This window comes from Hypomesus nipponensis, chromosome 23 (genome assembly GCF_054491055.1).
Source record: "Hypomesus nipponensis isolate SF chromosome 23, ASM5449105v1, whole genome shotgun sequence".
NCBI lineage: Eukaryota > Metazoa > Chordata > Actinopteri > Osmeriformes > Osmeridae > Hypomesus > Hypomesus nipponensis.
Genome location: NC_140383.1, coordinates 16,853,373 through 16,923,751, shown reverse-complemented (window position 1 = coordinate 16,923,751; position 70,379 = coordinate 16,853,373). Strand labels below are relative to the sequence as shown.

The 70,379-nt window shown below is 40.2% G+C and overlaps 6 protein-coding genes and 1 long non-coding RNA gene across 8 annotated transcripts; 3 read left to right on the top strand and 4 right to left on the bottom strand.

Annotated features, from left to right (window-relative positions):
• Positions 1-2,293: 2,293 nt before the first annotated feature.
• Positions 2,294-4,843, top strand: LOC146234408 (uncharacterized). 2 transcript variants are annotated; one of them, XM_084689534.1, is made up of 6 exons: positions 2,294-3,359; positions 3,690-3,740; positions 3,852-3,922; positions 4,181-4,368; positions 4,461-4,563; positions 4,754-4,843. In XM_084689534.1, the coding sequence occupies exons 2-5, from the start codon at positions 3,738-3,740 to the stop codon at positions 4,520-4,522; spliced, it is 324 nt and encodes a 107-aa protein (XP_084545660.1). In that variant the 5' UTR covers positions 2,294-3,359; positions 3,690-3,737; the 3' UTR covers positions 4,523-4,563; positions 4,754-4,843. The 2 variants fall into 2 exon arrangements, with proteins under 2 accessions (XP_084545660.1, XP_084545659.1); XM_084689533.1 differs by having other exon boundaries at positions 2,294-3,607.
• A 5,797-nt stretch (positions 4,844-10,640) lies between these two features.
• LOC146234407 (uncharacterized) lies at positions 10,641-15,658 on the top strand. The gene is made up of 9 exons (XM_084689955.1): positions 10,641-11,601; positions 12,051-12,278; positions 12,405-12,687; positions 12,768-12,945; positions 13,054-13,130; positions 13,350-13,530; positions 13,836-14,007; positions 14,888-15,036; positions 15,141-15,658. Exons 1-9 carry the CDS (start codon positions 11,519-11,521, stop codon positions 15,317-15,319), a joined length of 1,530 nt encoding a protein of 509 aa, XP_084546081.1. The 5' UTR covers positions 10,641-11,518; the 3' UTR covers positions 15,320-15,658.
• Positions 15,659-32,784: 17,126 nt separating this feature from the next.
• On the bottom strand, positions 32,785-33,948 carry LOC146234406 (myb/SANT-like DNA-binding domain-containing protein 3). The gene is made up of 2 exons (XM_084689965.1): positions 33,380-33,948; positions 32,785-33,062 (listed from the first exon to the last, which is right to left on the bottom strand). The coding sequence occupies exons 1-2, from the start codon at positions 33,792-33,794 to the stop codon at positions 32,863-32,865; spliced, it is 615 nt and encodes a 204-aa protein (XP_084546091.1). The 5' UTR covers positions 33,795-33,948; the 3' UTR covers positions 32,785-32,862.
• Positions 33,949-37,485: 3,537 nt separating this feature from the next.
• LOC146234405 (uncharacterized) lies at positions 37,486-41,285 on the bottom strand. The gene is made up of 4 exons (XM_084688518.1): positions 41,256-41,285; positions 41,109-41,129; positions 39,884-39,970; positions 37,486-39,178 (listed from the first exon to the last, which is right to left on the bottom strand). Exons 1-4 carry the CDS (start codon positions 41,283-41,285, stop codon positions 38,492-38,494), a joined length of 825 nt encoding a protein of 274 aa, XP_084544644.1. The 3' UTR covers positions 37,486-38,491.
• Positions 41,286-43,905: 2,620 nt separating this feature from the next.
• On the top strand, positions 43,906-46,738 carry LOC146234404 (uncharacterized). Its single transcript, XM_084689000.1, has 6 exons — positions 43,906-44,132; positions 44,236-44,452; positions 45,136-45,350; positions 45,441-45,585; positions 45,857-45,966; positions 46,153-46,738. Exons 1-6 carry the CDS (start codon positions 43,917-43,919, stop codon positions 46,462-46,464), a joined length of 1,215 nt encoding a protein of 404 aa, XP_084545126.1. The 5' UTR covers positions 43,906-43,916; the 3' UTR covers positions 46,465-46,738.
• A 3,070-nt stretch (positions 46,739-49,808) lies between these two features.
• Positions 49,809-58,686, bottom strand: LOC146234403 (uncharacterized). Its single transcript, XR_014741791.1, has 2 exons — positions 56,690-58,686; positions 49,809-51,469 (listed from the first exon to the last, which is right to left on the bottom strand). It is a non-coding gene; the product is annotated as an uncharacterized LOC146234403 (long non-coding RNA).
• Positions 58,687-61,229: 2,543 nt separating this feature from the next.
• On the bottom strand, positions 61,230-70,162 carry LOC146234402 (uncharacterized). The gene is made up of 16 exons (XM_084689342.1): positions 69,904-70,162; positions 69,509-69,591; positions 68,065-68,122; positions 67,835-67,920; positions 67,650-67,711; positions 67,298-67,427; positions 67,152-67,216; positions 66,845-67,056; positions 66,626-66,714; positions 66,436-66,533; positions 66,274-66,293; positions 66,040-66,180; positions 64,245-65,521; positions 63,809-63,970; positions 62,326-62,392; positions 61,230-62,157 (listed from the first exon to the last, which is right to left on the bottom strand). The coding sequence occupies exons 1-16, from the start codon at positions 70,031-70,033 to the stop codon at positions 61,985-61,987; spliced, it is 2,853 nt and encodes a 950-aa protein (XP_084545468.1). The 5' UTR covers positions 70,034-70,162; the 3' UTR covers positions 61,230-61,984.
• Between the last annotated feature and the right edge of the window lie 217 nt (positions 70,163-70,379).

Sequence of the window (70,379 nt, the reverse complement as noted above, 5' to 3'; positions counted from 1 at the left end):
CTGAAGTTTTCTCCGGACAATTTAACTTATATAGTCTTCTCCCCATTGTATGTTAATATGGTACGACATTAGTTGGTTTCGTAGACATTAGGTAATCTTACCAAGCGGGTCCCTTGTCTCAGGGGATTCAAAACAGGTACTTTCCTACATAGACACTGCTTGAAATTAGGCTCTTTCTGACCTTGAACAGCCAGCTGTAGTAGGCTTCTGGGCGTAAGGCCACAAATATGCCTCATAAATTACAGCTATGCATCCTGGTCTTTTATGAAAGCATACACATGCTCCTCTCCCCCACTCATCCTTTAATTATTTAAACCTTATATTTAGGGCTTCACGTCTCCTACTATTGTTTAGGAATAACAGTAATCAGCAAAACAGCTTTGCATTTGGTTTCCCATGATATAACTTGTATTAATATGGTTTCCAATTAGTATAGCATATTCCAAAGAGTGATTACAAATATCTTTGGGTCCATAATCATTAACCATCTTCATAATTACAACAGTATGATGTTTTTTCCACATCACTCCCCAAATACAGACAATTCATCAAATGCCCTACTAGAGAAGGGAACACTTTGGATCACTGCTACTCTACAATCAGTAAAGCATACCATGCGGTTCCCCGAGCAGCACTGGGTCACTCAGACCACGCCATGGTTCACCTGATTCCTACATACAGGCAGAAGCTTAAGCGCTGCAAGCCTGCTGTGAGGACATCGAAACAGTGGACCAGTGAGGCTATGGAGGAACTGTGGGCGTGCTTGGACTCTACTGACTGGGATGTGTTCATGACTGCCTCCAATAGTCTGGATGAGCTCACAGAGGCTGTGACATCATACATCAGCTTCTGTGAGGACTGCTGTATACCAACACGCACCAGGGTGAGTTACATCAACGACAAACCCTGGTTTACAGCTAAACTCAGCTAAGAAGGCTGGACAAAGAGGCCGCGTTTAAGAGTGGGGACAGGGACAGTTTCAAGGAGTCGAAGAACAGGTTTAGCAAGGCGGTGAGAGAGGCTAAACGTACTCAGAGAGGCTGAAGCGCCAGTTCACTGCTAACAACTCTGCTTCTGTCTGGAGAGGCCTCAGGCAGATCACCAACTTCAAGCCCAGAGCCCCCCACTCCACTAACGACTCTCGTCTGGCCAACGACCTGAATGAGTTCTACTGTTGTTTTGAAAGACAATTGGACCGTCCTGAACAACCCCTTTCCACCCGTGCGGCCTCCCCCCTCCCCCCCTCTACAGTGACGACCTTCTCCATTCAGGAGAGAGAAGTGAACAAACTGTTCAAGAGACAGAACCCCCGCAAAGCAGCTGGGCCGGACTCTGTCTCTCCAGCCACCCTCAAGAACTGCGCTGACCAGCTGTCTCCGGTGTTTACCTACATCTTCAACACCTCCCTGGAGACATGCCATGTGCCGGCCTGTCTCAAGTCCTCCACCATCATCCCTGTGCCCAAAAAGCCCAGGCCAACTGGACATAATGACTACAGACCCGTCGCCCTGACCTCTGTGGTAATGAAGTCTTTTGAGCGCCTGGTGCTGGCACACCTTAAATCCATCACAGACCCTCTACTGGACCCCCTGCAGTTTGGCTACAGATCCAACAGGTCTGTGGACGATGCAGTTAATATGGCCCTCCACTTCACCCTACAGCACCTGGCCTACGCCAGCATCCTGTTTGTGGACTTCAGCTCTGCCTTTAATACCATAATCCCCGCTCTGCTTCAGGACAAGCTCCACCAGCTGAACGTGCCTGATTCCACCTGCAGGTGGATCACAGACTTCCTGTCTGACAGGAAGCACTGCGTTAAGCTATGAACACAAGTCTCTGATCCCCAGTCCATCAGCACTGGATCTCCCCAGGGCTGCGTCCTTTCCCCTTCTACTCTTCTCCCTGTACACCAACAGCTGCACCTCCAGTCATCTGTCCGTGAAGTTTGCGGACAACACCACCCTCATTGGGCTCATCTCTGGTGGAGATGAGTCTGATTATAGGTGGGAAGCAGACAACTTGGTGACCTGGTGCAGCCAGAACAACCTAAAGCTCAATGCTCTCAAGACAGTGGAGATGGTTGTGGACTTCAGGAAGAACACAACCCCACTCACCCCCATCACCCTGTGTCACCCCAGTCAACACTGTGGAGTCCTTCCACTTCCTGGGCACTATCCTCTCTCAGGACCTCAAGTGGGAACTGAACATTAGCTCCCTCACCAAGAAAGCAAAACAGAGGATGTACTTCTTGCGGCAGCTGAAGAAATTCAACCTGCTAAAGTGATGAAGACAATGATGGTGCACTTCTACACAGCCATCATTGAGTCCATCCTCACCTCCTCCATCACCACCTGGTACGCTGCTGCCACTGCCAAGGACAAGAGCAGGCTGCAGCGTATCATCCGCACTGCGGAGAAGGTGATTGGCTGCAATCTGCCTTCCCTCGAGGACCTGCACACCTCGAGGACCTTGAGACGAGCGAAGAAGATTGTGGCTGACTCCTCCCACCCTAGACATTCCAATTTTCAGTCACTCCCCTCCGGTAGAAGGCTGCGGTCCATCAGGACCAAAACCTCACGCCACACAAACAGTTTCTTCCCTTCCGCTGTTGGCCTCCTCAACAAGGCCAAGAGCTAACACTGATGTCTTAAAAACTATTTACTTTTTGCACGACATTCAATTCCTGTAATATTTGTATTTTATATTGTAAATTGGCAACTTATATTTTACTTTATTGTATATTTTATTTTAATTGTATTCCACTTAGTATTGCTAGTTTATGTATCCTTAGTATAGTTAGACCACATATTTAAATTTAAGATTCCTATATGTTTACTGTATGCACCTTCCTGCCAAAGCTAATTCCTTGTCTGTGCAAACTTTCATGGCAAATAAATCCCTTTCTGATTCTGATTTTGGTTATCTGTTTCAGATTCACATTGATTACGTTAGGATTTCGCTACTAGTAGTAGTGCAAGTATAATGTACTGTAGAGGTAAGGCTTAACCCTCCAGAACGTTATGTTATGTAAATACTGAAAATACATACATCAAAGTTTAGCATCTCACAAATCACCCACAAAAGAATCTATAAAAAAAGAATGAAAATAAACGTTCAGAACTGTTAGAAAAAAACCTTAGTTTTAATAGTTTATTCAGCCCTGGATTTTCAAAGACTGTGGAGCTAGCGTGTGGCTGATCCCGTTTTGATCAGTCGGTCATGGCATGCATAGCAATGGCGTCTATTAAAGTATCATATCACTAATTCTTCCAATTTGTACATGACATCTGTTTTTGGATACGTTTATTCGTTTTAACCTAAAGATGCGTGAGTTCTAAATATTTCCGACGCTTCCACGAGTGAGTTTTTTTCAAAACGGCAGCTAGATAGCTTTAATTAGCTTCCGTTACCTAGCAACCTAGCATAATACACGTAGCAATGCTCCTACCTGCCAGTGTTACTTGTTAGCCTACTAATTGTCAATATTGAAGCCATACTATAGCGTTTGTCACATAGTTTGTGTATTGGAAAAAAGTCGGTTGGAATGTTCAGAATCATACATGTGCGACGCTACGCTGTGGGGCCCTGCTTTCGACCGATCACACATGTGCGATGCTACTCCTTTTATATCAATATCAAAATGCTAATACTATGTACATAAACTACATTCCACTTTCATTTCTGTACAGATTATCCTACCACCGTCACACGACCTAGCACTGTGTCCCTGGGAAATTATGGTAAAGTAATGAATGACCGTTTATAACAGTGACATTAATTGTATGAACCATGGCAACCCTAAAGGCTATGTTTTGAAGCAAAAGCATGACTTAAAACTTTTGCATCACCAGACCCCGAGGTGTCAACTCTGGTCTGGTGGAGGAGAACCCATAGGGGGTCCAGGAAAACAGCTGGCAGCCAGGCAAGTGCAAATATAAGACACTCAAAGCTTCTCAATAGCATTGCCAACTCATTGTAAGGCATACTTAAGTTGTTCTGATCGTGGCAGGGGGATACATACTTGTCAAAACAACAAATGTTGTCTTACTAATGCTTTGTATACAACCATTCAAGGTAACATGTGTTATTTACATCAATGTTACAGCTAATCTAGAAGAACCACAGTGTATGCCAATCATGTTAACTCTTGTAAACTTGTTTTACTTGTCTTTACTGACAGACACATTACAGATTATGCTCCAGAAGATGGAGACATTGGAGGAGAACCAGCGAGAGGCTCTCCTATTCAGGCGACTACAGGCAAACACACTGAAGAGGTGCCAGTGATGGACCTACAGGTGGCCCAAACACAGGCTGAACTCCAAGACCTAGAGGAGCGCCTTAAGGTGCTGGAGTTCCGAAAGAGTGGTAAGTGTTTTGAGATGCCATGAACTATGGCTTACACGCAGCGTTCAACGTTCAAATTGGTGCTAACAATAAGTTCATGACTTCTAATGCAGATGCTGTGATGAAGTGGAAGACGGGACTGGGAGAGAAGGCTGTGGAGCTCCTCACAGCATAGACACTCAAACACGCCCCGGCAGCCCGTTCAAAACAAGCCAGGTGAATGAATCATGATTGCAGCTTCCCAATCCAACCTTTCACATGGCTATGTGACCAAAAACTAGAATCCCATAATATTTTTTTGATGATGTATATTATTCTAGATGTGATTTTATTATGACTTGTATAGCCCTTTCATACGTGCAATTATGTTGATAGGACACTAACTTATTTTGTGCTTCATTGTCAGGGCCAACAGACAGGACCTGCAGCAGGGACTGGCAGAAGATGTTCATTCACTGTTTGGCACTTTGTTTGAAATAAAATGACTGAATGTTACATGGAAATGCTGCCTTGTTTATGATTAGCTTGAGTTAGGCTACACACCACACAAACATAGTCCTCCTGAAGTTTACTTTGTAGCCTATTATACAAGAACAAGTAGCATTTGGGGAAAATGAGGTCTGCATATGAACAGCCCCAATATAAACAGTAGAATTGAGAAATATAGGTTTTGTAATTAACGTCGCAGTTACGGACTGGCAACGTTGGAAAATTACGTTGCTAGGAGGTTACGGTTACGGACTGGCAACGTCGGAAAATAACGTTGCCACGACGTCGCGGTTACGGACTGGCAACGTTACAAGATTACGTTGCGGCAACCTTCTGGCGTCCCACAGATGCAGGGTCCCGAAGAAGTTTTAAGAAGTTTGAGAGGATTTGAAAGAAAACTCCATTGGAAACCCATGTAAAAAATATTATGAATATTGTTTTTATTGTTGGAATGCTGAAGCAGCATTCCAACAATAAAAAGAAAGACAAACCGGAAAACATTTTTTTATTTTGCATACTTATTATTGTGAGAATGCTGTATTCTCACAATAATAAGTATGCAAAATAACATTAGTGTTTTTGCTTGCAGCAAACACACTAATTACCATGCAACAAAACACTACATTCTTAGCAGACACATTTAAAAAACGAAATTCATGAAGTTACATTTGTATTTCGAACAAACGGCAAACTTATCAGCAAATTTTAACACTATTTACCACCTTGCATCATGGGAATTGACTAGCCAATGAGCCACACTATCTTCATTATTTCACGTCGTTATTTCGTTCTTCAGTCAGTTTGACAGTATAACCTTCAAATGCATAATGCAACATTTCTGTCTGCTTCTTTCTCAAGTAGCCTTTTCGGTTTTTTTCCATTAATACTCCAATTGATAATTATTAGTATAAGATTATAGGGCTTTAGAATGTTTTGCCAGTAATTAAGGTTACAGCTTCAATACCAAAAAAGATTCAATGTGCAATGCATAATAGATTTTCATAGACATTAATAATTAGAATGAGATGGATCTAAAAAATGTAACCTGTAATGTGCTTAAAAATAAAGTTTTTGCTGTTTAATAATAGAAAACGTACATCCTACTCAAGAAGAAATGTATACCATGTTCTGTTTATAAGCATACTTCTTAAAAGTGTATCAAAAGTGAACTATTTTCAAAGCATTCTTAAAAGTACATCAAAAGTGAACTATTTTCTAAGTATACTTCTTACAAAAGTGAAATATTTTCTAAGTATATTTCTTACAAATGTGAACTATTTTCTAAGTATACTTCTTAAAAGTATATCAAAAGTGAACTATTTTCTAAACATACTTCTTTAAAGTATATCAAAAGTGAACTAAAAGTGTTCTATCCATATTTTATTATACTTATAGTACACTTTAATATACGTATTTTTTGTAAGGGAACACATGCTGAACGCCCATCCTGGGGCCCGTTCTCCGTACGTCGCTTATTACCTCCGAGATCAAATGATGACACATCCATAGACATAATAAAGAATAGACCCCGCATCGAACGCTACTGCCTACTGGCGCTGACGAGCCGTGGGGCCGCCATCTTGGAAAGGTCACTCGCTCCACTCAGTGTAATCTGTTTGCTTGGGGCAATGAGCTGTCAGCGCATTTAATTAATCATACCACACTGAATACCAAACTGATTATCACAAAAAAAAAAATCTGCAAAGGTCATACATGTAGCTATGATACAGGCCACATGTTTCGGCGTATTTTAATATTCATTGTGGGCTTAACAGTAATATAATATTCTGATATAGGCTGTGATATAAAGTGACGTCCGAGGTCAAAACTGGGAACATAATCCCCGAAAAGGGGGGGGGGAATGGGGACATTTCCAGTTTGACGATCAATCTGATTGAAAAACATAATATTGTGTCTTGTCAAAAACAAAACAAGAGTTTTTTTCTGTATTTAGCCAGGGACAGGCAACCAAAAACGGGGACTGTCCCATGAAACTGGTTACGTCTGGTCACCTTACCCTATGATAGGTATTTGCAAATCACACATGATAGAGGAGCAGAAACAGATAGTGGCAGTTAAGTCAGATATTAGTTGAAGAAACAATATATGATTATTATATTATTATAACATTATATTAGAGTCTACTTGAAGCTGATTTGTTTTTGTCTGTCACACACATGTAACAGATGTGTTCAGGGCATGAACAGGCACAACTCAGTGGGTTTTGTCATTTGTTTCGCTTCTGCAAAAGACAATGGAACATCAAATTGCCTTTTTCTTTTCTTTTGCACCACAGTTTCCCTCGGCATTACAGCATTTACTAGGAACCATACACATTCTTAAAATACATACAAAGTACATAACAATGTATTGTATGCACACTACTAGCCAAGAGCTATAACATTTAGCAAATGTTTCAACACGAAAAACTATATCCAGAAGGGATAACAGTGCCATCTAGAGGGCCAATTACAAAAGTGTGCATAGGTGAGCGATTACACAGTGATATCTAGACTTATATACAACAAAGGATAGCGCAAACACGGCTCTCTAGACAACAAACATAATCAGTAAGTGATGCATTAAAAATGATAACAAAGCGGATCTGTTTCGGATTAAATTATAACATGATAAAATGAGAGTACAAGTAGCGACTGCCCTGATACCCACAGTCGGTGCCACTAAAATTCGCTGGCCAATGTTATACCAGTAATATTTGTTTTATTTCTACAATAGCATTCTTGTGTCAATTGTGTCATCTAAGTCAGTGTTATGGCATATGACTTATCAAGTCTCAGTTCATAGCCGGGTGTACACTGGCCGGTGCAGTAAACATAGGCCCAGTAGCTACAATTTCAGTACAGTAATATCAAAGATTCTTGCTCCTAATTTCTCAACTCTGGTAAGATTCTATTCGCAAAATGCAACAAATAGTACTGTAATGTTAAAAATTACTTGTGAAAAGTAATCCCCTGAGCCCTATTTGAGATACTTCGCCGATTAGAGCATGAATATGCTGCACAGGGGTGTGGCATCTTGTTTATTCTGCTGCTACACAACTAGGAATTTGACCTTTTCAAGATGGCGGACGCATTTCGTGAAAAAAAGTAAGAGAAAGCAGGCGATTTTATAAGCGGGCAGAGCGGCCGACTGTGAATTCTCCCGATGGCCTGAAAACTATTAATAAACTAGCAATATTTTGGGGGGTGCTATTGGGGTGCTTTGGTCTTTCTTGGGGGTGCTGAAGCACCTGCTAGCCCCTCCCTAGCGCTGCCCGTTTCGCCGATGCTGTGGGGCTAACCCGCCTTTGCAATAGGCCTACATAATGCAACGAGATATGATGTCTCAGTTAGGGTTAGCCTCTTTGCAGACAACACATTGTGGCTTTTGAACATCGGATGGCCCTTTCCAAAAAAATCCCAACTTTATATATACCTAGTCATATTTTCTGCGCTTTCTGCTGGGTTCAGACATTTTCTATTGGCAAAGTTGCTGTCACTGCGAGCTAAAGATGTTTCGTGTCAAGTATACTTTACATGCTGTCCAGACTGAGAGAGTGATTAAATGACAGTAAAATATGTATATTCCATACATCTACCAAATTATTATTTTCCAGAAAGCATTTTTTTTTATATATATATAAATAAAAATATATATCTTTGGCGCCCCCCCAGGGGAGGCGCGCCCCACACTTTGAAAACCCCTGGTCTATGGACACATCCAAGATGACATCATCTGGCTAATCATGATGGAGTCAGATGGCTGAGCGGTGAGGGAGTCGGGATAGTAACCTGAAGGTTGCCGGATCGAGTCCCCGCCGTGCCAAATGACGTTGTGTCCTTGGCACTTCACCCTACTTGCCTCGGGGGGAATGTCCCTGTACTTACCGTAAGTTCCTCTGGATAAGAGCGTCTGCTAAATGACTAAATGTAAATCTGGCTAATTCGGTTCTTTGAACACCCTTATAAACAACATGTTGTTTATAATTGCTGGATTGAGGTATGCGTTGGTCTAAAAGTATGTATCGATAGTAGAAACGTTGATCAGCAATGCTGCTTTTGGCTGCTCACAAAAGTCTGGCCATGGCCATGGCCAAAATGAGTGCCCTGTTTTTTCCGCAACAGAGCCAACAGCGCAACAGCTTGCTCGAAAGTTACTCTGAATTTTAAGATTTAATCAGAACGCCAGGGAACACCTCAAAGTCTGCAAAATCCAAGAAAGAAGGCTGGCAAAAAGTAGCAGACCAAATTAAATGTAGAGTAGTGACCACGCGTTTTATCGCTTATTACAGTAAGCTAGGCCTATGTTTTTTTTTTTTTTTTTGCATACTATTTTCATTTATCATCTTTAAATCATATGACGTGGTTTCAACAAATGTATTATGTAAATGACACCCTCACAATAAACGATAAGCTATCCTCTCAAAAAGTGTAGGCTAGGGGTACTCAATTACAAACTCAAAATGTCCACTCACCAAATTTCCATTCAGTCGAGGGTCCGGAACGGACCATGGTTTATTTTCCTGGCCCTTACCTCTCCCATTGATTCCCATTCAAAATTGACTTAGTTTTAGGCACAGTGCCCGTGCCCCTGGGCATCTTTCGATAGTAGAAACTTCCCATAGACCAGAGTTCTGGGGGTACTTTTGTTTAATGTCTATGCTTTGTGTCATTAGGGAGGACAGACCAAAAATTTCCTATCAGTTTTGCTCCGTTTTTCTTTCAATTCTGTATTTAACCTAACGTAACTAATCCGAAGTCAGATTTCAGTTACCTCTATTAGTTTTCTCACAAATCCAGTTTTTAGGCGTGATTTTAGGAACATTTTTGAAACGTTCCACCGCTTTAAGAGTTTTGTGGCACCGAGAAGCTGTCAAGCTCCCTTTAAGAACGCCATTGTTCTACGTCACAGAGCTCTGCTGCTAGCCAAGGCGGGAAATATGACTTACATTTGTCATTTAGCAGATGCTCTTATCAGATTCTCTGCTCTTATCCAGACTTTGTACATTTCGAGCTAATGCGGTGTCCAGTACTTCGCTATAAATAATTATGTTAAATCGAGACCACAAATATGCAAATGTTTGTCACGTTTAGCATTACTGCTGTAATGTACATTTTTGGCCACTTGGGGGTGTATTTAACGTTGAACAGGGTGTTTGTGTGTGCTTGTTGTGACATTGCCCATTATTTTCAAATACCTTGATTTGAACACGTCTGTTTGTTTATGATGGACAAAAAGTATACACTAATCGTATTATAAATAACATGTTTTATTTATAGGGATATGAAACTTATGGTCCAAAATATAGTCATTGCCTGTGAAAAAAAACTACAGGTTGATAGCTCTCAGAGGACAATTGGGCACCTCTGCATCCATGGTGAAGGTTCAGGGGAGCAACTTGTATCTATTACTTCTATACTAGCTATGACAGTTTGGCTTAACAGGGAGTCACCCCATTACAGGGCCCCCTGTCTCATATCACCAAACTGTACTACTTCTAATCCTACCTGTATCTACTTTTATAGACATAGTCCGTTTTAATATAGCAAAGCTAAGTCTGTCAGTGCCGCACAGGCCCACTTGATCAGACAACCCAATGCTAAAACCAAACAAATGACTACTTACCCAATACAGCCTGAATATTACATACCCATCGCAAGACTATAAACTAGTGCTGTCAGTTTAACGCGTTATTAACGGCGTTAACGCAAACCCAAATTAACGGCGTCAATTATTTTATCGCGCGATTAACGCTCTTTTTGGCCTAGCAAACTTTGTAGTTTTTTTCACATGCTGTTGCAACAACTACCCACGTTAGAAAAACTACCACACCGGATCTAGCTAGACCGGAAACAAAACAACAGGCACGCCAAACACTCGTTTGGCTTGCGAGCTGGCTAAAGAGTAGTAGCAGAGCCCGTTTACGGATATTAGACATTCTCTGGTAGTAGGCTAACATTACGTTTTGAGTGGACGACGAGCGCGAGATACCGAAATGGATGCCAATAAGATTCTGAATGGAAAGTTTGCTTTTAAAAAGTTGCCAAATGGTTCTATTGACAAGACCAGTGATCTGTGTGTTTTGTCGTTGTAAACTGAGCTATCATCGCAGCACGTCCAATCTGAAATACCACTTGATGGCCAAGCACACAGCTGATGCGAATTCTCTGCCCCCTCGTCAAAGCCAGGCGATTGCAATGTTGTTTTCAATAAAAAAAATATTTGTACAAAGCAATCCGAACCACTTTTCTATGTTGATAAGAGCATTACAATTTGAAAAAAGATTTGGACAAAAAGAAATCAGGGACATTTAGAATAGATAAAAATATGCGATTAATTGTGATTAATCGCGAGTTAACTATGACATTAATGCGATTAATCGCGATTACATATTTTAATCGTTTGACAGCACTAGTTATTACCAATGCTAACTTCTCCTGTATCTACTACTACAGGTAGAATATGTGACGTAGTTTATTGTGAATGGGGCTGGTGCTGAGTAGAATCACGGCAATTTGTTTCCTAAGCTGTAAAGTTACCCACATAAGTAGATCCCGTTATTATTTCAAATGATAGTCAATCTGTTGGAAACAGTGTTGTGTAGATATAATAGATTTATTTGCACGTTTTTATTTCAGAGTACCAGTACATCACAAGAACGACAACACACAACAGACGCAGAATGCCAAACCGATGCTCCAAGTGTGGCATCTCACGCGACACAACTGTCTTATATGACATTGGCACCTCGCCTTCGAAGCAAAGGTAACCCTTCTAATTACTCTTACATAGCCTTATGAGGTTTGTGTGTTCCAAACATGTGTAGCATTATGCCTGGGTAGCATTTAGCAGAGCAGGGTTATCCAAGTATGTTTACCATGATGACTGGGTGCTTTTATCAATTCTGTGAGCCATTCAGAACAAATTAACGAACCATTCATAGTATGAATAGAACTAGTGATCATCTGTATTATCACTTATTGGTCTGATCTCAAACAATTGCATTAACTTTTGTGGGGGAGGCTGGTGAAAATGATTTGGTCAATAGGTATGAATGGGTTTATATACAAACAATAAGGCTGAATAGTAAATTGTGTGTTGAAGATGCCTTTTCATTTACTTGTGCTATTGTATCACAGCAATACATTGTCCTTAGGCACTGAGCTATCCGTAAGAAATACCGCTAAAATACTCTCCCCCTCCCTCGTTTAAAGGCATACAGGCATCAGTGCTATGCCAAAGTGTGGCAGTAGGCACAACGGCTCCTTCAGTCTTTGGCCATTGTCTTCAACTCCTTTGAAGGGTCTGAGGCCAGAAAAAAGACCTTGTCTAGAATTTGAGGAGGAGGTGGAGGATGTTTCCTATGCGGGCACTGATCCTCAAGATTTAACATTTGATCCTGCACAGTCAGTTACGATGGAGACAGAATCATCTCAGCTTGAGTAAGCAAAGTTACAACTCTCACAATGCAGCAGTGTTATTTACATACAATGTGACTGTTGTCAGATTGTGCAATAGATTTTTGACAGAGATGTTCAATGTTGTTTTGTCTTTTTTTTTTTTCTTAGCTCTTGTAGTACATCAGCAGTGTCACCGTATGGTGATGCAAAGTATATTGTTTTTGAGCAATGCCTCATCAGTCTGTTCGAGACCTGCCCTGTGTGCACAAGGCACTGTAAAGTCAAGCCACGCAGAAAAGGGTCCTTCGTAGCTGTTGACCAACTATGCCCTCATTGCCAGTTCTTCAGACAGTGGAGGAGTCAGCCAGTTATTGGGAGCACCCCTGTTGGCAACCTTCAGCTGTCTGCTGCCATCTACTTTTGTGGAGCTTCATTTGCGAAGTTGAAAAAGGTACTGTGATCATTGTCCCCTGCAGAACGTGTTTGTCAAACCTTCACCTCAACACTTATTTACTTTGAATTATTTTTTAGGTGTTTGGGGCAATGCAGCTGAGAACACATAGTTATGCTGCCTTCAGAAAACATGCTAAAGCATTCCTGGAACCAGCTATAATCCACAGCTGGACTGAGTGGCAAATAGCTACGCTTCAAACACTCAGTAAGGCAACCACTGTCATTCTCGGAGGCGATATGCGAGCAGACTCACCAGGTACACATTTTTCTTTCTGTTCAAATGTGTATGCATTATATCAACAATTTTAGGTGAGATGTTGCCTAACAGTGAATAATTCCACTCATGTTTATTGACTAAATTCAGGACATTCTGCAAAGTATGGGAGCTACTCGATGATGGATATGCAGACCAACCAAATCATAGACATACAGCTGGTGCAGGTATTTGAAATCATTAGGACTAACGCAATTGATCACATGCATATGCACAAGTAGTATTGCCAATAGTGTCATTACAAACCCCTATAAGCCTTAGCTGTCTTTTGGCATACACATATGTGGTCAAAATGGTCAGAAACGTGTGTACATAATCCCCAGTTTTGGCACAGAATGGAAAAAGGTTACTGGATCGCTTTTCTATGTCTGCCTCGTTCTACCCAGAGCAACGAGGTGGGGGGAAGCTCATACATGGAGAAGGAGGGTCTCATAAGAGCTTTGGACCTCCTACATGTTAGTGGTGTGAAGTTGGAGTGCATCATCACCAATCGTCACCCTCAGATCCAAAAGTTCCTGAGGGACCGTAAAATCACCCATTACTATGACGTATGGCATGTAGCAAAAGGTAATGTTACCCTTTATTTATATATTGTTCAATACATATAGACGTTTATTAGTAAACACATTTGTGAAGTGTCTATCAGCTTTAACATAAATTGAATTATCACTGAACAATTTTTATGTCTTTCTATTTCAATTTAATTAATTAGGCATGTCAAAGAAGCTGGAACTACTTGCAAAAGACAAGGACTGTGCTTTGGTGAAAAAGTGGCATAGGAGCATAGTCAACCACCTGTACTGGTGTGCCACAAGCTCCCTCAATATATAAGATTCTAAATTACAATTTACATTCTCTTACATTTCTCTTAGGTTCTACAGCTCTGAACAGGATTGAAAATGTGCTAACAAACAAGAGGTGCCTTACTGCTGTTGAAAAGCTTAGCCATCATTTCCAGACATCAACTGTGGAGTCATTCCACAGTGTCATCCAGTGTTTTGCTCCCCAAAACATTGTTTTCCCCTTCATTGGAATGCTATGCAGGTATGTACAATCAAATCTTTAGTAATGCAAATGTGAATGGGGGACCAGATGTCTGCAGAAACTGGTTTTGTTCCGTGAAGGTGTGACATGAGCAATGGTCTGGAGACATCAGGCCTAATTGCCGGCCATCAAAATGCAAATTATTTCAGTTTAGGCTACTCTAAAGGCCGATTTATACTTCTGCGTCTCCGTTAACGGACAGACGCACGCACGGAGTCGGACGGAGTCGGACGGACTGGTTGAATTCATACTACTCCGACGGCTCTGCGTGCTGAAAGCAATTCACAGCCAGAGCAGTAGTTGACGCTGCAATGCGATGCTAACTAGGTTATCGAAAAGTCGGAGCAAATTTACAAATGAACCATTTCATCAATAAAATAAGCACATTTTCAGCAACTACACTGTCCTTTTCTCGTCACATTTTAATTCAGATGCTGATTTACATGTACTGTTTAGCTGAAATAAGAGTTGACAAAAAACGTACAACAATGGCGGTCAAAGGATTCTGTTCTCTTGTTGGTCACGGCAACCCCGCCCCCCACCCCTGACGCAATACGGACCAATCATAGCCAAGGGGTATCCGTAAAAAGACGCACGGACAGACGGATAGTCAGGAAAATCAGGAGGCGCACGCAGAGCTCTGCGAGGGCTCTGCGAAGACACGCAGAGGGCGTTTCTTGAAGGAAAGGGCGTTCCCTGTGTGCGTGTGCGTAAAAACGCAGAAGTACAAATCAGCCTTTACTGAAAGGCACTGGCTAGAGTCTAGTTTACTGTTTTAGCAACAGCCTTTGCTATGAATTTACAGGAATAATTTGATTGGTGTGTGCATACAAAATGATTCACAATTGTGTTACAACATTTCTGGTGTTGTTCTGTTTAGGTTGTACCTTGCTGCCATGCACTTCAATGAGAATGCCGAGCGCCCACAACGGAAGACAGCCAAGGGGAAAAAAATGTATCGACTTGTGTTCCCAAAGGCCCAAAGGGGAGGTTACACGGTCAAACAAATGAAGACAGAGCCAACAATGCGTAAGTATAAAAAATATAATTTTTATTATAAACAACAAATCAAAATGTGCAACAGCAAAGGCGCTAAAATATAACTTGTATTCACATCTATTCACACACTACAGGCTATGTCTTCAACATGATGCAGCTGGTGTTGGAAGAGATCATCCATGACCCCCTTCCTTATGTGGCTGCCGTCCAGCGTATTCCTGTGCCCCAGCCCCTGTGTGGTCAGCTCGACAGGCCTTCCATGGAGGATGCTGTTGTTCAACATTTGACACGGTTCAGTCAAGGGGGGGTCTGAACCCAACGTACTGCCCTGAAGCATCAGGAAACTCCCTCCGTATGCGCAGCACCACACAAGAGGGGATGACAACACGGACACTTCTTCCAAGGGAACCCCAGCACCAGCACACAAAAGTCCTGTAGGACAAATGTCTGCATTGCCTGCAAACAGAACAAGGTGGAAGAGCACACTTTGTTTTACTATTTATTTTATCATTAGTATTTATTTTACATTTCAAGGTAATACACAGGATGATTGTGTTGACACAAAATAAAGTTTGTCATTCTGTCTTGATCAAACTGTGTTTTTTGTAAGATGCTCAACTAATAATGAATGCTTATTGGTTATAAACACTTTATTTATATACTGTATCAGATTGGCCTCACCTTTCCATCCCTCTTATTCTCAAACGGCCATGGTCAACCCTGTAAATATTCATTGCATTTTGCAAGGAATACATATTGAGGCACACCGGGTCGAGGCCAGGATGGTCAATCATACAGGTTATTGCTTCAGAAACCTGGTCCACTCTTCTCATGACCTATACAAAAAAAAGATGACCATCCAGTTATTTCACAATTTTCAATGAGCAGAAAGCAGCATGTAGCTTGTACATGTATCTCCAGTTTTAGTTACCTGAGGTATTTCCCGACAACATATATTTTCTCTATCCAGGGGCATGTGTGCACAGTTTCCACAAGTACATCTGGTAAGGGCAGATGATTGTAAGATCACATAACTACATGGAAAGAAAGTACTCTAATAATCAGGTGGCCTTATCAGCAGGAGAGTATGGTAACAATAATACTATACTGACGTATACTTTCGTTGCTATCAGTGATATGAACAGCCCAATGCAGACTGGCTGCGAACTTTTTAGCTAACAGGGTGTCTTGACAAAAATAATACCAAGAGGGTACAAGTAATAAAACAGTGCTAATTAATAACATTTAGCTTACAATGCTGAAACAAACCTAATACAAAGTTATGCTTAGGCTACGACATTGAAGTGCGAGTTTTAGCCTACACTAGGAGCTACGCTATTACTGTACAGCTAACAGGTGATGTTGCAAATTCAAGACAATTCGAAATTACAATTTACCAATCTGAAACAGTCATTTCAAATCTTCGGGCGAATGGTTGCTCCTCTACTTCAGATTCTTCCTCCTTTTCCCATATAAGGTCGAACACCTAATGCCTCCATGTTATTTTCACCGTGGATGTTTTAGTTAGTGCATGTCGCGTCTTTGCTTGCAGCTTCGTTCGTTGTAAACCAACCAATCAGCGCGCAGCTCATCTAAATATTAATGAGCATACCATAAAAGGAGAAAACCAAGCGTTTTTTCCCGGGAACATTTTAGAGGATGTAAAAGGGGGCATAGAACAGCACCAGGAGCATTTTCAGCTCAAACAATGTTACAAACCCTATTCTGAGACCATAAGGAACAGTGTGAAACAACAAAAAAACACATTCAAATGCCCCTTTAAGAGAGCATCTGAGCTGCCTTGCTGTCTTAATGGCTGCACGTATTACCCATAAGTCTGTGCGCGGGGTTACCGTGAGCAACAAGTTAAACAGAATCCTTTGACCGCCATTGCCGTACGTTTTTACAATTCATATTTCAGCTAAACAGTACTTATAAATCAGTATCTGAATAAAAATGTATCGAGAATTGGGCAGTGTAGTTGCTGAAAATGTACTTATTTTATTGATAACACTCCTAATTTGTAAATTTGCTCCGACTTTTCGATAACGTACAGTAGCTAGCATCGCAGTGCAGTGCAGACACTAGTTGCTGCGTTTAATCATAATCCTATCAATTGAGTGAAATACATAAACAAATGTTATGAGCTATTGAGCTTATATCTAACAAAAGTTTAAATACAGCTTAACTTGACTTAGTGTGACAACAAACTCAATGCAATTGACTGCCGTCTGACAAAGTGCGCTAGTGCAAGCACATAAGTAAACGCAGCGCGATGACGTGCATCCTGTCTTAATAGGTTGTTCGAAAACAACGGTTTTTAAGATACCTTACCCCGAAGAGAGCTGTCTCGTTAGACACCTGTCTAGTAAGACATCAAGGATTAAGACAGCTGTCTAAGTTTTCGAACAGAGCCTAGGTTTCAAGGACTCGGACCGCGGTCCGCCATTTAGTGACCCCTGTGCTAGCATATCGCGCTGTGCTTAGCGCTGTGCCTAGCTATCATCATATCATCACGCAATGAGCAATTAATTTGGTTTCATGTTCAATCCTGCTAATTATTTTTGCACCTTCTCCGTAAAAACGGACAAGACATGTCTGTGACAGACTTCCTGTATTACCTTTGCTTGTAAACCCTCAATCTAATCGTGTCTACATAAAATAAACCTGCCCCCGAGCAGGTTTAAGCTCGCGGACCTGTTGCTATGACAGCCAGTCCAGGGGGCTATTGCACAAAAGTAGAATGAAGAAATCCAGGATAACTGAAAAAGCGCAGCTGGACTTAGTGTGGTCCGCTCATTGCGGCTTATTCGGTTGCACGTTTGCCCATAGAAATTGCTGGGCCCCTGAAACGGTCCAGTGAATGGGCCGCCCCTAATAGGTGTTTACTTACTCTCTCTCTCCTAAATAAAACATATGTAAACTTAGAGAGACTTACTCAGTGATGGGAGCTACATTATAGCAGAACAAATACATCTTTATACATAAAACATAAAGTTTAATAAATACAACTGAGAGGCCTTAACAACTTTTGTGGCGCCGGGCCAGACACACACACTGCAGGACTTAAATTGATGTGTCTATTCCAATATGTAACTAGAGAGGGTACAATTTATGGGGAAATTGTAGGGTGTGCTTGCTTGCTTCAGTTGCAGGTGGGTCCGTTTTCCCTTCTAGTGATATTTCAAGCATTTAGCCAACTCATATTGCATAATTCATTAAGAACACCCTTTGAAACAAGGAACCCCATTCGAAACAAGCTACTGTAACAACGTTGTCACTGGCAGTATTTCAGATGGAATTGCGATTCAAATAGTACCGTCTGCTAACTGAAAAAAAAAGTCCCCCATAACGCAAATAAGTTCAATATTAATTTAGGGTGACATGGCTAATTCAAAAGCAGTTTGCTAGAGGCAAGCTAGCTGCCGTTGCTATTCACACTCCACTGATTGTTTGAAAGTGATGAAGAAAGTGTTTTGTCTGTCTCTTCATAAACGGAGTGACTAAATTCAGTTGAGTTCTGAATTTTAATAAGTATTTATCAATCTGCAGATTGGTAGACAAAACTAGACCTCTGACAATAAATGCAACACAACACCAGGCTTAGGTCTCAATCATGTCTCTCTCCGCTCTGAAGGCCAGAGGACCATCTTTTATAGGGCACAAGAATGTAAACATAGATAGTGACAGTCAGGCAGTAATGAAATTACAACAGTCTCAGAGAAAGAGATTCACAGCTCCCAACACATGACCACTCAGACTAAAGAGTTCATAGTTGGAGCTCTCCTTGTAGTCATGACAAGGAACATTCAGCCAGTACTTTCTCCTGATCTCAAACATCTATTAACCCTGACACATAGACACAATCTACTCTTATTAATAGCAAGCTTACATGAGAACATGCTAACTAGTATCCAATGACTAGTTCTCTTGATTGGTGAATAATGTAAGCACACAGGAAATCTAAAATTCTTCCACAAAAGCGCAGGAAATTATGTTTGTTTTGTAAGGGATAATTAAGCAATAAGCCCCAAGAGGCCGTGGTTTGCGCTGATTTTAGAACAGGCACGACGCGAAGCGGAGTTTTCGCCAGTTTTATTTCGCAATGAAGGGGCTTATTTCCCCGACAATGACCGGTGTTCTATACATTATCCCGCTTATTACACGGCTACTTGCCAACAAAAATAACTTAACACAGTGTGTCTTTTTACAATGTATTTGTTACCATTCGTATTGTTGATCAGCAGAGAAATAGTTCACCAAAGTTTTGAACTTCATAGACTTTGAGCATTATTTAGGCTTCAAATCAGCTGACGTCGCTAAGCAACAGAGTACGCTGGGGTTGAAAAGTTACCGGACTACTTGCGGAGTGCTACGAAAGACGTGAATCCGAGGCAAAAAGGCTACTTCCCTTGACAGCGGTCAAATATGCATAGCAACGGTCAAATATGAGAAAATTGTTCACCGCAGAACGTTGGGAAGCCCCATTCAAGTGAATGGAGCATTCTACAGCATAAGAACAGCCGTGTAATAAGACATAATAAAGTTTAGCCATAGCTGTGGCATTGAAGACAGTACTGTAGCCTACTACTACACTGCCAGTGGGCGAGCCGAGTCTGTGACTTTGAGGCTAACGTCAAAACAAGACGCGGTCTCACTCAAATTCAAAGTTTTACACAAATAACAAACTATGCTGACCCGCTGGCTGTCTTCGCAATCGCCATATCTTTAAAACACTGCTGTCCATTTAGATGTAGAATTGACCCTGGTACGAAATTAAGAAAATACTCACCAGACGCAGATCGTCAGTTGACAACACTGTTGTTGCTTTCGCGATCGTCAACGGAGGCTTACAGGCTCTCACGAAGCAAACAAATCAACGTTTTTACAGCAAATTATATTAAAATCTCACCACCTCGCCGTTTTCACAATAGTCATATCGTCATAACATTTCCTTCGTTCTGTTTTTTGGTGTAAAATTGAACTAGAAAATTAGCTACAAAAAATACTACTACGACGCTTTCTAGCATGACTGCCGCCTAAAAGACGAGGCGGTCTCACGGGCGACCTGCACTCGCTCAAATTTCAAAGACTGTCACGACCTAAATCAAAAATGAAAGATTGCAGTTCCACTCAAAATTGCTTTCTCTACAAAGCCAAATGGTTGTGATTTTTTGGGGGTGGTATTTTTCACTCGTAATCCAAGCTCCAATTTGCAAGCTAGAAAGTCTATCACGTTGTATCCATGCGTCGTTGCTAACGTGTGTTGACGTGGTGACGTAGCTAGCACAGGTTACCCTTCGTCGGCAAAAGGCACTTTGTCCCCACAAAAACGTTGTAACCTCCTAAACTGTGCAACGGAACGTAAATCCAAATACAAGCAATGCAATCGAGACCAAGACTATAATTTTGACAAAGGCGTTGTCTATGTAGTCCAAATATTGACAGAGCCTTAGGGGGGCAAAAATAAATAATAACTAGAAAAGGCTGTTCCTGCGAAACAGCAGTGATAATGCTGAAAACCTGAATGGGGATAGCTGACCATGCTAAAAAAGTTGAAAATTGTGAACATTTTTTGAAAGTTATAAGCTGAAGCCTCAAAGCGCCCAAAAGGTATTTTAAATAGGGGCTGGAGCTGGACGAAGGCATACAACTACAGAAAAGAGAAGAAAAATTGTTTTAAAAAGCCTGAAATGTATGTTAGAAAGGACCTGCAGCAAGATGAAGGCAGAAAATTACAGAAAAGAAGAAGAAAAATGCAAAAAAAAGGGGAACATTTCAGAAAGATGAGCTGCAGGAAAATTAGAAAATTTAGCAGAAAACCAGTTGCTGAAGTCTGGGTTGAACGAATTTGAAGGTAAAAGAACAACACTGAAATGACTAGAACTTGCTGGAAAAACGTAGCAACCGTTGGTCATTGGCAACATTTCTAACCTACAATCTAGGTTTCAGGTTCAAGACGGAGAAACTAATAATTCATAGGGCAGGGTTGCCGATGCTGTCGTTGTCTCTGGTGAGTTTTTTATACGTAAATAACAAGATCATAATACATCTAACCAGCGGATCATTTCTTGCAAGTGGGTCAAAGTGGTATGTATTCACACCGTAGGTTTGAATAATAACCGAAGGCGTGAACCCAGAGAGAGGATGCAATGGAAGATTTCCTACATAAGTAGATCTACTACTTCAAATTGAAAACGGACAAGACATTTACAGTAAAGACAAGTTACTTTACATATGTGTTTAATATCGTCAATTAAAAGTAAAAACTTTCCAGTTACGAAGCGTTTGTTCGAAGGATTAACGCCAGCTGCAGCAAACACTTACCCCAGCCCTGTTTTGGCTGTTCGTGACAGTCAGCTATGACAGTCGAGCCTCGATTTTTGCAGATTTCTCTAAAACTTGCTAAAATAAAAACGATCTAGCTAGATTATGTACACTTCAAGCTCAATGTAGCTACATACCTTGTTTGGCCAATTTGGTCGATTGTGGAAAAGCTTGAACCGTTTTTAGCTATAGAAAGCCATCGCGCTAGCTAGATTGTGAGAAATGTAGCTTGAATCCACACCTCAAACAAGTTAACCTAGACGCAAAACTGTACATCCAATCCATAAAATAAGGAGATTTTCCGAGACCCAAGACTCTGCCGAAACCATTGATATCCCTTATGTGTCTGTGCGGTCAGAAATACAATTCTTTTGGCAGTTTCTAAAACGTCACCCAATTCTGCTTTCATGGTGCGTGTCTGTTTGGTTGCCACGGTGATGGCGCAGCTGTGATCCCTAACGAGCTGGGCAGAGAGAATAACACATTTAGCTGGAATCCACACCTTAAACAAGTTAATCTAGACGCAAAACTCTACGTCCAATCCAAAAAATGATATTTGATATTTTCCGAGACCCAAGACTCTGCCGAAACCAGAGATGTCAGTGCGGTCAGAAATACGACTCTACCGGCAGTTTTAAAATCGTCTTACTTTCAGCCTTCTCTGACAAATTTTACCCACCTCTCCATTGAAGTTAGTGAGAGAATTGGAAAGGCTGCTCTCGCTTCAAGGCTCAAAGCTGAAAATCTGTAAATGTGAGCTCTTTAGTAGTTACATTGGCTGAAAGAGGACAAGTTAACTAGTTTACTTGTTTATAACTTGTTTCTGTAAGTTAAACTATATGAACGTCAGAGGAATTTGTTTAACAATTTCGTTGAATATCAGAAAAAGAGCATCTGCTGGCTGCTCGATCATAAAAATCAAGAAGGAGCAACATTTTTCATGTATTTAAAACTGTCACGATTCAAAATTGGCTGAATATTTGAAAAAGCTAAATGTCTTGTGAACATTTTAAAGGTTGAATGGTGTCTCTCGCTGAAAGTATGCTGAAGTAGTTAAGTTTGAAAGAGGAGGAAGCTTTTTAATGATTTGAAAGGATTTACTATTACTTTTAATGGGACAATTTGCACAAAAACCTTAAAAATTCTTCGTCGTCTCGTCTCGTCATCTGCCGCTTCTAAAATTAAAAAATTAAAAATTATTTAAAAAGTATAAAAGTGAGAAATACCAAAAGTCATAGCCATCATCTTCTGAAGGCGCTGAACGTTTTGATTCCAAAATTGTAGGAATCGGTGAAAGTATGCAGGACTAGTTAAAGGCCAAAAAACGGCGTAAGAACTCAGAAGTTGAAGAACAATAGTGAGAATGCTTAACAGCATGAAAGAGAATGCTTAACAGCATTCTCACAATAATAAAGAGAAACAGGAAAACAATAGTGAGAACACTTAACAGCATTCTCACAATAATAAGAAAGAGAAACAGGAAAACAATAGTTCTTCAAATTGAAAACGGAGAAGATATTTAGAGTAAAGACAAGTTTCTTAACATCTGTGTTCAATATCGTTAATTTAAACTAAAAACCTTTCAGTTACGAAGCATTTGTTTGTAGTAAGGCCAGCTGCAGTAAGCCTTTCGTGAACCCTGGTTTGGCTGTTCGTGACGGTCAGCTATAACAGTGTTGAGCCTCAATTTTTTCTCGAAAACTCGAGACTCGAAACTTGCTTAAAGAAAATCTAGCTAGATCATTTATGTACAATGTACATACCTTGTTTGGTCAATTTGGTCGATTGTGGAAAAAGCTGAACTGTTTTTAGTTATGGAGAGCCATCGCGCTAGCTTGGAATTGCTTTATCCCACTCATCACTTCAGTGGTCATAACTTTTAAATAAAATAGTCTTAAATCTGTCTTCTCTTCTGAATTCATGACAAAATTACGCACATTTCATACACTATAACATGTCCTCCATCTTGTATTGAAAGTGGTTAAAAATGACGTTTTCTAAAAAAGTATTGACGACGGAGAAGATTTTTGTCAGATTGGGTCAGTGAAATCGTCTTGATAAAGGATGATTTGCCTAACTTAATCATATAAATATTTACATCATCAGAAAGCCCTACATCTTGTCTTCAAAATGGTATAAACATTTCAGGTATATTATTTGAAAAAGTCTGCATATTCAGGCAAGAAAGTGTTAAACAGTGTAAAAACTGCCTCGGTGAGAAACAGTTCTGTCAGTGCATAACGTCACAATTGAATTTGACTTGAAAATTCTGAACCATTGAAACCAATTCATTTTTTTAAGCACTTTAAACTTTAATAACTTAAAAACTTTTAAAGTTATCTGTGAGAAAAGTAATAGCACACTAAAGCAGTTCAGACTTTATCAACTGAAGTTTGAACGGTGTTTCTAGCATAAACGGTGTGAAAGGAGTAGGCGAGCAAAAAAATATATATATGTGAGATAACAATGGTTTGTGCTCGCCACCCCAATGATAGTATTCAATTACACAAATCTGTGTTCTAGAAAGAGTGGTCTGAAGTCGCAGAGGTCCGATAATATCAGCTTTAATGCAGCAGTTGGAAAAAAGTACAGAGCTCTGGGGTTGTCTACGTTTCCCTACCCGCAACAGAGTTTGGGCTGGTTCACAAAGTCCAACTGGTAATCTGTCCCTGCCCCAGCATATATTATACTGTGCAATTGAAACAGAAATATCAAAAAAGTGTTGAGCTTGTTCTCTCGTGTATCAGGGAGTTTGTTCTTCCCCACGCATCCCACCTGCTTGGGTGCTGTCTCAGCCCGGTTTCAAGGTTGCTTCTGAAAGGGAGAGATAACGACACAAAATACAGCCTGTTTCCCACACCCTGTGTGAGACACAATGTTTAAGCCTGAGCACACTTCTAAGTTCATGAGACATAAATTTAATAAGCACAATACATAACTTTAATACATGCATCCTTTATAAAGTCGTACGAGCATTGTTCCCGTTGCTATATTCACTACTGCACAGTGCCCGTGATGCATTCGGTGATTAAGATTTCACAAATATTAATAACTGGAATTATGGATAGTGCCATGCCCGTGATTATAGTTCTAGAATTGCACTGTAATGTATTATAAATAGTTTAACACACACAACAATTTGACACACTGAGATCTGCTACACTCACCACATTTTCTAGTATAAAATGCAATTTACCTGCCTTCATCTTTACCTATTATACAGCCATCTTCCTTGTCTTTCTGGATGCAAAGTCATGTAATGTATTACAAGTAATGTATTTGAAGTCAATTTGTTTAGCCATTTCACACTCAATGAAAAGTATTGTGATTGAGCCTCTTCTGGCTCATTGTGGAGCACAAGTCATTTTTATGATTTTGAGTTTACTAAAGGACCTTTCTCCTCCTGCCAAGTTACAGGTAAAGTGCAGAATGTCCTCAGAGCAATGCAGAACATGCGCTTTCTCAGTGTCAGCTAAGCTAAAACTAGCTTTCTCTTGGCTAGCATCGTGGCTACTGCTGCTCGTCTCTACAGCCTGGCTGGGAGCTTCTTTCTGAGTTGACTGAACATTTTTTTTATTACTTTTATTTGGCGGTTGAATGCCCTTGCTAGCTCTCTCCTTTTTATGTATTTTCTTTTCTGATATCCCGATTTCTGAACAGGTCCTGGCATAGCAACAAAATGTAGCCTACTTTGACATTATTCGTTTAACCTTAGATCAGGGGTTGGCAACCCAAAATGTTGAAAGAGTGGACCAAAAAAACAGAACTATTCTGTCTGGAGCCGCAAAAAATTTAAAGGCTTATATAAGCCTTATAATGAAGACAACACATGCCCTAAGTGTCGATATTAGCTATATTAGCCTACTATCAAAATGATAAGCCTACTATCAAAATGACAGGGCTGCCAACCTTTGCAAAAACCTTGGAGTGAGATTTGGTATTTCAAAAAACCTTGTCTAGTGATGCCATCACTCCGGCCCTGCTCCCATCCATCCTCGCTGACGCGTATCGTTACGGTAGGGCCCCCCGGGCCAGCTATCCTTAGCCTATTGTGTGTAGCCTACTTTAAGAGAAGATAATACCAGAGCCTGTTTAAGGAGAGCCTTGCCACTCCCTATTAAGCCCCATTGTACCGAATTTGGCTGCAGTTCCACCAGAGTTGCACTGCGGGTGATCGCGAGCGAGTGCATGTTGAATGCACGTTGTATCTACTGCGTCGTCCCAGGCTTGGAAATACTGCGACTTGCTAAACACACAGCTGCTAGACCCAGTGAAATGTCTAATCTTTTTATTATCTGTTTTTAATTTAACTATTATTTAGTTACTCTATTATTATGGGTGGGGGGACAGGGTGAAAATGTTGCTGTGTATTGTTCTGTTGTTACTCAACTTGATATGACTTGCAAACTGAAAAACAATAAATACATTGTTTAAAAAATAAATAAAAAGAAGTCTAATATAGAGAGAACGATAGACATAATAAAGAGTAGACGCTGCATTGGCTGCTGGGCGCGAGAAATACGGCCGCCATCTTGGACAGGTCAAATTCCCAGTTGCGTAGCAGCAGAATAAACAAGATGCTGCAACACTGTGCAGCATATTCATGCTCTCATCGGCGAACCATCTTAAATAGGACTCAGGGGATCACTTTTCACAAGTAATATTTACTATTACAGTCAGGGATGCAAACACATGTATGGTCAAAAAAGAGAGAGGTAACTGAAGCCCTCGCCCCTTGGCAAATATCCATACTTACATTGCCACTAACCCCCTGACATCCCTTGCCCACCCCTATATGCACAGAGTAAAATTACATTCTGAACATCAAAATACAACGACACTAATTTGTAATATTAAATTTCATTTTTTATTCCGAGACATACTCTTATTAAATTATCTAGCACTTTTTCTGGTTTTACTCCTTCTTCTTCCTGGCCACCTCTAAGGGCACTAAATGTTGATGATCCTAGCCAACTCCTTCAGCTGAGTAACAGCCTGGGAATGGCCCCTCACCACAAGATCAATGGATGACAAGGCCTGTAGATTCTTACTTTTGAGAGGTTGTTTGTTCTACTTGCCACAAGTTGTGTATGCCTTGGTCACCTTCCTAATAAAATCCATGACAGTAGGAGATTTATTTAAGACTGCAAGGGGAGCTCGGTTCCCCCTAAAACAGGGGTACTCAATTAGAAACTCAAAAGGTCCACTCACCAAATTTCCATTCAGTCCAGGGTCCGGAACGGACCATGGTTTATTTTTCTGGCCCTTACCTCTCCCATTGACTCCCATTCAAAATTGACTTAGGTTTAGGAGGGCACAGATCTTTCTCCCATAGACCAGAGTTCTGGGGGTAATTTTATTCAAAGTGTCTATGCTTTGTGTCATAGTGACATTTCACGTTAGCTCTACCACTTATAACAAGGGCAACCGTCTCATTGCAGATTAAACACATCCCCAGCTAATAAGGGACGTCCTGGGGACGTTCGGTGACGTTCCTATTTGGTCCCCTATAGGTTATACCGTGACGTTATCCTTAGGACGTCCTTAGGACGTTATTAAAGTTCCTAAAAGGTCACAATTTAGACATTTATTTTTAAACTTTCAGGGGACGTTCCAGGAACGTCCCTGGTTGGTTATGATACGACGTTATGTTAAAAAAATTCGGGGACATTCGGGACGTTCCAGGAACGTTCCAGGAACGTCCCAGGAACGTCCCTGGTTGGTTATGATATGACATTATGTTTAAAACTTTCGGGGGGTTCTAGAACGTCATTCATTGGTCATAACGTAACCATCTGAATTCTGAACTGATATTTTCGTTTGTGTGTCATTCTGTGATGTGAATTGCTCGAGCTATAGCCTACTGTCACCTACTATTACAGCACATCTCTCGCGGACCTGCCTGGTTACTTGGTTGGGTCCCTGTCAACGCTCGTGAACCCTGTTGTTGAGTGAAGACGTCGTTGAGAGAGACAGCAAAACTTTTTGATCCCGCATCCTTCCTTTATATAATACCATTTGATAATCAATTTGTGTAAATATATCTAACTTAAGTTTTAGTGTTCATAGTTCTTTGTTATTGTGTTTTTTAATAGTCCAGTCCGGATTCAAGGTTGCTTCTGAAATGGAGAGATAACAACACAAAATACAGCCTGTTTCCCACACCCTGAGCACAGTTCTAAGTTCATAAGACATATATTTAATAAGCACAATACAAAACTTTAATACATCCTTTATAAAGTCTTAAGAGCATTGTTCCCGTTGCTATATAGTGCACAGTGCCCATGATGCATTTGGTGATTAAGTTGCCACAAATATTAATAACTGGAATTATAGATAGTGCCATGCCCGTGAAACAGCTAATGATTATAGTTCTAGAATTGTACTGTAATGTATTATAAATTCTTTAATCCCTCTTTTGATCTCTGAAAACACCAGAGATCAATCAACATAGCCAGGACCAACCATTGCCTCCTCGTCCTGGTCAACCACCCCCAGCAACGGCATTTGGAACCCCTTCGTTGGGTTCTCCACTGCCGAGACAATGATCTTGTTGCACAGGGACCTGATACACGGGATAGAGTAACAATCATGTTGATATTGATATAGCACACACAAAGCAAATAGCGGAAACCTTCTTAGTAGGGCTGTGAAAAATAACGCGTTAACGCGTTAATATTATCACAATTCCACCCAATCTGCAACTTCTGGATGAAAAGTTTGTGTTCCAAAAAAACTAAGATGGAACATCCAATAAAACCAAAGTGATATGCACATTTTGCGTCAAGGCTCCAGACTGCGGCCCAAATGGTCGCATTTTGCGACCAGTTTTTGAGACAGTGCGAGCATTTTTTACAAGTACTTGCGCATGTGCGACCTACAAATTTTGTATTCATTGGGTGCAAACGTTAGCAACAACACATAGATACGACGTTCTAGTAAGACAGCGATATCAGCTTTCCTTCTGCATTAGTACCGTAAAGTAAAGTCTAGGAAAGTTGAGGCTATTTTTCGCTAGGTACCTATAAACCTAGCTAAAAGTCTTGGAAAGTTTATGATATTTTTCGCTAGGTTCCTACGAACATGTCTTAATCTGCCAGACAAATGGGTGCCCCTTCGTTCTTTTGGTGAGCAGTTTCACGAGCCCTTCTTACGGTGCGTTCACACTGCAGCGACGCGATGCGAGCGAAAACATGTTTCCCATTTATTTTCAATGGAGCCAGGCGAATCGCTTGCGTGGTGCATTGTGGGTAGCGACGCGACAGAGTTTTTATTTAGAACTTTATGCAAATGAGGAGCGATTTTAGCTTGCGATGGCCAATTGGAGTGTTTTCTTGTTTCTCATAACGTAGCAACCATGGTAAACATTTCTAGCTTTCTAGTTTTCAAGGCGGAGGAGAAACTAATCATTTGTGTGGCTGCTTACCCAGTCCTGTAGGATACATAGCTGTATTCGTACAGAGATGCTAAACGTAAACCCCCTTGCTAATATAAATCCCTAATTTAACAGGATAACAATTAATACATGTATGTATTATTATGCAAAATATTGAATGAAAAAACTAAGGATGTCCCTTTCTTCATGAACTACCAGCATCAAATGATAATAAACAATATATTTAAAAAAATATTAAAAAATATTAGGAGTGCTTGAGCACACGCAAAATCAAAGACGCACACTAATGAAAAAAATTCGGAAAATCAGTAATATGTGATTAATCATGATTAATCCACAGAAACCTGTGATTAATTTGATTAAACATTTTAATCATTTCACTGCCCTACTTCTTAGTCCAGTACAATTCTAGTATGGTCAAGCAGTAATACTCTTGACCTAGTCGTAAGCCTCCAGACTCTCACATTCGTAGCAACAGCAAAAGGTTCACTGGCCAACCTGGCACTTCTCCACCAACTCCTGCACAGCACAAAACATGCTCCAGTGGTACTGTAAGGCCAAATAGTGTCCTAGGGCCAAATAGTGTCCTACCTGACGTCACAATGCCGTTCCGTAGCAAGGACGCGTCCGTCGCTATGCCGACCTTAAATTCCTGAGATATCTAATCGTGCTAGCAGGAAACTGTCATGGTTGCTATACTGGTTACTAGGTAGGAAGTTTTGTATTTAGGCTTATTTAAACCAGTTTATTCTACTCTACTATTTAAAGTTTTCACTTGTTCAACATTCCCGAGACAGCAACGCGCGCAGGTAGAATACTATACGTGTTGCCTTCCCGGTCTGTTAAAATTGACGCTAAATAAGTAATTTTGTTGACGAAAGCAACTGGCTAGCTAGCACCAGCTATCGAACGAGTGAAAACTTGAAATAGTAGAGTAGAATGAACTGGTTTAAATAAGCCTAAATACAAAACTTCCTACCTAGTAACCAGTATAGCAACCATGACAGTTTCCTGCTTGCACGATTAGATATCTCAGGAATTTAAGGTCGGCATAGCGACGGACGCGTCCTTGCTTCTGAACGGCATTGTGACGTCAGGTAGGCCGGGTTTGGCCCTAGGACACTATTTGGCCTGACAGTACCACATACTCCCTTTCCCCAGCCCCCTTAGGGCGTGCAAGGTTCTCTCGATGACCTGGAATGGTCTTGTCCATAAATGTACAACAGGCTTTCCCGAACATCTGATGATGTATGGGGGCAGGTGGGGCAGGGTCTTCAAGGGGAATGGGGGGGGGGGCAGACCACTCCTAGGTCTGATGAGGCATATGGGCAAATAGGGCAGGGTCTGCAAGGGGAAGAGGTAGATCATCCAGTGAGAAAGGGGGGGACAGGGTCTCCAGGGGAATGGGGCCTTAGAACAGGGGCTGTATATCCAATGGTAGTCAGACCGGCCGTTCTGACTCGTCCTGAAGCAGAAAAGAGTTAGGCTGGGTTGCACCAACAAGGATTAACTCTTAAACTAGGTTAAAACCAGATTTGTCTTTTAATCCAGTTGCACCAAACTTTAAACCTAGTTTAACCTTAGTTTACAATTAATCCTGGGTAAATCTAACCCTTTGGCAATCTCTGTTTAATTTCCATTTAAATCTAGATTACATTTAAATCTGTTGCACCAGTCATTTTAAACCTAGTCTAAACCTGGATTAGCAGTTATATTTAAACCACCCCTGGAGGAGGTTTATCTCAGTTTTATTGACAACATGGCTGCATATCTTCGCTGGATGGGGTTAGAGGGAAGCAGGAAAATTAGAGATAGGCTAAACCCAATTGAATTCTATGAAAACAGCGAGTTTTCACAGCGGTACAGATTTACAAAAGAGTCTGTCATATACCTGAATGGGAAGGTTGGACCAGCAATCAAGCATGGAAGTGAGAGGAATTTTGCTGTGCCACCGCTTCTCCAGCTCCTAGTAGCTTTGCGATTTCATGCTACAGGGTGTTTTCAGATGGTTGATAGAGATCTTTTCGGAGTTCATAAATCCACAGTCTGGAGAATTGTCAGCAGAGTGTCCAAGACAATTGCAAGTTTAAAGGCTCAGTACATTCACTTTGTACCAAGGAGAGAGACAACAGCTGGATTTTATGGGAGAGCAGGTTTTCCAGGAGTAATTGGGGCTATCGACTGCACCCACATTCCCATTACCAACCCAGGTGGTGAGAATGGGGAGCTGTTTCGGAATCGAAAGGGCTACTGCTCAATTAATGTCCAAGTTGTGTGTGATGACCAGGCCCAGATCACACACATTGTTGCAAGATGGCCAGGATCCACACATGACAGCCGAATCTTTGCCAACAGTCAACTTTGTGCACTGCTGGAGAGAGGGGAGATCCGTGGACACCTAGTGGGGGACAATGGCTATGCATGTCGCCCATACCTGATGACTCCACTTTTGAACCCTGAGACCCAGGCAGAAAAAAACTACAACTACTCGCACATTCAAACAAGAGGGGTAATTGAGAGGGTGTTTGGGGTGTGGAAGCGGAGATTTCCATGTATATGTTACAGGTTTAAGAAATGAAGTTCTGTTCTTTTCTCTGCAACACATTTATTTCCTGTTGGGAAATATAAACAGTTTACATTAAAGATGCGCTCTTTCGCGTAGCAAACATTCATCAGCTATACTTGTACTGTCCTACTTCGGCGCTACTGGTCCATAGAATCTAATCTAATACTTCTCCAAAATACATGCTCTTAATAACAATACACTTTATAATACACATTAATCATAGAAATACCTATTTAAGCATACTGTAAATAAAGGTAAACATAAATGCATAAACTCAAATGACAGAGCCTTCAAATAACATTAGGCTACTCTCAAACCAAAACAACAGCATTTGACCAGACTATTACACTCTTATCCAAACGCTATACTGTCCCTTTAAGTGACGTGACCGGGAGGAAATACTCAACGGCTATTAGCCTTAGCATTAGCGTGCTAGCGGGGTCTAGCTCGGCCCCGTTCATCAATACCCACGGCTCATTCCGTCCCCCGACCCATTCACCCGTTTCATCATGCATCAAACAGTCTGTCATCACTCCCGGTCCCCAACCACACATAGCCACACAGTTATTACACTAACCCTAACCCCACACAGGACGTAACTAGCTTATTTATTTAGCCGCGTCATTGCGATTGGCGCCGCGATCTTAAACACTGGCTCGTCCAAATACAACATCACCACCCTTAGCCATGGCCAACTTCAATGTTCCTATTAAAACAGGGGAAAGTCTAATCTCTACTATACATTTAGCTAGTGTGTATTACAACATACCTGTTGGGAAATATAAACAGTTTACATTAAAGATGCGCTCTTTCGCGTAGCAAACATTCATCAGCTATACTTGTACTGTCCTACTTCGGCGCTACTGGTGTCAGTCACCAATGCCCATCCACCTGTAAGGCCTAGAGCGCCCTCTGCTGGTGAATACGCGTTCATCAATAATGTAACCCTTTCAATATACCTTGTGATATATTATACAACAGAATCTGTGTTTAGCTTGTTGACTTTGGCATAAATATTAAAAAGGGGGGGTCAAATAATCCTTTGTCTTTTAATACACAGTGCCACATATACAGGAGGGACTCCGCACAAAACTGGACACTACCCTGACCATCATTGTTGCAGTAGCTGTTTTGTACAACTTTGGGAAGAGAGTAGGAGATGAGCTACCCAAGGAGGATAAGCACCCACTTGAGGATGATCTGGAAGATGCTCAAGTGCAGAATGCTGCAAATGCAAATGGAAATGCTGTCAGGAGAACACTGATTGAAAACCACTTTGCAGCATAATTAAGGTCAGTATTGGCAGTATATTGTTATATTTTGATTCATATGTGCACTTATACAATAGATTACCTTAACCCATACTTATTAACTAATATGCTTCTTACTTTCTCATCCATACAGGGAGGAACTAATAAGAACAGCAAGACAAGGGGACTGCCAATTTGATTGAAAGAAACATTTTACTCCAATAAATACATTACACAATTTCAGTTTCAGAATTCATTCAAAAATCTTTCTATTTCTTGTGACTGGCTTAGATCCAGTAGCCTCTGCTTCTGAAGAGTTAGGACCTCTTTCTGTAGAACAGGACATCTTTTTTAATTTTTGCATTTTCAATGTCGAGCATGCATCTCTCCTTCTCTAATGTGAGAAGCTCCTGGTGAGAGTTAAGCTTAGGGTGCTTAGCAGGGGGCTTCACAGGTGATGCTGCTGCTTTGATATTTCCATGAGGCTCCACTTGCTCCAGTACGATGATAGTGTCAGCTGGACAAAACAAAAAAACATATAAAACATTAGGAAGCTACCTACAACTGTATATGCACAATGCACTTTACTCTTGAGGTCTCTTGAGGTCCAATGACATAAGAAATAACAAATTTAATAAATTACCATAGGCTACTAAAGAGAACATGGAACTGTTATTTCTGTAGTATGATGTGCTATTCAATTTGAAAATGATTAACATGTACAGTAATACATAGGCTCTAACAAATGCTTTGTAGGCAAAATTATAGCCTATTTTTGACATTTTTGTCACGTTATTGCTGCAACCAACAGCGTTGAAGTTTGTAGTTACTTACTTGCAGCTTCTGTGGCTGTACTGTCATCTAATGCGCCGTCATCGTCGTAGGGGTTGGGGAGGGGGGAAATCTGCTGCGGGATCATGTCAATTATCTTCTTTGACAGAGGATCCGTAACATTGATTGGTGGTCCTCCGCCGGTTTGAAATTGGCTACGCCTCTCTTCCGCCGCATCTTTTTTGGCTTTAGCCTTGAGGTTTTTCCAGCAGGCTTTAAGTTCCGCCCTGTCCCTCGTCTCTTTAATACCGTTAGAGCCATTGAAGCGCTCAGCTAACCGGACCCAGTTCCGCTCCTTCGTTACTAGAGTACTGCTGTCAGTCCTCTTGTCCTCAATTATTACCCCAAACTCCTCCATCAATTCAGTCAGCAACATCTTTTCAAATGTTGAAAAGTTTGACCATCTTTGACGTGCCATAGCTAGCTTGCTCGCTATTTGTAACAGAGGTTATTATAGCCGCTGTAGTGGTAGCCTAGGCTATAAACGGTAACTAACGGTATCAGTAACGGCATTTATTCAAAAAGCAGCTAGTTTAGGAAAAAGAGCACATGCATTAATTTACGTTGTGCATTTGTTTACATTTCGTCGGAATCCATCATGGCGGACATTGAACATAAACTAATCCTGTTTTAACCCTTTGTTTAAACTAGTTTAGCTAATCCAGGGTTAAAATTAAGATGTGCAACAGATCTCTGATTAATTCTAAACCAGTTTAAACATAGATTTACTAACCCTAGATTAACTCTAAACCAGGATTAATTTAATCCATGTTGGTGCAACCCAGCCTTACAGTCCCAGTATCACCTTATCTCCCATGATCAAGCAGTAACAGAGTCAAATGAAATGTGAACAGTCGGACAACAATGACTAAACACAGATATTGAAATCAAGAACCCATTTGAGGATTTAAAGTGGATATTAAAATAAATATAAATCCCTCCTTTCACACCCTTTTAGGGTGTGACAAAAAAAAAAAAAGCCAATCAGCTCAAACCATCATAACCACAATTCATCAGACTTGATGAGTCTTGCCAAATTATTTCAGAACTGAATGTTATAATAATCCTCTTCATGCACTAATACCATTTATTTATAAAACATTATCACAGCCTAACTATGTATCTCAAACAGTATGCCAGGCTCTGATAAAAATCTGAAATAAAACTTACAACCAAATTGAAATTAAACTCCAAATAAAAATACATTGTAAATATTTTCTCTTTCTCATTTTTAACCAAAATGCATCTAATACCTTTATCAAAACTCTTGATTTGACTATTTTGACTTAAAATGTTTGCCCATATACTTTCAAAGTATATGCATAGTTTCCTTTTCTACATATCAATGTTTAAACCAATCATCTCTTCACATCCGGAAAACATTCTCTCGTTTCATTTCATAACCTTCCATGATCCACTCTAAACCAATCTTTTATGGAACCATCTAATCACTTCCTCAATCTTTCACATTTACTCAAACCAAAATAAAATAACGTTAACTTTTTTTTAAATTTACTTTATACTATCTATATCATAATTTTGTTTCATGAAATCAATGTGTAGATAGGTTAAAACTGCTCCTAGACCTACGTCCCTCATGTCAGTATTACGCTCTGTAATCATGTCAGCCAAACAATGCCCTTAAGACAAAAAGAAAATATAACTCAAAATGCTCCCTTTGTCTTTTTCAAACCCGCAATTTAATAATGTAACCCGTAAGACACAAAACCTTACTCCTTAACTTCTCAACAGTCTTATCAAAGCATATAATATAGAATTCCTTTGCCCTCAGCATGCATAATGCACGGATCTCGAATTGACATTTGCGGACCCATAGATCCCTAATGAAAATATTTCATTTTCATATTTTGTAGTTACTATATGGTTGAATGTAATACTCTTCTCACTTTCTCAATTACCCATAGTTTTTACTCAATGAATCAACTCAAATATAGACAATAGCCTATTTATCAGCGTGCGTCTCAAACTAGAATCAAACAAACCGCTCGCGCTGGCACAACTTTTTTCTTTGAACAACACCTGTTTAGCGTTTACCATCTCTTCACTTAATTTCACTCTAGTGAAATTAGAACCAATTTAAAAACCAGGGGTTTAGTATCTGCATTTTTACTGAATACCATCACACATCAAAGATTCTCCGCTTATAAATACAAGTTCTGGGGCCTGTACTACCAAACACGATTTGGTGTTAGCGAGGTAACTTCAGGTTCATCCCAGGATTTTCTGTACTACGACGGTGGATCACTTGTTACCGGGGTAGATCCCCATGGTAACACATGCTGAACGGCTAACCTGGTCGGGAGCAGGTTAAGTTGGAGATCAGAGATCAACCGGTATAAAAACCCCGCCCACTAACTCATTCTTGACGATAATGTCGTCACCATTCATAGAAGTTCCTGTGGAGCTTGGTACGCGGATAGTCAGAGGTGCACTCAGAAGAAATATAGCATTTGGAGACTGACAAAACCCTTTCGCATTCCCTCATGAGTATCATCCTGAAAGATATAGGTTCTTAGCAGAGGGAATTACGTATATTGCCAGCTTCTTGAGCCGTATGTTGCCAATGCGACACATTGAAGCTGTGCACTCAGTCCCACAGACTGTATGCATAGCGTTTCGTTATTTCGCTATGGGTACTTTTATAGTGTGGGTGATGCAAAGAACCTGAGCAAGAACTCGGTCTGCCGCGCAATTTGCAACGGATTTTCTTTATTGGCTGTTGCCACCATATTCTGATTAATGTAGTGATGAAAAAGAGATTTCCAAAGTGCCCTTTGTAAAAACTTTGGACTCTAATATGTTGACAAAATGTTTTTCACTCAATGTTCTGATTTCCGTTCTGGAAATGTATGCAAATGTTATCATATTTTCCTAATCATTTGCTCATTTAAACATACATTTACAGGAAACTAGTAATGAAAACAATATTTGACAATTTTTCAAAAATAATAAATAGGACATTGAAAGAGATAAGTGGTGAAAACCCCCAGAAAAGATTCAAAAGGCACAACAAGAAAGCCACAAAAAGGTATTAAAAAGACCAAAACGTAGAACAAAGTTTAACAAATACATCCTCATGTGTTCTCCCTTCCCTAGGAACACAGAAAAATATGTCAGTGTAATCAAGTTTAGTGTCATTCATTCAGTCAATTACTATCTCTTCTCATATTCCAGTTTTTCTGTCTCCAGACTTGTTTTTTATTAAAAGCCTCTTATAATCGAGCTCCAGGTTTTTTTTTTTATACAGGGCCCCTCACATTGTCTGCTCCAACCTGAAACAAAAGAACATTGTCCCTTTCCAAGGCACACTTGGTCAAAGTTGAAGGTGTCCATTTGACTATTACAAGGTTCATTGCTTATAGCTTGTGTCTTTGTCTTGGCTTTGAAGTGGAGGCCCTAGGCTCAGGGGGAGGAAGACATTCCTATTCCTGCTGAGTTTAACACCATAGCAATTTAATCAATTGAGTCATATTTGAAATGAGCACTTTAAGGACTTGTGTCTTGTGTTGAGACCACCACCATTAGTAAGTCACCACAGACACTTCAATTACAGCCACACATTCACACACTCTCGCCATCTGTGTTGCAAGTGCTAAACACAACTTAAAAGTGTACCCCCAAAATGAGCAGGCAGACAGAGATCATCTTGGACCTCCACTTGAGAAAGTAAATGGTATATTGGATCAATATTCAGCAACCACATATGGCATACATACCGGCATACATACATAGTTCATGCAATTCAGCCTTGTACTTGTTGGCCTTAAAATATGTACAAGTATTGGCTTACCGTTTTGAATTATGGTTTTATTTTTTATTTGCTCCCACAATCGTTTGCCACTGCAGGGTTGCAACTAAAATAACACAGCAACAAAAGTTTAACGTTGTGGAATGCACATGTGTAATTATGATCACATCTTCAATAAGTCATGTACATTTACATTTACATTTATTCATTTAGCAGACGCTTTTATCCAAAGCGACTTCCAAGAGAGAGCTTACTGTTAGAGACAGCATTTGAGGTATTTTAATTGTTTTATTTATAGCTGTTAGAATGGTTTCAAGACTGCCCAGTAACAACTGCAAAATTAACAAGTCAATATTGTATTTATTCCAAATACTGCTGTTGTGTCAACAACACATTTATTTACAAGCCGTAACAAATTATATTATCAATATCAAGTCACCACCGACCTTCCAAAACTTACAGTATGGTCATTCATTTCCAGTTTTAAGTGCAATTACATCATCAAGGTTATATTTTGTCAAAACATACAAATTGTTTTAAAAAGTAATTGCATTATATGATGTATAATCAACTAGCTTTTCAGCATCGTGGAACTCTGTGGCCTGTGCAAGATTAGGTACAGCAACTTCAAATGCCAAAAGATCTCTATTCCAACCCAGAGTCTCGTAAAGGTGATATTCAAAACAATACAATAAACTGTCTATCACATAAATGTTTTTTATAAGTCCAAAAACAGGTACTGTCTCATTTGCATTAGTAATTATCAAAGACTGTTCACGGATGTACTTGTTACCATTGAGAATCAGCCACTTAACACTGACTGCATGTTGAATGCCATTGATCCCCAAAAAATCTCTAGTCTTTTCTGTGATGTAATCCATATTTGTCACTTCTGAGACAGGACCCAATTCTCTCACATGAACAAAAATCGGGTGCTCATTGCCCATTTCATTTTGACAACATTCAAAAAGCTGATTATGGTTAACAAGTGACTTACAGACATTTTTAAAGTTCTATTTAGATGACCACTGTTTGAAAAAAGAGTGCTTGGACTCAAATCTCATGCACATATGCCTTATCAAAGGGCCCAGAGAAAGAATTTGAGCAGGGAGATGCAGCATGTAATGTTGCTTAGGAATTACATTATTCTCAGGAAACAGTTGCTTAAACTGTTTGAGATGCTGTTCAATCATCTGTTTCAGTCTCAATACACTTTGTGTAGATTACACAGGGGCAAATATTATCTGAACTATCTCAATCAAGTCTAAAACAAATTGAACATATTCATTTTTCTCAATACTGTTCAACAGAAACTGTAATGTAAGTCTTCATAATTTTAATGTTAATTAATTTTTTTGCAAAACAACATCAACACCGTACTCATCAATATAAGTAGCTTTTGCTATAGCAAGGAGTATGATTGCAGCAAGTTTTGACCAAAACTTGAGGTCTATGTTTCCTAAAGTATAATAAACCATCAGTAATTTATTCACCAAAGCATGCAACCCCAGGGGATTCCATATCTCTATTTCATCAGTGTACAAAATCACCTGTAAAGCAGAAGGTCTTATTGAAAACAGTGGGTGTGATTTTAAAAGGCTCTCGTCAATTATGTCATACAAATACCCATCTTTGTGGCAGCTAAGTGGTTCGGTGTTGATCATATCAAAAATTCTGCGGTTTGACAACAACTGTTCAAGACTCTTAATTAGGGGTACATAGTAAAAAGATTTGTTTTTGATTGCAAGAACTCTTGATTGTCCTTTCTTAACGCTACAAACTCTTTGAGAAATCAGTACCTCCACTGGTTTTATTGGGTTGAAAAACTTCTGAATGGTTCTGTCCTGCATGTATGAAGTGGCCATTATGGAGAAAGGATCCTGAAAATTGTCCAATGTTGCCAGTGCCTCCTCTTGAAACTGCTCCATACTGTCAGAAGGTCTTTCGAGGATCATCTTCATTTTGTCCCTTAAGGTACACAGAAGAGCAGCTTGATACTGCTGGACTCCAGAGACAATACTGTTGACGCTCCTCTGAAACATAAAAAAAGGAAAAATACATTAAAGTATAAGATACATTCTGTTTGTCCATAACCTAGAACTAGCATAACCCCACTAGTAAATCCACTTTACAAGATTTCATGCAAAAATAGCCACAGATCTAAGGAAGTTTGATTTTGTACATTTTTGGGATAAAAGTAGGGCTGGGCATTGATAAAAAATGTATCAAAACTGACATTCAGATCCTCTAAGTGACGTAATCTTGCCCATATCGCAAAGAAAAATGCTATGTCTGTTGTTTATACACATTTTGGCTTTAGTGAAGACGACACCAAACAAAAAGTCAAATTTAAACCTTGAGAAAAAAACACCAATCTGTTTCAGCACAATCACGTTATTGAATATGAACAGTGCATGACACAAAATAATAGATTATTAATAATCGCCCCGATGTCTTTTGATTGACCCTTTGGTATCCACTAGCAAGACCATAGACTGCCAGAAGAAATAGATGGAAAGGAGAAGTCTTCCTCTATTCCTTTCAAAAAAATTGACCGTTGTTGCAATGACAATGGGATTGATTATAAACTGACCCATAGTTTTAAAATGTAGAAAGGGGTCATTTTTTACCATTTAAATTTACTTTTGAAATGTAATATTATTAAAGTTGTAATTAATAAGGTGAATTAAAAAGGGTGTCAACATACATTTTAGCACTGAGTTATGGTAGGGTAATACCTGGGACAGGTGGCATTGTTCCCGGACATTAATGACAAATGCTGCTGCACGTCTAGTAAGAGCCTCATGGAATGCACCAGCACATTCCTGTAAAGACATGTTAATATACAATAAGAGTTCAGTCTTTCTGACCAAAGTGTTATATATTTCTGGTTGTCCTTCTATACATCAGTATTTTTATTTATTTTTTTAACAAACGAGAAGGGATGGTTTTGTGTATCTGAACACACACGAACGGTTTTGCACTCTACACGATAAATCAAATGTCCGCACCATAAACGAGGCAGTCCACTACTCCGTTTTTCCCGCCACTGGGTACTGTCAGCGCGAGCATCCCCAGATTGCACCCTGATTGGCTGTACCGAGTGGCGCCATAAGGGGTGCATGCACTAACGGCATGACCCAGCTGCAGCAAAAGGGCTGTTCATGTGCACAGGCTTACGGTGCGTTCACACTGCAGCGACGCAAATCGCTTGCCTTCCCACAGTGCACCACGCTCGGGGGTGTTTCAAACAGATTCATGTAGAATGTAGTTCTCTTAAGTCACTGTTGTAGTTGTCATGGCCAAGTGTGCAGACTTGGGTTTACGTACTCGCAACATCGATCAAAATACAAAACTGTTTAATAGACATACATGTTGACATGTGTAAACAACGTTTTATTATATTACTCAGTCTCTGCTAATCTGTCGATACGATAGGGAGTCCCAGCCGGGCTAGCTAGCTAGTTACTACAGAACAAAGTTACGTAATGTCAATAAACTGAATTAGAAAGTACAAGCACCAACAACTTCAGCAACCTTGTGCCATGCTTCGTTTTTTTTAAATTAACATCTCTGTACGAATACAGCTATGTATCGTACAGGACTGGGTAAGCAGCCACACAAACGATTAGTTTCTCCTCCACCTTGAAACCTAGAAAGCTAGAAATGTTTACCATGGTTGCTACGTTACGAGAAAGAAAACACCCCGATTGGCCATCGCTAGCGAAAACCGCTCCTCATTTGCATAAAGTTAAGAAAATCTCAACTCTGTTGCGTCGCGTCGCTACCCACAATGCACCACGCAAGCGATTCGCCTGGCTCCATAGAAAATGAATGGAAAACATGTTGTCGCTCGCATCGCGTCGCTGCAGTGTGAACGCACCTTTAGTGGGCAAAAACCATCAGTCCTTTGCAACAATTCTAACATCATGCAAGATATTCAAGATACAAGTGAAAGCTTACCTGATGATCAGTATGTTGAATCTGAAAATCCTCAAATCCTTCATTTGGGCTGACATTTGTGTTGACTTCACTGCTGGTCCTTTACATCCCTCTTGTTTGAGTGGCACAGTCAGAAAAAATTGGTATATCAAAATGTTCGCCTCCTACCCTAGATGGCTCAGATGTAGCTGTTGTCATCCATCTTGTGGGTGGGTGTCCAGTTGCAAGATACAGAGTATGTGTGCGTCTGATATGGTAGTAGAAGGAGTTGTATACTCGGTATTCTTCGGTACATCCATCAATTCCGCATATAACACGGAAATTTGGGTTTCGACTATGTGCTGAGTTTATATGGCTCAAGAGAGACTTTAATGTTAAGGCAACAAAAACAAAGCAAATAACACCTCCAGCAAGCCATAGTTAGTCCAAAAAGTGCTATCTAGCTAGCTAATGAAAGCTGACAGTTAATGTTTCAGACTAATACAATACTAATACAAGAATTGGTGACACAGCAAGGCCCCCAAAAATATTATACTTGCGAACTACACGTAGCACAAAGAGAGTGCGATGTTTAATCCACACCTGCAGACAGGAATAGGCCCCGGACAGGGGAATTGTGACTTCATGGCGGGCTTTGGCGGGCACGAGCGGCCTTGCTCATAGGCTTGGTCGATACCAAATGAGAAGGCAGGGGGGTCATTCTAAGACACAGTGTAACGTACATATATAGTTATGCAAATCGGCGATGAAAAAGCGGATTTGAATTACATATATTTGTTATAACATATGTTTGATTTTTTTGATTGTCATTTTGTCATATTTTCATTTAAACGGATATATTACGCACATACATCCCCTCTACTCCCGTGGTCACGTCTGTACTCTCTTACGTAGAAAGAAACCGCCACTTTGGATTGAATCCTGCCACTACGAGCCAACTACTCCTACAACCTGACACGAAACGAGGTAGGCTTTTTCATAAAAAAATATGTTGAATTTGAGTTATAAAGAAAGCTGCACCGTGGTGCAGCGATACTAAGCTAGCAAATTTATCCAGCATAAGCTGACTTTTTGGTTTCAGTGCTGCACGGTGCAGGGAGAACTTTTGCTAATGCTACTCCTAGCTAGCTACAGTACTACTAGTAATTTCTATGGTAATTTAACCTTTGTGTTCTCCTCGGGTCATTCTGACCCATCAGTCATTGTGACCCACCTTCGTTTGCGACAACTTTACCGCATACAAAAACAAAGTGAAGCATTTTCTTTTAACCGTTGGGCTGTCTCAGACCCCCCACATTGCGACGGTTAAAAGAAAATTATTTTAATTTGCTTTTGTATTGGGTAAAATTGGGTAAACACAACGATGGTTCGTTATGAACCTTTTGGTCATGTGACCCGAAGGCAGCACAAGGGTTAAGGCACGAAGTCATGGCCAGCTATATTCACTTGGCTAACACTAGCTAGCTCACCAAACTTGAGGGAAAACGTTGCTCAAGCTCTCTGGATAACTGCCTTACATTAATGACCAAAGAAGTGCTAACCGAACACCGTTTTTTTTCTTCAGTCTGACTGACTTTGTGTCATGCGAAACCCCAGCTGGTGCCGTTCAAAAAAATTACATTCTGTCCCTTGCTCTGTTAACAATGAACTGATGCGAAACAACATATTTGTTAATAGCCTATCTAACGTGACATCAATTCAGCTGGCAGACTGCATTCAATGTGCGTTTTTTTCAGTTGTTTAATTGACATTTTTTGAACGCACCATTGCATGTGGCAGACACCACGGCAGAAGCGGTTAGAACCGAAACTGTACTGTACTGTAGTGTAGCGAGTGGTACGTGACAGTAGCTTGTAGTACATGCCAGCCACCTCAACTGCCACCGTAGACGCATCGGTTGTTTTCAGCGCCTCCTTGTGGCGTATATCATTACATGTAATAACTGAAGTCAACATATAGGTAGCCTACATTTGCATTTCGATACTCTGAGTAAATATAGTTGTTAATAATAGTTCATATTTTTTTTCCAGATAAAGGAGCTAGAAGAGGAACCTAAAGGGGACAATCATGGATAATTTGGATGATGTCACAGCATCAATTTTGAATGATATGGTGTCTAGGTGTTAAAAGCTGCTTAATAATGTGTGTTGTCAGATAAGTAATTAAATACACTGATCTCAAAACAAAATTATTGTAAACTTTTTGACAATTTCAAGACACCACATGTCTGAATTGTATTCAATTTACTCTTAGGCATGGACAAGATATACTAGAGGATTTAGAAAATATACTTTCACCTGTCATTAAATACCAGTACATTTCTCATTTAAAAAACATATGAAGACAAATTATTTTTATTTATTTATTAAAAAAAAATATATATTGTATTGTCTTGTAGCTGCCAATATTGATGAGGCCTTGGTCCACACCCTCAGTCGTGATGATTTGAGAGACCTTTTCCCTGGTCCAGAACACTTTCTTAGAAGGAAACGAGTTTGGGCTCTTATTAACCCAGAGGTAGCTGGTTACCTACTTTGCTCTAAAATATCTAGCACAACATGTGGATTCTAACTGAGTCTGTTGTTTAACCGTTGTACTTTTTATCTTGCTTTTATCTTGTAGGATGGGAATGTTGCCTTAACAGACAAATCTGGCCCTGGTGAAGCAGCAACAGTGTCTTCACCTAGAGGAGTGCCTCCAATTTGCCCCCAGACATCTTCTCCTTTGGTAATGAAAAGTCCAAAGAAGACCCTGCAGCTTCCCAGTCCTCCAGAATATGTGGTCTATACAGACAGTGAGTTGGAACAAAGTCGCAAGCACTACTTTGAGATGGCCCGCACTGGCAGAGAAGGGGACTGTGTCATGTCCAAAGAGCTGAGATGCAGACTGGTGAGGAACACCGTCACAAGCATGATTTCTATCTTGAGAGCCAGTGGGCAAGGAAAGGAGGTCCAGTACCCTTCCAAGCATGAAGTTACTTCAATGGCTAGAAGACTTGGGGAATATTACCCAATGCTACTGGATAAAGACAAAACTATGAAACATGTAAGTGATTTACATTTCTGGTAAATGTGTTTCTTTGTTCGTTTATGTATTTAGACTGACATGTAATTATAACAATTGTTTTATGTTATTTTTTTAACCACAGGTGAGCATTAACAACTGTCTTAACAAGAGGCTGCAGAATGTGAGGTCCCCACAAAAGAAGCAGGGACCTACACCAGAGAGGGGCCAGACAAAGAAAAGGTGTCGCTTTGACTTCTCATCGAGTGACAGAGAAGAAAATGATGCAGACTCAAGTGGTGCATCAACGATTAGTTTTCATCAAACATCTGGGAGCAGTTCTGATGATGACCAAAGCTCACGTAAGTTAGAATTGTGTAATGTTGACAATAATATTGGGCATAAGACTAGGAAATGTTCTGACAGTTTTGGCTATCATGATATTATACAGACATTTTAGATTCATTCTGATTTAGTTTTGATATATTTAGCTGTTACAGATGATTTCTCATTTGATTTCATCCATTTGGCTCTCTAAAAAGCAGAACGGGCATATGTTGCTTAATTTAAAACATGCATAACATTGTTTTGTGTCAGGTGGGAATTTACAGTAAGGTGGTTTTGTTTATCAATATATTTTGCAATTAAAATTAGAGATGCAGTAATTGCAATTTCTTAGGAAGAAAGTCTGACCTGCTGATTTAGATTTCCTTTCTAAGAACTATAATTGACAGCACACACAAACATTGTTTTACTTTTCTTTATTGGAGAAATGTATGTTATCAATAAAACATAACTCATTAAATTACTTAACTAATTTCCTTTAAAATTGCATTAGATATAGGTCATTCAGACACTACTCAAAATAAATGTCCTCAACGAGTTACCTGTCATGACTGGTTGTGCTAAAAATAAAGCAGCCAATTCCAGTCACGATTGGTTAATCTCTAATTTGGTTAATTGTTACACCTGCTGACAGAAACCTGTATTATCATTCAGATTGACATGTTTGATACCCATTACTGATTTGTGTTCTCCATTTTAGTTGAAAAAGACAGTCCGATCATGCAGGCCAGACATTATAGAACTCTGCAGGAGATGTTCAAGAAAACAACAAAACCCAACAAAGATGCGGTCGACCAAATCCTTGACCTTGAGTTTGAATCAAGAAGAGCCTTCATCGACAGTGATGCCATGAAAGAAGAGGACAGGCCAACAAAAAACTGCGATGCCTACCCATGTTTTAAGGATCTTCATCACGTAAGCAATTCATTTGTTATTTTAGCTCATCAAAAAACTATCATTGTTGCAGGTTTGAACCCTTTTGAACACAGGTTTGATGCATTACAGGTGATGAGTGAGCTGCGAAGAGTCCTGGATAAGGACAACAACACATTCATAGACGGAGTAAGGAAGAGATGGGAAGACTTCTGTGCCAAGGTGCAATTTTACGGTGTTTCAAAGAAAGTGATGAAGCCTATGAATCTGGAAGCAGGTTCGGCATTTTGTTGTTTCTCTAATATACTCTGTAGCTGGTTCCATGGGTGTGATAAGGAAAAAATAATATATTTGGAGTGCTTTTTGAATAGTATAGATATTTTTCTAGATGGGTGCGATGGATATTGTGTATGTTGCCAATATGTTAGGCTGAATAAATAAACCCAAAGTGATAATACTCTTCATGGTGACAAAATAACAATGTGACCAAGATGAATAGCCATGGTTACAAAGGGGAAATAAGACCATTTGTATTTGTTCTGTTCCAGTTGAATATGCCATAGCTCTGTTCAGGGCACTTCCCACCCTCTTTCCTTCAACATCTGCACCACCGAAGAAGTTGGGAAATGCCAGTGAGGCATTGCTTCATGTCCTTCAGGTGAGAGTTTGTTCACAACAATTGTTGAACAATCATGGGGCGTGTCCACAAAAAAGGCTTTTTGAGCCACCACTGTTTAAAACTGAAAAGTTTGCTTTCATATATCACCATAGTGGTGTTTTATGGTTTTTCTGTTGTATCCTTAAAGCCATTTCTCAGGGGGTTTTTCTTTCTTCTTTTTATTAGCCAACAGAAGATCCCACCATCTACCTTCAGAAGAGACCACTCTCCACCCTTGTTTTGCTCTTTGATGGGTACCGCTGTCTTGTCACATTTGGAACCACTCCCATCACCACATTTGCCAAGGAAGACCTTTGTGAAGGTTTGCTTTATCTAATGGCTTACTACTACACTCTGCATCTTACCTATCCAAAGTGTGTGGCAACCCTCCTCTCTGTCATCCAGACAGAAATATTACAGGACTCTATTCATGAGCAAGACATGACAAACTCGTACAAAAAAGCCATCGCAGAATGGAAAGATTTTATTGGGAAGTAGAGGTGTTCAAGGTGTTAAACTACAACTGGCACCAACAGTTTCACTGACCAGGTACTTTTAAATCTAATGTGTGCGTGTGGGAGGGAGTATTGGAGAGTTTATACTGTTGGAGAATATTCTTTTTTTTCAAGTATTCACTGATTGCCTTTTTCTTTGATCCTCAAAGCATGTTTTGTGCCGCAAATGTTGCACTAAAAAGTGTTTTTGAATGTTACTTATTTTGAAAAGCAACAAGTGTGTTAAAAGGCACTGTTTCAAACCCCAAACTAAATAAATTGTTGTTGACAATGAACTGTGTTCTTTATTTTATTTATGCTTTGTCTCATTTTAAGCTGGACAAGCTAATAATGAACAGTCTTGAATTAAGAGAAATAATCTTGTTTAGTGGTTCTGCTTTTAAGAACTTTTAACTAAAATTAAGAAAGGAAAAAACACTGAAAGAAGAATTGGCATCTTATTTTGAGTTTATTTGACTTTATACAGTGCTTGGAATTAGTGTTTTACCACTCATTTCACAAGAGTTATCACCTTTCTAATGCCTAGATAATTTCTTATTTCAAGAAATCTTACCAAGTGTAATTATCTTACTGCACTGGCAGATAAATTAACTTGTTTTTAGTTTTTATCTTCTCAAATTAGGTATTTTTTTACTTGCATTTAGATGGTTCATTTTTGCAGTGAGAAAGGATGTGTGTGCGTCTCGCCAAGCTTGCGCATGTGTTAAGTAGGTTGACCACTTGTCCCTCTTTGCGCTGTATCGCACAGCATATTCAATATGCGACGTGCGGGACAAAGGTGAAAATCATAGTTAATATAACTAGAGACAGCTACTTCTGACTTCCAAGATGGCGTCCCCATTCATTTCTATGAAAAGTGCTCAGTGGCGCAGTGAGGCAAGCAAGAGGTCCAAATGGACCGCGCCATCTTTCCAGACCGACTCGTCCGGTCTTGCGCAGAAGCTTGTTCCTACCAGTCGCAAGCTTGTGAGCTGGAGCTCAGGCATTGCAGAAAACTGTCAGAATGTGGTACAAGTCCGATCAAGAAGCAGATAGCCTACATGTGAACTTTACGAAAATCAATACTATTAGCACTGTAGTATTATACGTGCAGGGCCTATACGTTGTTCTTTTTGCTTCGTGTTTATAGTTGAACTGCTTATGTATTGTGTCGGATAAATAAACTGTAAACTTGAATATCTGGCTCTGTCGTTGTTGTAGCTTTGCAAAGCAAGCTAAATTAAGCCTATACCTTTGTTACTATTATAATGATGAGTGTTGTTTACTATTACTAGCTTATTGTTAATGCCATCGTTGTGGTGTTAACTGACTTAAAGTTCTAACAATATAACAACCATAACAATATTGACGTATCAGACATGATTTATTCATCTTTGTCTTTGCCTCGAATAACATGTCAACAATATATAATGATGCCTTAACATGCCACGATATTATAACTAATAATATTAGGCTATTATTACGTTTGTCATGCCATGAGAATAATAATGTTCATTACAAAATGGTTAAATCTGCTTTAAAATAGCTGAAATTAACTCTACAAACAACTTTCAAAGATGTGCAACCATTTGTAAAACATGCTAAAATAAAGGCAGGCATCTGTAGTTTATCAAATCCTTTCTCCTTGTTCTCATTCAGCTCAGGTAAATCAGCGATTTGCTGATGCTCCCTTTTGTGCTCGTTCATTGTTCGTATCCGCGAGCACATTACCAGGCAACTTTTCTTGACGTAAGCAAATAAATGGGCTGCTAGTTTACCCATTTCGGATTGGTTTCAATCTTAGCAAAAATCAGGAATAATTATTCTATGAAAAAGCTAGTAGTATGAGCCAGGTTCGAGAATCAAACAAAAAGTATTGGGGGAGATAGATATGTTGACTGAAGTTAATAGAATAAAAACGACCGGACGAGTCGGGTAGAAAATCGGAAATGCAATACCATCACATCCACCGGGACTGTTGCCTCAAACCGAGAGTCGAGGGCTGGGGGCTTGGTGAAAATGCTGTGCGACACAACGCAAAGTGGGACAGGTGGTCACCCTAGTGCCAAAGAGCAGGATGAGCCTATTAGAATTTGGAGCGCGTGCCATGGATCAATTCAATTGAATTCAATCATATATAGACATACCAAGGTGAAATTGTTTATGGTACTTCAGAGTGATGTCGTTTTGAACCCTATTAGGTTTGAAAAATCATGAGTCAAAATTATATTAGATTTACTGACAATGTGGACATTTCCATAAATATACCCCTTTCAGCCATTTTGTATTGCATTTCTCTTTCAATTTGACCAATTATAAAAACATGTATTCTGCACATCTGTAACAAATGTCAAGTCAATTCGATCTATTGTTCATGAGGAGAAGGGTTTTGAAGGTTGTACCAAATTTGGATAGTACAGCTAAATCTATCATGGCGGACCTTATGGTTTCTTGAGGCTTTTTTGTTCCCCATGAGAAATAAGGCATGTATACCAATTTTCAGGCATTTTGGAATAATGGGGCACTGGGGAAATCACGTAGACTTTGGGCGTGTTTTATAGCGCCACCTATGAGCGCACATGGGCCACTAGCCATGTGGGAGTAGTGAGGGACCTGTTGTATCATTGGGCCAAATTGGAAAAAATCGGGTCCAGGACTTTTTAAGCTGTTGGGCCATTTAGCGGAGAAATATAATAATAGGAATACTAACAAAAACAATAGGTTGCCTCCTACCGGAGGAACCCTAAATATAACTGCAAGTAGAAATGTGGGTTCCTCCGCATAATGGCAAAAAATGTACAATGTAGAAGCAAAACAACTTCATGTTTGGCCAACAACAATAGGCTGAATGGGGATTTGAACTCATGAGCAAAAGGTTACAAGGCAGCCTCTCTGTCCTCTCTGCTACACACCAACTGTTGAGAATGGAAGAGTAGAAAGGCCAAAGGATTAGCTTTGGTCAGCTTTCGGGACAAAGGTTAAGAAGCGGTCGACATTTCAAAGTGGAATTGCGTGAAATTGCACATGGTATTTCATAATGTCATCCTGTTTAACTAAACAGATATTCCAATTTAAGACAGGCTAAAAGACTATGGCTGGATTCAAACCTACAATATTATACTTTGCAGGTCACTGTCCCTGTCCATTGAGTTATTCTCAGTGTTGAATATTGTCATGTTCAGTTACTGTATAAAAAAGTAAGCTGTTTCTTCTGTGGTAAGAGTTGTTAGATTCAGCCAAAGTTTTAACTACTCAAATTCAATCATGTTTTGACATACCAAGGTGAAATTGTTGATGGTACTTCAGAGTGATGTCATCTTGAAGCCAATAAGGTTTGAAAACCATCAGTCAAAATGATATTTGATTTATTGACACAAATATATTGAGGCAATGTGGACATTTACATAAATCGACCCATTTCAGACATTTCTCATTCCGTTTCACCCTATATAAAAATACACCTGCCCGCACACTATCCCAATCCATGCCGTTTACCTCCCTCCCAGCGCAAGTCACGCCAAAGCAGAAATGCTGTAGCGGACGCATGAGGTTTAGATGACAACCCAAAATTTCCTCACAGACAAACCACATTGCTCACAATACTGTTTCCAGAATTGCTCAAAGATGGCTTGAAGACCGCTTCCAGAACCACAGTCAACTTACGATCAAGAATAGCGTCATTGGCAAAAGGTTTATGGCACAGCCCATGATCAACTCCTTGCGGATATTGATGTACAATAGCCGACTCTCACTTCCCATTAAACCACACAACATGCACTCTCAGGGTGACCAACAGGATTATTTTAACTAACAAACAACAATATTACAAACATCTAACTGAACGAACGCAACAACTGAAAACACTTGCATAGCTGTTGTAACCAAACTATTTTCCACAAGTTTTGGCGTTTTTTGACATGCCACACTGCATGCTGGGTACCCAAGAGCGCTGACGCTGCTTAATGAATTAAATGGCTGTTAAATGTCAAATCCAACTATAAATGTATAAAAGAGAGAATTCCAATCAAATCTGAATTCTTTTTAAACCTAAAGGTTTAAAAGACAACCTTTGCCTAAACGTACATGCACCAACTCAGAGAACTGAGTGTAACATCCATTTACACATTTAGTATCTATTTTTTATTCTACTCTTATGGCATAACTATGTTTAACTTAATGTCTGCACCTCTCTGGAGCGGGGGCTTGGGGCTTCACAGGGTGTCTACAGGTGTAAACAAGTTAAATTTAAGACTAAGACATTTTAATACAATTTTCCAATTGAAATTAAAGACCAAATTTACGATGGAAATACAAATCAAAAGTGGAAATATACAGTAATCTTCCCAAACACTGATGTCTGTTCAATATGAACAGTATGGTAAAATGACAACAATCGGTTGAGTTTAAGAACATTGACTAAATGTGTGTAATGTGAAAGGATAGCACAACAATGTAATTGCTGTCCTAAATTATATTTCTTATTACACGATGGTGGAGCAGAAACTAGCAATTCCATGAATCCCATGGAAATAAAGGCAAATGTGTGAGATGTACTAATGTGGAGCACAAATCATCCAAGAAGCAGCACTTCTCTTGAGTGTTTTTTAATCAGATGACTAATCATTGGATTCAAGTCAAAAGTCTATAACTTGAACTGGTTTCATTACTTAAGACACTAAAAGTCAGCAGGTTGGCATGCTGGGACATGGAAAGGATTAAACATTTAGACTGTCCTCAAAAGAGCAGTCTGCAGAGCTACTGTGTCTGTGGGGTGACTGTCTGTCTCTGGAGGGGCAAGCAGGGCCTGCAGGCAGGGGCAAGCAGGGCCTGCAGGCAGTCAGTCAGGGCAGGCCAGCTGGATGAAGCTGTCCTTGGGTCAGGGCTGAAGAGAAGCTGTCCTGATTCTGATTCTGTCCAGCTAGAGGGGGGTAGTCAAGCAAGGGATCAGTTTTTCTCTCAGCATCCTCTGTTGAACTCTGTTGAGCAGGCCTCTGCATGACCCTCCAGACCTGTAATAGTCAAGAAAGGATCCATGTCAGCTGTGAAAAATGAAGCTTTTGACATCTACACTTGAAATAAACTACAGTTTTGACTGTGAAATGCAATGGCATTACTTCAAATACTCCAAATGTGTTGAACTGATGTAGACCCGGCCATGAAAAGTCACACCAAACATTTGGCTCGATTCCAGGCTCTGGCAAGAGTATTTAGCTCTAAACTGGTCAATATACACATCTGACCAAAGACCAGCTCGACATTTGCCTGTAAACAGTGATTCTGACTGTCAGAGACCTTTAAACAGGCTGACCGAGTGAAACTAGCCTGGCTAACGTAGGTCGCTTTCTCAGGGAAATGACAAATGAAATAGGCTTGTTTTGAAAGATCCTATATACACACTCACAGAAATGAATCATGGCATATTTCATAATTAAGTATTTATATCTATTTGATTTTATTTAAATAGTCATTGTCTCAAAATGTATTCATTAGAATTTCTTAGAATTAGCATAATTCTATTAATTCTTAAATATATTAAACATAATCAATTAAAATATACTATAATGTTTTAAATATGGTTAACTGAGACACAAGCAAGATTCAAGTGGTTAAAACGTATGAGATTTGTTTACGTTCAATTTTCGGGAAGTAAAATCGTTTTGAGGTGGAAATGACGTCAGATTTCGCGCTTTCCCAACGGTTTTTCTTTCCACCATTTCAACTCAGCCCTGCCTGCCGGGATCGTGACTTTTGGTCTGTAACGGTAAGATATCTGCTTGTAATCCATGTTCTTACTTATGTTTTACTTGTGCAGTTAATACTGTACCTCATATTTGAACAATTTAATCCAGTAAATCCGTCATGATACCAAACATTTTGGTCTAGTTTGATAGCTAGCTCTAAGTCTCACATGGTCGATTCTAGAACCTTCAGATAGGGTGGCTAATTTGTGGCTGGCGTCAGTAAAATAGGAGCATAGAGTACAGTATGTTGCCTGAGCTAGAGACTCCTAGCAAGTATTGTTCAAATTATATATACATACGTGTAGGTTTTCCCGGCTCCAAATTTAGGATTAGCTATTAGCTAACTCAGCTGTTGGTCAGGCGAATGCAAATGCTATTTTTATAGCTAAGCATTAACATGGGAGTGAACTAGTGTTGCACAGTAAACCTGTACTAAAAAGACACTTGCATAGCTTCAGTGTTCTTGTGCATACATTGGAGATAATCACTGCAAAACAGCTGCAGTTCCTGTGCAGACAGGAGAACCTAGCAGAACACCATCTCTGTAACACTCCATCCAGTCCAGAACCCGGGGTCCTGAAGTCTCGACTTTTACGATACTCAAACGATGCGATGTTAATATACCTCTCTGATCTAACGAGTCTGGCTAGCTGTCGTGACCTCTCAGGTGGGCTTTGGCTACGATGGAGAGCTGGAGAGATGGTTGTTCTACTCGGTTCTCCTGTCTGCATAGGAACTACATCTCTTTTGCAGTGATTGTTAAGGAGCCTAATGAAGAATCATGGTCAAAATTATGTTGGCCCATGCTACACTCCTTCACCAATTTTCATACAAATCGGTCTGGGAGTTTTTAAAATGTGTTCATACACATACAGACCAACATTCAAACACACACAGGAGAGAAAACACCTTCCGACCTGAAATGATTACCCTGTTGGATTGTTTACAAGCCAAGTGACAAAATGCTGAACCCATCATTAAAGAATTGCATTGTATTTAATTTTCAGCAGGAAATGGCTGAGACGATTTCCTCTGTGCCATAGATGGAACGACAGTGGGGATCTATGTCGTGAAAGACACTGCCAGCAGTACATCAGAACCCTCTGATGTCAGGATAGTCTTCGAGGGTGTGATGGTGCTTCAAGATCTTGAGAGTGCATTGCTTCTGCAATGTTATTTGGGCTGTTTTATGCCTTGAACATATCCTGGATGCCAGCCGAACTTAGCCCCGCCCACATAATAATTTGGTCGGGAAGTTGGATCTGGGGTCGCTTGGTTGGGGAAAAACTATGTCCGAACAAGAGCTGTTCGGACCAATCAATTGTCAGGGCGGGTTTCATACGATGATGGACAGATGATCAACAGAAACGAAATCAACCACACGTCACCAAAGAGCGCTTGGGTTGAATTTGTTTTCAACAAACAACATACTACGTTGCTCTGATTGGTTGTAGATCTATCCAATTGAGTGGAGAGGCAATTTTTTCAGAGTTCGGTTGAAACACGCCCCATACTCACAGCCCAATGGAGCAGTATTATAGAATTAAGAGTTTGACAATGTCAGGCTACCTTGAACATGCACTACCCTACAAAGCTCCGCTACACGTTAAAGACATTTCAAAAATAATCATGGAGCTGGATGCGAGTGAACCGTCAAGAAAGGCTCATAGCTGGAAAACAAAGCTATGCCAGTGAAGAGACATTATCGTTCTCCCCCTCACCCCTTCTCTCCCTTGTGTTCCAGTATGAGTAGAGAACATGGTACATTGTAGACTCTACATTCCAGGACTGAGTGGTGTTGCAGCCTGGTTTTGTTACAACCAATACAGTTTTTTTTTTTGTAATCACAGTACAGCTATAGACAATTAGAATTGTACTATTCCATGTGTGTATGTATGGAGTGAACTAGTGTTGCACAGTAAACCTGTACTAAAAAGAGACACTCCTACATAGTTTCAGTGTTCCTGTGCAGACAGGAGAACCTAGCTGAACGCCATCTCTGTAGCACTCCATCCAGTCCAGAACCCGGGGTCCTGAAGTCTCGACTTTACGATACTCAAACGATGCGATGTTAATATACTTCTCTGATCTGACGAGTCTGACTAGCTGTCGTGACCTCTCAGGAGGGCTTTGGCTACAATGGAGAGATGGTTGTTCTGCTAGGTTCTCCTGTCTGCACAGGAACTGCAGCTCTTTTGCAGTGATGTTAAGGAGCCTAATGACGAATCATGGTCATAATTATGTTGACCCATGCTACAGCCCTTCACCATATATATATGTAGACACATTGTTAAAAAATCTTGGCACATTGTTTTTTTTATGTATTTATGATTTATTTTTTGTTGACTTTCTTATGTCTTTAGCAACAGGCCTCATTAGATTTTAATTTCTTCATCAAAAAATGACTTGAGTAGTGCAATACATTTACATTTAGCAGACACTCTTATGCAGAGTGACTTACAGAAAGTACAGGAACATTCCCCTGCGGCAAGTAGGGTGAAGTGCCTTGCCCAAGTACACAGTCATTTTCCACAGCCGGGAATCAAACCGGCAACCTTCTGATTAATAGCCCGCTTCCCTAACCGCTCAGCCATCTGACCCCCCAATACTCAACTCTCTCTTTCTCTTGCCTTCAGATTCCCACAGTGAAGACATGTTTTTATGTATTTTATGGTTTTCTTCATTCTTTATAGTACCATACCATTAGTAGAATAGAATATCTTTATAGTCATTGTACAAAAAAAATTTCCTTGAAAAGATATTCTATTCTTTAAAACTAATGGTATTTGAGCAGCCAACAGTTATGTAGCGTACTAGGGAGAGTGCGTCAGATGTTATCTCTGGCCTTGACCACACAACAAACAACCATCAATGCCCAGAACATCAGTTGGGGTAAAGATGCATACAAATATGTTAAGCCTGAGAATATATATCACTGTTAAAAGTTATAGCATTTTGTGTGTCCTAAATGCTTTTACAGCAGGCTGTATATCGTAAGCCTGTAAACTCAATAGGTTGGAATGGACCTGTGTTTTCCTTTATATTGTAGTGTTTGGTTTAGAAAAGGATAGCTCTAGCAATAGTTATGTTTATGTGTACTTGTGCAGTGTTTCCTCCCTTTTTTTTTGCAGTTGGGGCAGGTCTGTCCGAACCCCCCACCCCCCGTCCAAAACAAAGCCTAACCCAAGAATTTGGTTCATTAATCCATTCTGTAGAATTGTCTTAAGGTTATTGAATATGTGACTTTCGGGTAAAGATTGCAATCATTCAAAATGTTTGTTCTGCAAGCTGAAGCAAACGTCCAAAGTATGTATTGACTTTGTGCTATTTAAATAATGAATAAATGTAAATAAAAAAGTATTTGCTTTTCATACCAATCTTGAATGTTTTTTGTAGCAACCAAAACTGCAAGTTTTTACTGTAAATGTCACAGTTCACTTTTAATTATACTGTTAACAGAAGAACATTTCCACCATATTTTTTACAATAGATTTCAGGCAACCGCAGCTGCCAGTTTTTTACGGGATTTAACATCCTTAGGGAATTTATAAAAAGTACATGCATTTTATCCATTTTGAATAAATAGGGTTTATCCTGTAAACCTGCCTATAATGCATTTCAAACAAATCGTCTTTATTAACATAAACCTGCTTTTATGCATTTCAAACTAATACGTTTTATTACATTGACCAATACAAATCATATTAAGTTTATTAGTTTGTTTAAATTCAAACTAATGTAATGTAAATGAATGGAAATTCTATATGCAATTCAATTACATAAATGTAAAAGATTAGGCTTAAATATTTCTGTGAGTGGGTATCTTCAGTAGACTCTTGTCTACAAAAAGCAGCCCTCCCTGACGTTTTAGGACTAGAATTTAGTGAATTACGATATCGTTTACACACTGCCAGTGAGTGAGCAAGCCGAGTCTGTCACTTAAGTAAAGTCAAAACAATGTACCCCCGGGACGCAGTCTCACTCCACTTGCAAGTTTTCCACAAATCACAAAAATAATCGGAGCATCTGGCTACAAGCACAATTCCTACATCTCCTAAAGGCTTCCCTCCTCGAGGTTTGGTAACAAACACAATTTTGGTGTCGACCGAACTGTAAAATGGTGAACTTGTGAACATGACGCGACCAAAACATGGCTGCCGCCTATGCCGTCTCCCTGGTGCATAGGCTTATTACAAAGACTTTCACGAGCCAAATCAAAATTCTGAGCCGACAGGTCTGTGGGGAATTGCTTGTTCTCCTAAAAGCTGCCCTCCTCTACCTTTTTGATGAATTCGCCGTGATGCTACATGATTCAGTAATTACACTGAGGGAAAAAGCTAACTACTTTTCGAGTTCGGTTTTCCGTCACTTCAAACTCACGATCTTAAGGTCTCAAAGTACTCAAACCTTCACCATAATTCAAGAGTAGTGTACTTTCACGAACCCAATCATTGATTCAAGGTTAAAATGTGTAAAAATAGGACTTACCGAACGTGGCTGCCTCCAAACCGGCTATCAGGTGATGCCAGTTGAAAACAACAATGGCTGCCGAAAAAGAATTTATATTCGTAACGGCGAGCTGCGATTGGAAGCGGAATGAAACAGGAGCTAAAGACCGAGGGTGGGGCTTGGTCAGCACACCATTTCCAGAAAGAATGTGTGTGCGTCTCGCCAAGCTCGCGCATGTGTCAAGTAGTATGACCACCTGTCCCTCTTTGCGCTGTATCGCACAGCATTTTCAATATGCAACGTGTGGAACGAGGGGTGAAAATGCTGTGCAACACAACGCAAAGCGAGACAGGTGGTCACCCTAGTGTCAAGGAGCTGGATGAGCCTGTGACAATTTGGAGCGTGCGCTGCGGAGCAATTCAATTGAATTCAATCATATATAGACATACCAAGGTTAAATTGTTTACGGTACTTCAGAGTGATGTCATCTTGAACCCTATTAGGTTTGAAAAACTATGAGTCAAAATTATATTAGATTTATTGACAAAAAGATATTGAGGTAATGTGGACATTTACATAAATACACCCCTTTCAGCTATTTTGTATTGCATTTCTTATTCAATTTGACCATTTATAAAAACATGTATTTTATACATCTGGAACAAATGTCAAGTCGATTGGATAAATGATTCATGAGGAGAAGGGTTTTGAAGGTTGTACCAAATTTGGACAGTACAAGAAAAGTCTGACAATATGGGTCCTTGAGGCTTTTTTGTTCCCCATGAGAAATAAGGCATGCATACCAATTTTCAGGCATTTTGGAGTAATGGGGCGCTGGGGAAATCACGTAGACTTTGGGCGTGTTTTATAGCACCACCTAAGGGGCGCACATGGGCCACTAGCTGTCTGGGAGTAATGAGTGACCTGTTGTATCACTGGGCCAAATTGGAAACAAATTGGGTCCAGGACTTTTTGAGCTATTGGGCCATTTTGCGGAAGAATATAATAAGAATACTAACAAAAACAATAGGTTTCCTCCTACTGGAGGAACCCTAATAATAAGAATACTAACAAAAACAATAGGTTCCCTCCTACCGGAGGAACCCTAATGACAATATATGTTTAAAAGCAAACCAGTTTTAGTTAAATTACAGATGAAATTACTTTAGAATCACTGTTGACGGCTGGCTGGGACTAACGTATAGTAAACCGCAACTTCCGCTGCTCACCGGAAGTTGCACCCATAATCTTTTCTACAGTAGACCCCCTGAGAATAAGGTGGATATGAATTATCCAATAATGTTTCGCAATTCTAAGCCTTAAACGCTGTGTATTCCTAACCTGTTTCATTGTAATATTATTTTGCTTGCTGTTACGCCACAATTTATCCTTGGATATACCCAGCACATTGACCAGAGGCTCTGCTCTTACTTTTTGTGCTCTCACACTGCCATCTAGTGGGCACTTTAGCAAACTTAAATGTATACCTTTTTCGAAATGCAAATATGATATAGTATACAAACGTAACTATTTTTTCAGTAGCTTACAAAATAGGCTACAGTTGTTGATAATGGCGCTGCCAATTTATTAGCCTATTTCTTAACCTTAATTCAATCAAGATGGTTGAGTGAGGACAGGTTTTCTCTCTTGCAATGATTGTTATCTGGTTTCCCCTCAAAAACAAATGAAGAGGTGGCACCCAATTTTAAACCTGTACAGACGTTAAAACGGCCGTGTACAGACGTCAAAAACGTGTACAGCAGGGGCGTTCCTACCTGGGGGCCTACAGGGGCCAGTGCCCCTGTAAAAATCTCCCTGGCCCCCCCTGAGCTGACAGAATAAAAAGCTTTTTTTTCTAGTAGTCTTCATGAAACGAGGAAGGAAAATTGCAGGCTTTCTCCCCCCAGTAAATACAAAAGTTAAAGTAAAGAGAAACATATCAAGGTATTGAGAGAGCTGAGGAGCTGAAAGAGGGAGAGCCAGAGCCGTTTGTATGATTTTAATGTAAAGCAAAATTGAAGTATTTAATGTTTAAATATAATTTGTGTCCGATTTTAATGTGCCCCTCTGATTAAACACTGGCCCCCCCTTGCCCCCCCCAGTAAAATTAGTCTAGAACCGCCACTGGTGTACAGACGTTAAACGGCCGTGTACAGACGTCAAACATTGCCGTCTGTACACGTTAAAATGTCATGTCTGTACGTGAACGACAATTCAGACGTTTTGGCACAGTTGGCGTTCCATACAGGAGATACACGTAGAGCTATCCGAGGGGCTCGGAGAGGGCGTTTCACGTTGGAGAGGGCGTTCCCTGTGTCCGTGAAAGTGGCCTTTAGCGTTCTTCGGATTGATTAACAGCCTTTAACTTTGGAAAACAAGATGCTGAGGAGCCAAACCACTATAGAAAGCCTTTTGTGTCAACCTGAAATTTTAGTTGTCTTAAGACATCCATTTAAGACATCCACGGCTTAAGACATCCATTTCAAACGTCTTAAGGCCTTTGCACACCAGACTTTTTTTCGTGCAATTAATTCACCCGTCAAAAACAAAAATTACTTGTATCCAGAGAGTGCAAGCTTGCACGTCAGCAACGTTATTTTCTCAAAGCAATTTGGCGGCATACATTTTTTCGAACCCAGTTCGATTTTCAAACACCCCCGGTGTAAATAGAGGGTCGGGTAGCATGTAAAAGAATGACATTAGATCACACACCTCAAGATGGCTTCTGTCTACATTACTATGCATAGTTTTGCCTTTGAGTATTATAATATATCAGTAAGATGTATTTGGACAAAGCTAAGAAGCTAATAAAGCTCATGAACATTGCAACTACAGGAGTAACTCCCAAACTACAAAGGGCCCACAATCTCCCGTAGGTGGCGCTACAGGTCACATATGCATTTTGTATATGATGGCATTTCCACCCCATTTGTGAAAACATTCTGAAACTTTATGACATTGTCCATATAAATTGTTCCACTGTTCACAATGTTCCAGACGAACACGCATCGCTGGTTGGAGCTATGCATTATTTTTTTATTATTATATGATTAACATGTTAACAGGACTGAACAGTTGATCAAAATTATTAACATTAGTTGCATGTTATTGTGTTGTCATTATATAACATTGTTCAAACTTAAATGGATAGTGCCTGACTGAAGAATAATAAAAAAAAAATGAATAGCTCTTATATTTTTGCCAAATGACGTTGTGTCCTTGGGCAAGGCACGTCACCCTACTTGCCTGGGTAAGAGCGTCTGCTGTTATTACATTTGATTGTAGGCCAGGGTTTAGATAAAATTGTAAACATCTTTAAATTAACATCACTTTACAGACCCTCCAGGAATTTGCGATGTTGCGAATTAAGCGCAACATTGCAATTTTAACCAATCACCACAATTTTCCCGCAACTTTGACCAATCACTGTCGTCTCCCACAACTCTCTCCAGTACGGGTTAAATCCAGTGTTTTGCGCCTGAACTTGTTCATAATTTTGGTGAACGTGAACTGAATGTACTGTATTCCTGCCTGATGAACGATGCTGTGAACGCATTCATTCTGGTGTCTGTGAACACTTTTGCTTTTTAAATTTTGTTCAATAAGGTGCCAGATTTCTCAAGACTTCCAGGCGAAAAACACACCGTTAACAGTCCTGTGTACAGTCAATCGCTGCGTGTGCTTTCTTCTACTGTCTATGCCTGGCAAGCGTGAGAGAGCCGAAGTTGCGTAGAGGCTGAGAGCAGTATTGCAGACAGAGATTTCAGTCTTTTTTGTAAAAAATTTGATATGAAAATTGGCATGTTGGTAAGGTTATTTAGGAAACCATTTCTCAATGGTTTATTCTTTAATGTTTGTTAATTACTTATTTTTCAACCAATAACTCAATTAAAATTACAAAGAGGAAAATTCACAACTTTTTATCGCAACTTCATTTGCTCCCGCAATTTAATCGCAACAAACACCTAAAAACACAGCAACTTCAAAGTTTCCGCAAAATCAGAAATTTTAGCCTGCAACTATCACAAAAAAGGCCCGCGAAATCCTGGGGGGACTGACTATTATCTTGCTACATTGAATTACATTGTTAAGTGTTTCTTGTTAACCTATAAACCTTTAAAAGGTTTTGCATTCACTGTAAATAAGACTGTTTTTAATCTAAGAATGTCCCACTTTACATTGTCATTTAGCAGACGCTCTTATCCAGAGCGACTTACAGAAAGTACAGGGACATTTCCCCCGAGGCAAGTAGGGTGATATGCCTTGTCCAAGGACACAACATCATTTGGCATGGCGGGGAATCGTTCCAGCAACCTTCTGAATACTAGCCCGACTCCCTCACCCCTCAGCCAACTGACACCCCTAACTTTACCAAACAAGATGTCACAAATAATCTCAACATGCTTCCCGAGTAAGAAAGGGGGGTATCTTTGAAGATGAGTGGCTTCTAAAATAGTGTATTCCCATTTAAATCCAACCAGGGGCATCACTAAGCCATTTTTACTGGGGCATGTGCCCCTATATATTTCTGATGGCCCCAGTAAAATCTCATGTTGGAATAATTTACTTCATTAGTCAGTGAATTCATTTAGATTTATAAGCCCAGTATCCCAATCAACACATGTAAAATCAACAGTTGAACTAAAAACAGACTGATTCGTGCCCACAGAATTCCATGTCCACGCACTCTTTAATAGCCACTGGAGCGGCACACAGAATGGAAGTAGGCTAAGGAAACATTAGGAAATTAAAAGTTTCAACAAAAAAAAGGCCTACCAATCACCTTATTTTGACTTAAGCATGTGTCCAACATATTTCATGAAGCTCAAAAACAGTATTCGCACTCAAACTATTCAAAAAATAAATAGTTGGCTGGCACGCTCGCATAAACTATTGATGTCACTGACAAAGCTAATATCAAACTTAAGCCCCTGAACTGCAAGTATACTGGGTTAAGCAAGGCAAGTTTGTATACTGCATTGTGTTGTACACTTCTTGCACACAGCAAGCACAAAAATAATTAAAAGGTGATTTGAGTAATGAAGGGCCTGTGCCCCAGTAAAGCTTTATGTCTAGCAATCATCACTGGGGGACCTATGCCTACACGTACCACTTTGTAAAAGTGCTGTCCAACCCTTTCTGATGAGTCAGGTTTTATCAATGTAGGAGTTTTTCAAATGTTTGCTCATTTAGAACAGCCAAAAAACATTGATACAGAAACCCTACAAAAAAACTGTTTGTCAAACTCCACCCACAGGGGATGAAAGACATGGTTGTCAACATTTTATTTTTTACTGGAATTTTAATCCATGGTCAGTCATGCCCACACAAGGGTTAGAAAAAGTCAGCAGCAGTGGGACGTCCATTAGGGGTGCTCTTGGTGCTGCCGGTAAAAGATAACGCAGGGGACTTTAAGACTCCAAACAGGGGCTTCTGTTCGGGGTCAAAGGGCACTCGAGATGTCCCTTCTGGACTCAATAGCAGGCTGCGATCGTTTTTCCTGAACTCTGTATGGCACGTTTGTGAAAAAATCAGTTAAATGTCAAAGGTAAAGAATATCAAAAACTCAAGACTATGGATCATAAGTCAGTCATGGAAAACTATTATATTGGACAGATATCCCTGTCCTATTGGACATAATGTGAAAATAAAGCTGCTTGTAAATGGTGTCTTACCTGCAGTTTTGTTGTTTTTCAGGCCAAATGTTACCTTCTTGGATTCAGATTTTGGTATCTGACACTTCTGTAAGACATGAATGCAAGCCCCTGAAGTTTGCTTTTTAATGGCTTTTTTAAACCATTAGCAGCAATTAAGATATTTATTTGAACAAGACTGGTATAGAATAATAGGTGGTGGGCCAAAGCCCCAAATCTGTTCAACTTTGTAATTTAAAATGGGACAAGGTGGATTTTTCAAGTTGAGGTAATTATGTGATTTCTAACGATAAACCAGTTGTTGCCAGCGAAATTAGCAGCACATTGTCAAAACAATAGTCTAAAAGTTTGTTCAACTCACCGGCAAACACAGTTGCCTGCTAAATGAGTCCAACCAATAACACAATGTAATACTGGCGTAAGAACATTAACCAATTAGATGCAGCCACTGACACCCATTACTCAGCTGTTGTTAATATTGACATATTTCACTGCTGCCGCAGCAGCTTCAACCCATTGAAACAGAGACGTGTTGAAAGTAATAATTTGATCAGTATAAGGCCGTTTAAAACGTGTTTTCTAAACCGTCTTTTTCATACGCGAGTGATGGTGTAAATAGTTTGTTTGCTAACGAGCTGTAGTTTGTACTATATAGGCTTGCCTACTGTTAGCTATGCTATTTGTTAATACCTAATTTCTGTTTAATCAACGTTATTCACCTTGTATGGAGTCGATGTTAGACTCAAACCCCGCAACACAAAATGTTATAGTCTAAGAAATATGAAATCATCAAGGGGGAAAAGGAAAGGAGAAGGGAAAATGTGGATAGGGATATATCTCCTGAGCACTTGGACCAGAACCACAAGGTAAAGGTCGGTTAGTACACAAAGACTAAATGAGTCTTCCCTAGTCCTCTTCTACGGTCCCATTGTCAGTTTGTGCACTTGCAAAGGTTTGTACATGGCAGCTCATACAAATGGCATGTACATTTTCCCCTGACAATTTGTTTTCTTGCAGGAGCAGTGAACAAGCTCAAGGATTGCCTCTGGAGCTGGTGGAAGTGACATCCAGTCCATCTCAGAGATCCCCAGCCATGGTTGATTGGAGGAGGAATGTCTGGTTAACACTCCAGGCTACTTCCACCATAGCTGGAAGATTGCTGGGGAGCTCTATGAGGAGGACTGGATGTCACTTCCAACAGCTGCCAAAATGTGGCGCTAATTTTGCTGGCAACCGTTTTATCGTTAGAAATACTATTTACCTCAACTTGCAAAATCCACCCCCTTCCATTTTAAATTACAAAGTTGAACAGATACGGGGCTTTTGACCACCACCTATAAGAATCATAGCCAAGAACATTCCATAATTGTTCTAAATGATTTTCTGGTGATTACATCCATAAGACTTTTGAAGGGTTCTCCCTTATATATACCAAATAACATATATACAAATGTCCTAATTATTAGGCAGATGAACCCCAACATACTAGCCATGGGTCATTTACCTTCTTACTGGCTGAATCTGTCCTGGAGCCTCCACTGGCAGTCTTATAAAAGAGAGGTGTTGGGATGGTGGCGTTATTCTGGAAGATAATGAAATCAGCTTTGTCCTTTAAAGTCTTCTGCAGCTTCTTGGTGTTTATTGTGGTGGTCGGCTCCTGTCCGTCCTGAAAGTTTTAATAAATGGACCGGATTTAGGGAGTCGGGCTATTAATCAGAAGGTTGTTGGTTCGATTCCCGGCCGTGCCAAATTATGTTGTGCCCTTGGGAAAGGCACTTCACCCTACTTGCCTTGGGATAATGTCCCTGTACTTACTGTAAGTTGCTCTGGATAAGAGCGTCTGCTAAATGACAATGTAAATTAGCTGCAATCGATTTATCACTTAGAATACAAGTGTAAAATAAAGGACAGGTTTACTACAGCAAACACTTAATGCTTACATTGTTCAATTTGGGCTTTTTGTCCCCTGGCTCCACCTCAGGCTGAGTTCTCAGGTGAGCAGCCTCCTCCCCCACTGCCTCCAGTTCTTTGGCCACCTCTATCATCACAGATGTTTTTCTCTTTTTGACCTTCTTCAGAGTCACAAGCAGCTCATTCTCAGCTGGTACCTCGCCATCACAGCCCTTGTCAACATCTGGCTGATCCTGATCTTTGATCTCTCGTTCCTGGATGGTTGACTGGTGTTTCTGTGTGTTTTTAACGGTTGTCGTTGCTGTGATCCAACCCCTTGGGCAGGTGGTTTCTGATTCTGGCGGTGTTTCACCATCCTCATCAGCCACCTGGTAGTTAGCCTTTGACACCCGTTTCCTCTTTTTCAAATGAACAGCATTAACAGTTGTCTCCTCAGTATGTGTCCTGTCTAAGTCCCCTGATGTTTCAGCAGGTGTTATATGCGTTTCTGCACTCTCCTCTTGTGTCACTACGTTCTGTTTTCTAGCTCTCTTTCTGGTTTTCAGTGGAGCTGCTTCTGTTTGGGGTTCCTCAGTGTTGGTTGGAGTAGATTGGAGTTCAGGTTCTAGACTCTCTTCTCTCTCTGTCGTCGTCTCCTCAGACTCCTGCTGTTTGTTACTCTTCCATCTGCACTTCTTACCTCCAGGGATGTTGGCTATAGGAGTCTGGGTAACAGTTTGTGGCTCTGCTGCACAGGTGATGGACTCCTCCTGGGTACCAGACTGGCCTTCCACTGCCTCGGCAACCTCTACACTAGGTTCTTCCACCTTTGGGTCAGAGGCTTTCTTCCTTCTTATCTTTGAAGAAGCAGTGGCTACAAACACAGTCTCGAACTTGTTCAGTGGCTCTTCTATTATAGCCTTAATTTCTGATTGGTCTTTCTGATTGCCCTCAGCTGCTTCAGTGAATGTCAAACAATTTTGTGGCAATATTGTGGTGGCCAGTGGCGTTTCTGATTGGTTATCCATGGTAGTATCAGTCTCTCTGGCTTCTGATAGGGCAGTGGTTTCAGTCTTTTTTTCAGTAGAGCTCAGTAAGGGCACTACTTTCTTTACGTCTTTATCACTCGTTCTTTGTGAACCTGATGAAGCGAGCAGGACTGAGTCTTCAGATGCTTTAACCTCTGACTCTTCTACCTCTTGAGTATGCTCTTTGGCATGTTGGCCCTTTTCTTTCTCCTTGTTCTTTTTCTTCATTCTGGTGGCATCACTCTTGGCATCTATTGGTTTGCCTTTATCAGAATGTTCTGACTTGTTCTTAGTTCTACCTAAGAAAATGCATAAAACACAATTATAAGCATAAATACATTATTTTAGCACTGTTAAAGCTTCTTTTCACTCCATGCTACCGTCTCATTTTGACTGGGCATGTTAATTTTCGTTCGACAACTGGTAGATTAACGCTTCAGTGCTAGGCACTTCAGGCTAACACTAGCACCCAAGCAAGGATTTAATTGCCCCCCCCCCCGAGGCAAGTAGGATGAAGTGCCTTGCCCAAGAACACAACGTCATTCCCAGCAAGGCTGGGAATCGAACCGGCAACCTTCTGATTAATAGCCCAATTCCCTAACTACTCAGCCGTCTGACTCCCATAGTAGTGTAAACAGTAATCTTGCGGATCATGTTGGGTGTGAAAATTAACAAATGCATTTATAAGTCACATTGATGACACCGGATTGTTAGCTATAGGTCAATTACAGATTGGATCGTTATACCCCTAAAAAGAATCTATAACCAAAGCTAAATTGCTCCAAATGTATATACAGGCCACTATATTTTGAGTTACCTTTTAGTTTCTTCACAGCATTCTCTTCCTCCTTATCCCCTAGACCTATCTCCCTCTTCATCCTTTTTCTGCTGCCAAACATCTCATCGTCTTCCTCATCCGTTGATACCTCCTCTGGGTATTCATCTTGTGGAAAGGCTCCTAAAAAAAAGAGGGGGAGATGGAGGATGAAAACAAACTCAGATGCCATGGTCATTAATCATTAGGAATATCGATAATTTAATGGAAAACTACCTTCGCTGAGATCCCGCAGCCTAAGAAGAAAAGCACATAAATCCTCAATCAGAATACATCACAATCCAAAAGATGGCTCATGTGCGTGTGTAGCTTTGTAACAGAGTATAAGTGTGACACACACACTACTCATAATATGAAGGATCAGGAGGTGATACTGACATTTTGATAACTTTGTAGAGTTTCTGGCGGTTAAAGCTAGGAGTGTTGTTACGACTGGCGAGCTGAAACAGCTCATCTGCCAAGGCACCATAATCAAACTGAAATCAAAAAAGCTGTCAGAACAATGCAACTTGAATTCTGTAGGTGCAATTACTTGTTTGCAATAAAACCATGCCAGTGTGTTAATCACCTGGAGAACCGGTCCAATTCCCTCGTCGTCTGGTAACTTAATGTCCAAGCCATCCTCCAGATTGAACAATTTCTCTTCCTCTTGGTCATCTTCATATTCAGTTGATGAGGTGCGAAAGTGCAAGGACAGAACAGAAGGAAAAAATGCTTGCAGTTCTGAGAGACATGGGTGTAGGCCTCATGTCTTTCATAAATTGTTTTATAGTTGTGCAAAGCCTACCATTTGTTGACTTTACTGAAGATTTCTTGCTGTGTTTTTTGACAGTGTGTTTGGTTTTCACATTCTCTTCCTCTTCCTCGGATGCCTGGCCTGAATCTGAATCTTCTGTTTGTGCATTCTTCATTTCTTTCATTAAATCCTCAATAGCAAATGGAGCCTGATCTACAATGACACTGAATATGCTGTTGCAGATGGCTCTAAGCAGGATGCGACTGGAAGGAAGGAAAGATTGGTGAATAAAAGGAGCGTGACTGTTAAAGCATTTTGGGGAGGGCAGAATGGGTTGCAGACTTGTCGAGCTACCTACTCCTTGGTTTTGGCTGCTGACTTGCAGAATGGTTTGATGAAGGTCAGATTTTGTTCTGCAGTGAGCTGTGACAACAGAAAAAGGTTTAAAAACACAACACAAACCCAAGTCAGCAGTTACAGGGTTGAAATAGCCACAACTTGTACCTCAGCTGACCCCACGCCAGCCAGCTCTGTCATGTAGAGGTCCATAATGTGAAACAGAAGTCCACAAGGTGCTCCACTGGTGCTCTGGAGGACCTGTGCTGTGAGAAGTTCCAAAAACCTGGCAAGTATGCTGTGGAAGAACAAAAGGTATTCAATCAGAAAAGTCTGTAGTGACATTGTTAAGTACAGTAAGGCAGTTCTATCCAGATATTTTTTTTTACAGGATTTACATGATAAAGAACCAAAAAAGGACCATTTATACTACAAGCGACTAGTCTGAACAATCAAATTCAATGAAGGAACTGCCTTTAACTAAAAAGTTACGAGGTAAAATGGTTGATTCAGCCATTACCTTGTCTCCCATCCTTTCTTCTTTAGCATCTCAAAAGTCTGCCTGAACACCAAGCGAACCAGCTGACAGATGAATGGGACTCATAAGAATTTGTAATACACCCAAAAATACAGAACTATTGTCAAGCGTGCCATTTATTTTTTTATCCAGATGAAGTTCTCTTACCATATTCCACAGACACTGACCTGGTAAAACTTGTCCATGCGCAGTCTGTCAATGCCAGTCCACTCCCTCTTGATGGTCTGCAAGAAGGTCTCCAGATACTGAAACTCTATAGAAACAAAACAATGACCATAGTGTGTGGCCAGGAAGATTCAATCAGGGCTGTGCAAATAAAAAGTAAATTATGATAAGGTATACGATGTTAATATGGCCTACATGACTGCTTATGAAATCTGACAGATGGCGGACTTACGGCTGTCAACACTTTGAAAGTTGTGCAGAAATCCTGCAATTTGATTTGACAGCTCCTCCTGGGACACAAACATTTGCCATTAAGAATTCAATAGTTAAGATTAGAAAATGTAAATGCTGTCACTCGCCCATGTGGAGCCCAGGGTTTTTCCTACAGAGACTATTTTGGCGCACGCCAAAGCCGTTTTACCAAGCGCCTATGACAAATCCCGAGCGCCTAAGGCAAAAAAAAAGTCTGCGATGAAGAAAAGAAAAACACATGTAATGGCTGTCAGCAAACATGTTCTCAATAGTATGTTTTAAATAGGCTACATTCGAACCCTCGTTCCGTTTTGATCAATAGTAATCGAGTTGATAGGCGTCTTCTCTGATCAATACACAACTGTGAGGTGCGCGAGGGCCAGCCCGACGTGCACGAATACACCTGTACAAATGCAAATTACATTTCTACTCAAAATGCTGACAAAAGTTTGAGTAACGATTTCCAACGCAGCCTCCATTGGTATTCTTAACCTGAAATGATAGTGTGGGCACGAAGAAAATATAAGGAAATTGCAAAACACCTGGGAATAAGTACACTGATTAGAAAATATAAAGTTCTGTAACTTCTATTGGAGCCGTCATCGCAATTAATCACTCGTGCAGTGCATGTCCGCAAATATGTTTAATAGTATTTTTCAAGTACAGCCGGACCCTCATTCTGTTTTGATCAATAGTAATCGCGTTGATAGAAAGATCGAGTGTGTCTTCTTGTCTGATCAAGACGCAACTGATGTGCGCGAACAATTGCTTGCTTCTAAGCAAGCACGCACCCAATTATCAACCTGCGGAATCCTGACTTCATCAGTTGGCGGTAATTATGGTACTTTTGGAGACAGAAAACTGAGTGTTGTAAGTTATTTCTATTAAATTCAACTTGCTCTCTTAAACATATATACATAATATATACAAAGTGTACCTAGATGCAGTGTTGGTGAAGTTACTTTGCAAGTGTAACTTTTAAAACAACGCCTACATTCATCCTGGCAGTAATTTGAACAAACTACATTTCTATCCCTGAAATTTGTGTAATAAAAATGAATAGTAATAATAGATAAACTTAAATTTCATAATTTGTACGTCCCATTTCTGACCACTGGTTAGTTCTAGATTCTATTGATATACATTTCAGTAGTTTGCATATATATGTACAGAGGTAAACCGTGATAATCTTTGAACCATTCATGATAGTACCATGGGTCTTGGACTATTGTCAATCTATTTTTATCTAAGGTGGAAGCAAAATGATTTCCTCAAGCATAGCCTCAATTATTTATGAAGTGGATACACACATAGCGTTACATACATACATGGAGACACGGTAACAAGTTTTGGAGCGCCGAAGACCCATTTTAATCTAGGAAAAACCCTGGAGCCATATAAAAAAATTACATAGAAACACTCACCTGAAGAAGTGGTTTGTCCTGCATCCACAGACAGTAAAAAAGGCCCTTCCATAGTTTAAGTAACTCATCCCCGCTGAAACCACCTACATTCAAAAAGGTGGGAAAGTAATACATTGATGCCAAAACATCGTGTCTGCGCGTGCGACCAGTCAAGTGTTGCATGCAAGTATAAAGTCAACTTGGTAAATTAGATAGAAAGCGTGCAGCATTTAGTTAAACCACATTTACAAACATTCGTTGTGCATGTTCTAAACTAAGCTAAGTAAATTATCTTAGGAAGCAGCATGGCAAAAGGAAAGCTAGGTCATGCCATCACTAAAGCTAGAGCATGATGGTGAAGGTTAAGATTTGCCAATAACCAGCTAACGACGTTAACGAGTCGACCTTCGTCTTACCTTTGATTCTCTGGGACCTTACAGTTATATATTTTCTGAGCTTTTTTATTGCTTTTGTCCTGATAAGTTTCTCGTTAGATGCTAATCTTTGAGCTAACTGGATCTCGGGTTCTTGTTGTATCGGCGCCATGTTCCCAACATACACGTGGAACGCTTACCACTGAGGTCCTTTCACTGAACGGGCGTTACTTTGAGCGGCGCAAACAGATGACGAATACCTTTTCTTCTTCCTTTGTGAATTTTTACGGAAGTTGGCATCAACTACGTTGCATTCAATCATTCAAACCATAGAGTTAATATAACTAGAGACAGTTACTTCTGTCTTCCAAGATGGCGTCCCCATTCATTTCTATGAAAAGTGCTCAGTGGCGCAGTGAGGCAAGCGAGAGCGCGAGACTGGACGCAGCCATCTTTCCACTTCCGTGTCTTCCGGTCTAGCTTTAAACAGTGGCTCTTTTTTTCCCTAGCTCCGAGAC

Excerpts from the sequence above, each read along its gene's own strand:
- LOC146234408 (XM_084689533.1), top strand. The coding sequence starts at position 3,545 with ATGTTCAGAATCATACATGTGCGACGCTACGCTGTGGGGCCCTGCTTT. Across the intron at positions 3,608-3,689 it reads GCTTTCGACCGATCACACAT|ATTATCCTACCACCGTCACA; the intron begins GTGCGATGCTAC and ends ATTTCTGTACAG. Across the intron at positions 3,923-4,180 it reads GGAAAACAGCTGGCAGCCAG|ACACATTACAGATTATGCTC; the intron begins GCAAGTGCAAAT and ends CTTTACTGACAG.
- LOC146234407 (XM_084689955.1), top strand. The coding sequence starts at position 11,519 with ATGCCAAACCGATGCTCCAAGTGTGGCATCTCACGCGACACAACTGTC. Across the intron at positions 12,279-12,404 it reads ACAGAATCATCTCAGCTTGA|CTCTTGTAGTACATCAGCAG; the intron begins GTAAGCAAAGTT and ends TTTTTTTCTTAG. Across the intron at positions 15,037-15,140 it reads GAAGACAGAGCCAACAATGC|GCTATGTCTTCAACATGATG; the intron begins GTAAGTATAAAA and ends CACACACTACAG.
- LOC146234406 (XM_084689965.1), bottom strand. The coding sequence starts at position 33,794 with ATGGCACGTCAAAGATGGTCAAACTTTTCAACATTTGAAAAGATGTTG. Across the intron at positions 33,063-33,379 it reads TACAGCCACAGAAGCTGCAA|CTGACACTATCATCGTACTG; the intron begins GTAAGTAACTAC and ends TGTTTTGTCCAG.
- LOC146234405 (XM_084688518.1), bottom strand. The coding sequence starts at position 41,285 with ATGACAACAGCTACATCTGAGCCATCTAGG. Across the intron at positions 39,971-41,108 it reads TTCAACATACTGATCATCAG|GAATGTGCTGGTGCATTCCA; the intron begins GTAAGCTTTCAC and ends ATGTCTTTACAG. Across the intron at positions 39,179-39,883 it reads AACAATGCCACCTGTCCCAG|AGGAGCGTCAACAGTATTGT; the intron begins GTATTACCCTAC and ends TTTATGTTTCAG.
- LOC146234404 (XM_084689000.1), top strand. The coding sequence starts at position 43,917 with ATGGCCCGCACTGGCAGAGAAGGGGACTGTGTCATGTCCAAAGAGCTG. Across the intron at positions 45,586-45,856 it reads GCCTATGAATCTGGAAGCAG|TTGAATATGCCATAGCTCTG; the intron begins GTTCGGCATTTT and ends GTTCTGTTCCAG. Across the intron at positions 45,967-46,152 it reads CATTGCTTCATGTCCTTCAG|CCAACAGAAGATCCCACCAT; the intron begins GTGAGAGTTTGT and ends TCTTTTTATTAG.
- LOC146234402 (XM_084689342.1), bottom strand. The coding sequence starts at position 70,033 with ATGGCGCCGATACAACAAGAACCCGAGATCCAGTTAGCTCAAAGATTA. Across the intron at positions 69,592-69,903 it reads AAGGTCCCAGAGAATCAAAG|GTGGTTTCAGCGGGGATGAG; the intron begins GTAAGACGAAGG and ends TTTTGAATGTAG. Across the intron at positions 65,522-66,039 it reads TGCTGTGAAGAAACTAAAAG|GTAGAACTAAGAACAAGTCA; the intron begins GTAACTCAAAAT and ends GCATTTTCTTAG.